Genomic DNA, 72,089 nt, shown 5'->3' with positions numbered 1-72,089 from the left:
AAAAAAAAACTGTCTTTCTTTGTATAAGAAGCCTAGATTTCATTGTCAAGAAGGAAGAGTCAAGTAGCTGTAATTTTATAATAACTGTAATTTCTGTTGCTCTGTTCAGAGAGAAATCCTCCTTGAAGTAGAAATCTTAGCAAGATAAACATGAATAGTTTTCTGTTTGTTTTGTTTTTATGTAATGTTTATTTAGGTTATAAGGAAAAAAATATAATTATATGTAATAATTTCATGTACAAATTATGTCAATTTAGTAGAAAGCAGACAAGAGTTCAGCTGCTATAAGTACGAGATTTAAATTGTGGAAGCTCTATTTCCTCAATGTTAGGAGAAAAAGCAACAGAATACGGTTTATCTACCTTAATTTGGATGAAATTTTTCTTCTGCCAACAGAATTTCTGAGTGCAGTAGGATACAAATCTGATGTTTTGCTGAAGCAATGCATATCACATAAAAAGAAAAAAAAAGTAAACAGTCTTGTGCTGGTTGAACAAGATCACAAATATGAGACTGAGTTTTTTCAAACATATGAGTATTTCTAAAGTGAATGGGCAGGTTTTTCTTACGTTGTCAGCACTTAGAGTAAGCTGCAAATAACCAATGTCTCATTGATTTGGAATATTTTTTACAGATAAGGGTTAGAGTTTACATAGTATAAATTAACTATTGTTGATGTTGTTCAGCATGTTAAGATACACACACATTTCTCTAAAGGGCAGTCAATTTTTTTGTTCCTTTCCTCCCCTTCCCCCCTTTCTTAAGATATTTGTAAGCATTAAAAAAAGAATTTCATTGTTCTTCTTGTTCTTAATACCAGTATTCACCTTCATACATCTGTGGAGATCATTTGCAAAGTGTAGGCTTTTGAAAGTAGGCAGTTTGCCTTTATTACACTGTGAAACAGAAACACCAAGAGGAATACATTTGGGATGCAATGGCAGCAAGATTAACAAACCCATGAGTATTTCTCCCCATTCATATTTGGGATACAGTCAAATCATAGCAAAGACTGTTTCATTCTGAACATAAAATAAACATTTGTTTTGTATGATTCTCTTTTATATAAAACAAAAAAAAAAGAAAAAATTATATGTGTGCTGTCTTATTTCAGACATGACTTAACAAGTTCACTCATTTTTTAGACTGTATTTTTACAGAGTACTGCATTGAGAAACCAGACAGATTCTTGTCTGAGAATGAGAAATTCATGGGAATCAGGTATATCTATGTTTGATCACCAGGGAAATCTCATGAGACACAGCATCCCAAAGTCCTAGGATGACAAATGAGACACTAATGAATCAGAGATGCTTGGAATTTTTTTTCCAGCTATTATACTTTTTTTCTTTTACTGCCACCAGAACTATTTCAACAATATTAGCAAAGCAACAGAAAAAGAGAAAACAGAGAAAGCTGTTTGTTTAATACAGAGGTTTACATATCAGTGTCATGTTCTCTGCTGTTCAGTACTTACTTCTACATATTCTCTTTTTTTTTTTCCCCTCATTCTCAAGAACATACTTGTCATTATTATTGGTCATGCTCTCAGCTTGCTTCGAAGAATACTAACTTCTGATTCCAAGCAGTTCTATTCTTCAAACCAAGAAATAGTAAGAACCCAGGAAGACAACAGTAGAAAAGCCAGTAAGCCTTCCAGAATGCTCAAGGGAGGGATGTCTCAAAGAAGTACTGGTGAGGATAGGCATCTGTATCTTTGCACTAAGAATGAAGACTCCTCTCAGATCCTCACGTCTGATGCAATTACAGGGGAGGCTATATTGTTTAGGTCTTCCATATTGACATTTATCCCTCCTGAAATAGTAGATTGTTTCTGAGATTTCCACAAATCAAAGTTAAATATTGATCTTTCTTGATGCTTTTCCTGTATGAGAGAATGGCTTGTCTGCAATATAGCCTTGACTGAGGTGTGTGTGCCCCTGCTGACATAACCAATACTGCTAGTGCAGTAATAACAAAGCAGGTTCAGAAAACATGTGGATTTTATGGAGTTTTGTAGATGTGTAAATAAATGACACACAAGCAGCTGTAGACTTCATTTGTGTGATGCTGGAAAGGATTGTGATCAAGCAAAACAGCTAGGCAAAGTTTTGGTCTTATTTGTCATTTCAAAAGCACGCAAAGGAGAAGACATTTACATCGATGAAATACATTGTACAGGGTTTTCTGAGATAAGAATTGGAAAAAAGGATAATGTTTAGTCACTTCTACCTTTAGATTCCCAGAGAGATTTTCAGAGTACCTGTTGCTTCCTTCTGCAGAAAGTATCTACCTTAATTAAAGGAAACTGAAACAAGGCCTGTACAATCTCTAATTGCCAGTACTGCCTTTGCACTGAAAGCCCACACAACAGTGTAAAAGTCATCTATACTGATGGTGAGCATATTTTTTTCTCCTGGAAATTTCTCTGCTTTCTGTAACCTCTTTGCAGACTTCAAAATGGATAACTATTGTAGTAAATAGAGTAAAAAAGGATTAGATGGATAGATAGATGTAATAAAATCCTGAATAAGATCAATGCTTACACAGGGAAGAGTAAAATCACAGCCGGTTCTGTATACTGATGCATCTGCTTATTTAATTGTAAGTTGTACATGTTCACACATTAACTTCACATATGTCACATACAATATGTTTCATAGTTGTTCTCTTCTTTTGAATTTGGACTTCAGTAACAGGAAAGAAAGTGAGTATTCAACTGACTTTGTTCTGTTTCGAAATGCAACTTCATTGGAAACATTCTAAATGTAAAGATAACAAGATTTTTATTTCTTATATATCCTATATACGTAATAGAGATGGTTAACTAGAATTTTATAGTAAGAAAAATTAATGAACTCTTGCTGAGATGTGACTGTACTTTAGTAATGCTTACTCTTCAATTTCATTGAAAAGAACTGCTCATGAACTAATGGAACCTTTGCATGGATTGGGTTTCAAAATTCTTCACTGTGAGATACTTAAGGTTGTAGTTACTTTCACCTCATAATTTTTTTTAATTGTTAGAATTTAAAAATATTTATTTAGAACAAAAAAATGGAAAACACTCTCTCTTTTATATGAAACAGTTCTTTCAGTGTTCATATCTAAATCAGACAACTATCATTTGAATTTTTATTATACAAGAAAATTGAGCCATTGAAAACAGTTACAAAAAATCATAACCTTTACAATCCAGAATAGCATCTTTAGAACAGCTGTCTGTGATTAAATTTTTGTAACCACAAGTGTTATTTAAATAATTAATAATTATGGATATTTAGAACTTGATAAATTTTTTGTAAACTATTTTAAAATTGCTAACTCACCTGGGATATCAGTTAAAAATCTGATTTCCAAGCTTTTGTAAATTAATTACCTTGAAAGTTTCAGTCATCTGTAATAAGAGAAGAAGCAAAACCCAGTGCTTTTGGCACTAGGTAACCCATGTTATTGAGTACATTTTGCTGGTATAGCTTTTCTAAGTAAGTCTAAGCCATTTAGGGTGAGATCAAAAAGAAGCTAAGAAGGACTTATGAGCTAGGTGCTGCATCCAAAATTACGGAGCTGTAAAATTCAACCACCAGCTTTCAACTGTCTCTGTCTTCCAATACTGAGGAGCAAAATGAATTTCTCATACCTGATTGAGCTCCAGAATAAAAGCACTCACTCTGTAGCATCTTTTACAGGATAGTTATAGACAGTGTCCAATGTGTGTGTAGTGGACATAATGTTCCACTAAATTTATTAGTGGCATAAAAACTTGCTTTCTAAGCTGCAGTTGATGTGTAGATTCAGTCAGCTCAGAAATAAGAGATTAAAAAAAGTCATGGAGGAAGGTCACACTTACGAAAGCAAATGCTTTTCTTATATAATATTATCATTATATTTTATTTCATTTATTTTTTAGACTAAAGAAATGTAATGTAGATCATTTTAGTGTAAATGCCAAGTCATGGCCTGAAATAGTGATTGACCTGGTGGGAAGGCAGGGCCAACCCAGGAGAGCTCAGGTGCAAGCAGTGCACCTGGGTGACTGGAAAGGGTGGAGCCAGGATCCACCTCTTCCCAGACCTCATTTAAGGGTTGGCAGTGGAGGTGAGGGCATCTTTTGCCAGAGATCCCTGCCTACCTGAAGCCTTCTGAAGATAAGCAGCTCCTTTTCTTCATTTCTGTCTTGGTGGGTGTTGCATTTGGGCTCATTCTCATTTGCTGTAGCCAAAGACTTTGCCACCCTACTATTATTATCCCATTATAGCATTACAATCATCATTTAATTCTTATTTTTTTAGAAAGGAGTGTGTATTTTATTATTTAAAGTTTTCTGACATAGGAACATCATTCTTCTCTGTAGGATGTAACATGCTTATGCACTGCAGTGCTCTATTAAATGTTTTGTTATTGATTATGATGTTTGTTTTTCATGGTACTAGAATAAGTACTCTGATATTAGAGATCAAACTGAAGACCTTGTATGAAATGCTTCCTTGGATTATTTGTAGATTCAGAAATCTTTACATGTTATATTAACAGAGGCCTTTTCATAAAACTGGTTAAAATAACTCTGCTAACAGAAAAATATAAATGCTGAATTAATTGCTGAATCACAAAGCAGGCTGATTCCCTCAGATCTACTGCAGAATGTGCTTCATGAATCTAGTGCAGCCTTAATTGGCACTGGAAAATTGATATATTCTGTGAAGAGTACTGCTTAAAAAAAAGTTTCTGACAATGAAGTTCAGAGACTTCTGATAGAAGAACAGTGGCTCATGGAAAACCTGTTTCCAGGGTTAATGGTTTCTTACTGGAAACCAAGTCTTTAATCTTTTGTGTCAAGCCTACACTTCTGCACTACCCAGTTTGACTTTGAATTGTTCTGAAGCTCTTTATACTTACTTTTATCTTGGCATTTAACCTTCTGGCATTTAGCATAGTCCCATTTTCCTTCAGTTTACAATTATGCCAAAACTGCATTAGCGAACAAGGTCTCACAGCAGATACTGATAGCTCTCCAATATATTGCACGACATTTACTGACTGTCTGATTATGACGACTGATTTCATAAATCAGCATGTAAAAATATTCTAGAGAATTCAAGTCTCTTAAATATTCTAGAGAAGCAGATAAATTAAGTGAAGCATTTTTGTCTGGCGTGGATAAAGACTGAAGATTAAGGATTTAGTTTTCAGAAGAGATAATCCTAAATCTGTGTTTCCAAATAGTATAATACTCAAATGAGATGAGCTAGCTTTTTGATTTAAACTTAAAAAAAAAAAAAAAAAATCAGGGAAATATTGCTGTAGTTTTTCCCCAGACATTGTTGTTCCATGCACATTTATATGACGATTCTTCTCAGATTCTTGCAGTTGATATTTCTAGAAAAGAATGCTTTAGTTTCATTTCAGATCAATTACAAGTGTCTGTTTGGTTTATATTTCATTTCTAATATCTTACCCTCAATTAATTATTTTCTAAAGAGTTTTTCAATAACATACCATGTACTTCATTGTGTATCATTTCAAAACAATGAGAAAATTTGTGTATCGTAAAGCCTGTGCATGTAGAAAATACAAAATCACATAATTGTACCAGTAAAATAATACAGATAGACCATCTATCAGAAAAAATTATTAAAGCAAGGCCAGTCCCATCTTTCAGTAATAACTCAACTATGCTGTACTCAGACTGTTTTTCAATTTCATTTACTCATGAACCTTTCCTTCCCAAGAAAGCTGTACTCTATTTCTTCAGTAGAATATCATCTGCAAAATATGTGCTTAATTTGTGTTGTCAACAAGCCTCTACTTAGGAATAGGATGCAACTTCAATTCTGAACTATCAGGCCTGAAAGCTCACCTGTCCTAGGTGGCTCGAAGGCACTGTATTTAAGTTATTTGAAATCAAAGTACATAAAGGGCAAATATTGTCCTCTTAAACTGGTTCTTTTAAGAAATCAATATAAAGATGTTGTAAATGAGGGAATGGAATCCCTGTTCAAAGTGAACATCTTAAATATGTATTTAATTATATATAATTATATAATTATATTTACTTGTATGTTTTGTATATAATTTATAATATAAACACAGAGATACAAGAAACATTTTGACTAAAAACTGCATTACTTACTAAATGTAAGTATATTTGGAATTTTTACAAAAGAAGAGGAAATTAGGTCAGGCAGGAGACCTGGAGTGCTGTAGTTTTCTCTTTAAAATCTAGGTTTCATAATGGTAGATCTGAATACCTAACTGGAAATATCTGGCCCTGGGAATTTTTTTCTGAATGTGACTGTTTTCCACTTCTTCAGTGCTGCAAGTGCTTCAACTTTCAGGCTAATCTACAATAGCTTCATTACAGGTTTTCAGTATTAACTGAGTGACAACAGACAAGTACAACAGGGTTCTAAGGAGACACAATTTATTGAATAAAAGAGCAACCATCATTCTTAATTTTCTTATGTAGTGTTTCCAGAAATAAATGTTTGCATAGTTTCCTACATTTTCTGAAACATTCTCTCATCACTAATTCAAATGTTCATTATTCTGTAGAAATATGTTCTCAGAAAGTAACATGCTCAAAAAATTTAAGCATTTATATGATGTTACAATAATTCATAGGTATAAATGCAAAAATTGCAGGCATTCACATTGGAAACTGCAGAACTAAGATTCGTATACAAACAAAGCTAATCTTTCACAGTCACCAGCCTATTTGGTACAGTATTTGTAAGTTCTGCCCTACATTAGACAAAGACTCTTCTTGTTTCTGAATATGAACCGTTGGGATTCAGGGTACAGGTACTATAAATGTTTATGTATAAGATACATATACACTCATACAGGTTGCTCCAAATGTAATGCCTCCTATTAATTTCCATGCAAAGAAGAGCACAAAAATGCAATAATGCTATATGATACAGCAAATCCTCAACTACATAACATTAGAACTACCATTAAATATGCATTCAGCAATGAACAAGAGCTGGCACGACACTTGTTACAGTTGGAAAAAGTGGAGATACAGCTGGAAAGAATATTGTGGTGAAACAGAAAGAAACAAACAAAAAAGGAATACTTGTATATGAAGATTCAGGCTCACAGTGAACTCCACAAAGGAGGAATCTCCAGTAAGAGATCCTTCCCCAGTGAAATTCAGCCCTTAAATGGGGTAAAAGAGGGGTGGAGCCAGGCTCTACTCTTTCCAGTCACTTGGGTGAATTGCCTTCACTTGTGGTCCCACAGCTGACCCAGTCCTTGCCTCAGGTGATCAGTGTTTCAGGCTGTGACTCAACAGTTCCCATACACTCTACCCCTTCACGGCATGAACCAATCATCAAGTTAGCTAGAGGGTGAGCCTTCTTTAATATACAGATCCAACACAATGCAGTGCTTACACAGTTGCCCACTTTGTGCAAGTTGACAGAATTTAGGGTGACTGCTGATCAGTACATGGCTGATGTCCATGTTCTCTCATGGTCCAGTGCTTGGTGATGCTACTGGAGGCATGCAATTTTGTGGTGCAGGTCCATCCTGTGTTCCATCAACATAGAAGGGTTCAGATAGGCGTGATCTCACAGCAATGCTGGAATGTTTTAATGGTATTTCACTCCTTCCAGGGATCCTAGAGACTCAAAGACTCATGGAGAGTAGAACAGATGTTTTGGGGGTACCAGGAGAGGAAGGTCTCCCTCCAGGGCAAGATATAGGCTATATTCCTAACCTGGGTCAACATTTTGGCTTGCACAGGGGCATGTCCTGGCCGCTTGTGCCACACCCTTTGGCCAGATATGCATAACTATATCAGGCACCAAAGTGGGTGTCCTGATCTACCATAGGGACATGATGAGGGTCTCTTTAGCAACGAAGACTGGAGTGTTGACCACAATGTCAGTAGTCCATGTACTGACCACACCACTATGGTCCTACCTGCACCTAGCAAGGCCATTTTATTCTATGGGTACCTAGTTCTAAATTCTTGGGGGCAGGGAGCAGAAGACTATTTTCATTACCAATTTGGGGTCTTACCCGATTGTATGGGGAACTGATGAATCACAGCCTGCGCCTCTGATTGATCACCTAAGGTGAGCAATGAGTCAGCCCTGGGAGCACAGGTGAAGGTAATTCTGGCTCCACCTGGCTCCACCTCTCCTAGACCACTTTAAGAGCTGACTACCAGTGGGGAAGGGTCTCTTTCTGGAGATCCCTCCTTTGGAGTGTTACAGCAAGCCTAGGATAAGGGTAAGTACTCTATCTATTCTCTTTTTGGTGTAATAAACTGCTTTGCTGAACTCTTGTTTATTTCATAATTATAACATCTGTATATTCATTGATTATACACTTAGTGAGCTAGGCAGGCTGAATATACTATAATTTATTTCATGTAATTTCTATGGAATTACTATAAATGGGTCAGGGGGAGAATGCTACCCCCCTAGATAAAATGATTCCAGGGCAGATCCTGGGATTTGTGGGGTCTGCCTATTATGAACATGTGGTTATCATTAAAAAATGGGGTCCCTTAAGTCTTATGGGAAAAATCTCCCCATATTGCATGGCAGATTACTATCAGGAACTTAGCAAAGATATACTAATCAATAAAGAAAGAAAATTAGCTGCCTGTATGGTGGCATGGCTGCTATTAAATACTTTAAATCATGTGGAAATAAGGAATTCTAGAGAATGAAAACCAACTTTTGAAAGATGGTATCAAAACTTGGCATATTAACAGGGAAAAAGCCAATTCTGCATCCCCCAATAGGTCAAGTTCGTAACATTTCAATAGACAATGACCAGGCTTCGTTGATCAGGAAAACAAAACAAAAAAAAAATCTAAATTAGATCTCAAATCTCTGATTTTTTTTGACAGATCCATTAGAGGTCTGTTCTGTTATAACTCAGAAAACAAAAAAAGTACAGGACAGACCAGCATGAGTGCTACCTGATTGGTGGTCCCAGACTCATTTGCACGTAACAGCCTAACCATATATGTCAGTAGAATTGATGGATTACAGCAATATCAGCAGAAATCTAGAGAAAGTGTGCCAGCTTGGTTATTAAAACTGTGAGGTTCTTGGGCAGAAAGTGTTTTGGTGAATGGCCCAGAAATAGCCAAGTTTGCCACCATGACTATACATCTTGCTCTCAGGCAGAGGTTATATGTGGATAATCAATATTTTGATGAAAACCATTCTATAACAGAATGGTTAATGGTGGCCTGCCGTATGGTATGGCCAAATAAATCTGATATACTTCTACATACAGGGATGTGGTCCTCTATGGAGGATCTTCAAAATTATATCTATGAACTAAGCATAAGGGAAGCAATTTATGAAGACACATTTGATGGCCCTGATATGGTCAAATTCTCAGCAGGGATGAGAGACTTAATTCTACAGCAAGCTCCCTCTCATTTGTTACTATGGTACTATGGTACTTTGGTTTCTATATTAAATCCCCTGACGGCCTCAGAAGCAGTAATCCTCCAGGCTGCCCAGGTAGTGGTCGACCTAGGAGAAACAGAATGCTTGCAGACCTGTTTTGTCCCCTTCCCCCTTTGTAACTAGTTTAAAGCTCTTTCTATAAGCCCCGCTAGCTCCTGCGCTAGTATTCATTGCCCCCTTTGAGATAGGTGTGTTCCATGGACAGACAACAGGCCAGGAGTCAAGTAAACTGCCCCATGATCAAAGAATGCAAAGTTTCTGGCTCGACACCAGCCTCTGAGCCAATTATTCATTGCTCGTGCTTTCCGTTCCCGCTCTGTGTCCCTTACTGCCCCCCCTGATGGTATAGGGCAGAAGATTACTTGAGCTCCCGCTCCTTGAATTAAACGCGCTAAACTCCTGAAATCTTTTTTCATAGCTCGTAGATTTGTGTGAGCAATTTCATCACTACCCACCAGAACTACAAGTAATGGAAAGTAGTCACATGACCTAACCAGCTTAGGGAGTTTCCCGGTTATGTCCCTGACCCGAGACCCAGAAAGGCAGCACACTTCCCGACAGACTGGGTCAGGTCTCCATATGGGGCACTCCGTTCCTCTGAGAAGGGAATCATCCACCATGACCACCGTTCTTTCTTTCCTGTCAGAGTCAGTCTCAAGGTATGGGGGTGACCGTCCCACCCTAGGCTCTTTCCTAGGCAGGTTCTCCATCTCCTCTCCACTCACCTCCCTTTCAACCTCCAGCAACTGGAACCTGTTGCTTACAGGGAGAAAGAGAGTGGATTGCAGAGAATTAAATAAGGTCACGCAGCCTATTCATGCGGCCGTACCCAATATTACCTCCTAATGGACACATTAAGTAGGGAGATAAAAACCTATCATTGTGTCCTAGATTTGGCAAATGCGTTCTTCAGTATCCCAATTGCTGAGGAATTGCATGATCAGTTTGCGTTTACATGGGGAGACAGGCAGTGGACCTTTCAGGTCCTGCCACAGGGGTACGTGCATTCACCAATGTATTGTCACAATCTAGTGGCACGTGACCTGGCTCATTGGAAAAAACCTGATGATGTTAACCTGTATCATTATACTGATGATCTCCTACTGACATCCGACTCACTGGAGGCAGTAGGGCAGGCGGCAGATTCATTAACCGCCTATTTACAACAGAGAGGATGGGCTATAAATCCCCAAAAGGTGCAAGGTCCGGGCCTGTCTGTAAAATCTGTGGGGGTGGTTAGGTAGGAAAGACCAAAGCACTACCCAGTGCTGTCATAGATAAGGTTCAGGCATTCCCAGTGCCTACAACATCGAAGCAGCTGCAAGAGTTTCTAGGTACATTGGGTTATTGGAGTTCCATTATACCTCACCTAGCGCAGCTGCTAAAGCCACTGTACAGACTCACAAAAAAGGGGCAGCTATGGGACTGGGGGGAAAACAGAATGCTTTTCAACTGGCAAAACTGGCAGTCACCCAAGCCCAGGCATTGGGTATATTTGATCCTACCCTCCCATCTGAGTTGGACGTTCACATCACTCCAGATGGCTTTGGTTGGGGCCTGTGGCAATGCCAGAGTTCTGTTTGGACCCCCATTGCCTTCTGGTCTCAGGTCTGGCATGGAGCAGAAGAAAGATACAGTATGATTGAAAAACAGTTATTGGCTGCCTACTCTGCATTACAGGCAGTAGAGCTGGTAACTGAAACAGCTGAAGTTATAGTTAAGTCCACTCTGCCTATTCAGGGGTGGGTGAAAGATCTGACCCACCTTCCTAAGACAGGGCTGGCCCAAGCACAAACAGTAGCACGATGGCTCGCCTACCTCAGCCAAAGGAGTAGCCTGTCTTCTTCACCCTTGGAAGAAGAACTCCAGAAGATCCTAGACCCAGTGACTTATCACAGTGACGATGCACCAAAAGAAATATTGATCGCTCCACCAGAGAAGAGTCCCATTGAGGAAGGAAAATATCCTATCCCTGAAGATGCCTGGTACACAGCTGGGTCCAGCAAGGGCAATCAGAGAAGGTGGAGAGCAATAGTATACCATTCTTCCACCAAGACAATCTGGTTTGATGAGCGCAATGGTCAGAGCAGACAATGGGCAGAACTGTGAGCCATGTGGATGGTTATAACCAAGGAACCTGGTGATGGTATCCTGAAGGAAAATAAACATTACACTTCTGATGGAGCAAACTACTGGAGCTTCTTTTCAGCCTTTGTAATGCTACATGAACTTGAATCAAAGATGAAGATATATAATCCACAACGCTGCAGGTGTTGATAGACAGAGGGGACTTTTAGAAGCTTTTTTGTACAGCACGCTTAAAAAGTGTAATAGATATATATATTTAAGGTACATTTTCTATCATTAGCCTTTCTAGTATAATTTCTGATAGTGTATTGAAGGAAGGAAGTTTCAACTCTGAAATGTGGATGATAGTAATGATGCCATCTTTAAATATTTTAACTAATCAGATGGAATTTGCATCGGATTTTGGAATACTAGATTTTGGATTTTTGTTGTTTCAGGTTTTCTGGACTTTCTGTCAAACAGGTTTGTTTATTTTCACCAATAGGACTGGTCCTTGCACCTTCTGTGGGTTTATAGCCCAATCTTTCTCTTGTAGAAAGGTTGCCTTTCCTAATACCTCACGTGTTTCGGACATCAGCATGAGATGATCTGTATAATTGTACAGTTTGATGTTACTGGGATTATTCCAATCTGCTAGGTCATGCGCCACTAGGTTATGACAATATGTAGGTGAGTGCAGGATCTGAAAGATCTGCTGCCTGCCTCCCCAAATGCAAACTGATCTCTCTTCATGGATGGGAATACTGAAGAATGCATTTGCCAAGTCTAGGGCACAATGGTAGGTTTCTATCTCCCTACTCAGTGTGTCCATCAGGGAAGCAACAGGGAATATGGCCACATGAAAAGGTGGTGTAACCTTATTCAATTCTCTGTAATCTACTGTCATTCTTCATGTACCACCCAACTTTTGTACAGGGAATTATATGTCTACCTGCATGTCTTATAGCTCCTACTTTCTCTAGTTCCTTCACCATTCTTGAGATTTCCTCTTGCACCCCTGGGTGTCTATACTGTTTAGCATTAGTAATCTGATGCGTCTCTGGCAGGCAAATAGGCTCATGTTTCACTTGGCCTCTTAATATCACTTGCACCACCCAGATACTAATACATCTCTCTCTTACTCTGAATTCTCCCACGGTTGTTTGCAGAGTCAGACCCCATTCTATATTTAATGCCCAGTATATATGCTCAGAGACTAGAGCAATAGACACCTTATACTCCTAGGGTGAGAGACACCCAAACGCCAACTTCAAACATATCTGGATTATGAGGACAATCTGTCTCTCAGACCCACCAATCATTGCCCAGTCTCCATGGAATTTAGTTGGATCACAATGAAGGTTTCTGCGCCCATGTCTACTAGTACCATCACTCAGCATATGTTCTTCCAGGACCAGAAAGCAATCAATTCAACACTGGGCCTCTGGTCTTATTTGGGAGCCCAAGGTGCAGGGGGGCTGGCACCACCTGTTACACAAGTAGTTGCACAATTATCAGTTCTTTTTCCTCAGACGGCTTGGACATAATGGCCTGGGTTACCTGAGGAGGCTTTTCCTTTTGTAAGGAACTATAAACTCTTCCAAGATCGATGTTCTCATTGGTACTTGTTCAACAGATTTTACTCTTGTTTCTTGGGAGATGTTTGCAAACTTTTGATTTTCCTCTAGCCGCCTCCATAGCTGGAAGAAGACATGACTGGGCTGGAGTTCACACTTTAAACATTTTTTCAGTATACCTATTTAGGTCCTGATTGAGAAATCTGTGGGACTAATTTTAGTTATGGGGAGGATCTTCCGATGTTCGGATATTGTGCCTGTTCCAAAGGCACTCTGTCTTCTCCTGATCAGCCACCAATTGAGTGGCTTGTTGGATGATGTCCTCCAATGCCACTAAAAGGCTGAACGTGGACACTCGAGCACTGGTGGGGTGGCAAGGTGCCTGTTGTAAGATGAGATCCCTCATCTTTGCTGAGAGCTTAACTCTGTACTCCCAAAGGTGTCATCACACATCACCTTCTTAATTTCAGTTCTCTGATATAATTTTGAAATTCCTCCATCAAAGTCCATAGACCAGTATTTATTGGAACATTGCTTTTATTTGACCACATGCAGCCATTACCATTGAATTAGAGAACGATTTTCATCATTATGCATAGTAGTCATATATAGACTTCGTCTGAAGGCTGGATGTGTGGTGATGGATGCAAGTTTAGAAATCTCCAGTCTATTAATAACCACAGTTTTGGTCCCCATGCCCCATAATCTTAAGAGCCAAACTGGTATGATCTCTTACGGTTTCTGTTTAAATTGTTGTAATAAATCCAGGAGTTCAATGACCTTATACAGGAACTCCATTGCATGTAATGTAGTGTTTGGAGGGGACAACTTCTTGGGTGGCAACCACACTGCTCTCTTGGACTTTATTCGTTTTTTGAGTAGTCATTTGTCTTATTTCTAGAAGATCTGAGGTTCGTGGATCCTCTAGTTGAACTTCAGTCTCCTTGATTTTCCTTTTATTTTTAGACTCACCGAGGATCCAAGGTTCCTGTTGATCCAAGTCCTTTACCCCTTTTAATGAGGGGAAACACCATTTGAAAATGAGGCAGTTTGCTCCATCAGAAGTGTGATTTTATTTTCCATTTGGCTGATACAAGCTTGTAAAAGCTTCTTTTTGTCTTTCAGTCCTTCCTCAGAGGGACGATATGCATTAATAGTAGTAGTGGCCATGCTGTAGCAGATGCCACTATTTCTGTTTCCTCCATTTTTAGAGAAAGTTTGTTCTAATCTATTCAAAAATTCTGCTATCTTAGAAGGGGATTTAATAATGGGCCCATCATCCCTTATAAGTTGTACAGTAATCTATATGGCACTTAGTCATGGGAAACCTAGGAATCTTGGGGTTTCCCCAAGGACTTCTTCCTTTGAGGTATTAGGGGTCCCAATGACCAGCCAACACACTATCCTTTTAAGATGATCAATTCTACATATGTACATTGCTGTCACTGTTCCAAGGAATGACTTAGCATTTTGACTACAACACTTCCACTCATTTGTCCTTCACTTGTGCTCCAAAGATTGTCAAATTTTTTTCTGGCATGGATTCTTGTTGTTCACTTGCTCAAGTTCAACATGGTGGTTTAATAAGACACTCATCTTATGTAGATTAGCTTATGTTCTACTAGATCATATCTTTGATTGTAATAAAAATTGTTTTAAAACCATACAATTTGTTTATATCTGTCTTGTTTAGATGCTCCCTTTATGTACTGGAAAGCTGCAATGAAATATCTTCTCCAGACTGAACAAGCTCAGCTCTCTTAGCCTTTCTTTGTGGAAGAGGTGCTCTAGCCCCATGATCATCTTTGTGGCTCACCTCTGGATATGCTCCAACAGATCTATGTCTTTCCTGTGTTGGGAGATTGCAGGCCTAAATGCTGTATTCTGAGTGAGACCTCATAAGCGAAGTGTGGAAATGGACAATTATCTCCCTCATCCTGCTGACCATTCCATTTTTTATGTAGCCCGGGATACATTTGGTCTTCCAGGCTACTGAGAGCACACTGCTCTCATGTCAAGCTTTTCATCTAAGAGAATCTCTGTGTCCTTCTTCACAGGGCTTCTTGCTGAGTTCTTCTACCCTCAGTGAGTCATAGTATCATAGAATCACTCAGGTTGGAAAAGACCTTAACGATCATGAAGTCCAACCATGACCTAACCATACTACCCTAGCTAACAACCATCCGCTAAATCATGTCCCTGAGCACCACATCCAAAGAGTCTTTAAACACATCCAGGGATGGTCACTCAGCCACCTCCCTGTGAAGCCTATTCCAGTGCTTAACAACCCTTTTGTGAAGAAGTGTTTCCTGATATCCAACCTAAACTCATCCTGGTGCAACTTGAGGCCATTTCCCCTCATCCTGTCACCACTGAGTCCTCAGCGAAATGGAATTGCCTCCCCTCCTTTCCCTTCCCCTCCCTCTTTTTTTCCTTTCCCTCTCCAACAAACATAGAAACAATTCCAAATTTTATTAAGTTTTTGAAGATCATTACTATTTGATTATATACATCCTTCTGGGGTGATCATTTGAATATCTAGAAGTAAGAAAATAGAGACTGTGCTAAAAATATCGAAGATAATATTAGAAAAAGAAAAAAAAAAAAAAAAAAAACTGTTATGAGACCTAGTGTCTTGATTTGGAAACCAATTCAATGTAACCTGGAAGAGCAAAATTGTTGCCAAGGCTATCATGTGCTATGGTAGTATTGAAACAATAATATATTGAGTACAAATAGGGAAGAATAATTGCTACTGAGAGGTTACTGCAGACTATTTAGTGAATTAAAACCCAGATGGTGAAATGCATCCTGTATGATGCCATAACATATTTTATCTCTTTCACTGTAAGTCTCCTTATTATTTCTCTGCCATTCTCTGATTTTTCTACAACTGACAATACTTGGGTATATCAAAGTTGAAACAATACATCCAGGATAACATGCTTCTAAATTTAAGAGTGCTGATCACATAGAAAAAAAAAATAAGAGTGGAAGTCAACATAACTCTTTGTAACACAGAGCTTAGTATTATAGGGAGCATGTTGAGAAATTTAATATTTTATTTCATCTGTGAGAAGATTGCATGACCTGATCATGAACTCTGAGAATTTAGCCAGGGAGAAAACATCAGATAGTACAGCACTTGTAATCTTGTAGTCAGAGACATGATTAGATACAATGACTAGAAGACAAAGCTGAAAAAATTTATGTTTTAAATAAGAAACTTGTTCAGTGGTGGTAAGTAACCACTAGAAATAGTCATTTAGGAAGTCTAGAAGTTTTTTATACTCTCCTGAATACAAATGCTCGTTACACACTTGTAATTTCATAGAGCTATTAGTATTATTAAATATACAGATAAGAAAACAGCTTTCCAAAATTTAATTAAATTACAGGATTTACGCTCCATCTTTTCACTTAATTTCATAGTACAATTCTCATTGCAAGTCAAATGGTGAAGTTGGGATGACACTGATCTCAGAAACCCATCAAAACATTTTTTAGTTTATACATATAGCTGGCAATATTTACATTTTAGTCTTCCTTGAGGAACTAAATTTTAGACACAACTGTCTTTCATGGAATAATAAAATCATATAAGCATAGAATCAGAGCATCAGAGAAAAGAGCCTGGCCAATCCATTTGATTCCTGCACTTTAGTTATTTTCTACATGATTTTTCAATAGTACTTTTTTCTAAAGATATATGATAAGCAAATAATTTGAAGAAAACAAATAAGTGAAAGTAAAATGTGCAAGAGTTATGTTTTAGTTAATGAGAACACTTCTTAAGTTTGCATCCTAGTTTTTAATGTGTTTTAAATTCTTTGAAATAAGATCTTAGTGAAAAATAGGAAACAACATTGAAGTTACCATAAAGAAAAATTACTTCCTAAAAGTATAAGCTAACAGCATTTTCAGTTTATCTGCCGAAGTTCTATACAGTCATCAAAAATAGCTTTTCGATTTTACTTTCAAAGCTCTTAACCTGCACATAAGCATCCATCACTAACTATCATCTAGTATGCTGGCCTTTCACTGAGGAAAAACAGCTCAGTTCTGTTCTAAGCTATGTCTGATATGTTTGCTACCAGAATAGCAAAACCCATTAACTCAGATCCCATGACTCAGCTCTGAGATCAGCGTTCTTGCCAATAACTTTATGGCAGTTCTACAGTGTTTTAATAGCCATAAACAGAATTGCTGCCTATTGCTAATCTTCTCTGGAAAAAAATTACTTAAGAAAATAATAATAATGATAAACACAAATTTATTTTATTTTTCCAGAAAGAATTATTTATTTTATTTTCAAAAAAAATTGATCTTAAACATGTTCTATATTGAGCATGTATACTGAGTATTATACTGAGAACTGTCATGTTATTGACAATGTAATAGTTCTGAAAATAATTGTGTTAACATTCTACCAGGTGTTTAATGAGTCACAGTAAGTTACGTCATTCATATTACATTGTCATATTTTATTATATAATGCAAAAAAAGGACTCAAAAATTTGCTCAGCATTTTGAACTGGGAAATAAGATTGATAATGTTTGAACAGGCTGGTTTTCTCAGGAGGCAAAAGTGTTCATTTCAAAGCAGAAAGCATTGTTTTGATTACTAAATAAGAAAACCAATTAATTTTAAAGCAAATTTAATTAAACTTCACTCAGGATTGCACTTTCTTTTTCTCTATTTTCTCTATTTTCTCTATTTTCTCTATTTTCTCTATTTTCTCTATTCAATCAAATCTTAGAGATTTGATTGAATCTTAGGTAAGATTTAAAATCATATTTCTGAGGGATTTTCATTTAATTTTACTCATATAGCTGCATCCCTTTTCTTTATGATATACTCAAGACAGCTTTTGAATTCTTTCAGTTGGTTTGAACTATTGCTAGGGACTTCCAACCACTTTCAGCATTAGCGTAGAATCTTCTCAGCTTAGCTGTCTACCTCCAATAATGCAAGATTCATCTGGCCAGGAGTAGAAATACATTCCATAAATTTCTTGCTTTGTCATTTGAACTTTGTTCCTTAACCAATTTATTTACCAAGAAGGGTAGAATCACTTTATTTTACTTTCTGTTTTGGGAACTGGCGTGAAGATTGAACTGATATTATTTACCCTTCATCTGTAATCACATAGATAAGATGTATCCATTACCTAATGTAACAGTGGACACATTGTTCCACAATATTTTAAGGGTTTTGTAACAAAGATTGCTAAACATACTTTAAAAAAGCAATTTGCTTCTTTGTGCCAATAAAGGTATACAAAAGTCTGCTGAAAAGTGTAATGCTATTATAACTTAAGTAACCTATTTATACAGTTTTTCAGGCTTGTTCTCTTTGTAAATTTCAACTCAGATACGTGTTAGTAGTTGTATCATTGGGAGAAACTGCATAAGCAGCACTTTGGGACTCTGGTGAAGATAAGCTCCTGAGGTATTAACACAGGCATTCAGGCACTTATTTTTAGATGAAGTCTCTAAAAGAAATTTTTTTTTTTTTATGTATTCTCTGATACTAATGTATGTATACATGTAGTATATTCAAATTTTAAATAAATGTAGGCTGAATAACATCTGTACTACTTTGCTTCCATATATCTAGAAGAGAAAACCATACAATTGAGGATGCTTTCAACATTTTTTTCAAAAATGTGAAAAATACTGGATAATGATGTAAATCCTTTTTTCCTTGTAGATCCACATGCCTGGAATTTATGCAAGTGTCTGTCTTTGTTAAGGGGAACTATTTTAAACTTTTTGTTTGTTTGTTTGTTTTTTGTTTTCTGTTTTTTGTTTTTTGTAACAGCTATAACTGCTATTTTAATTATCAGAAAAGAGTCATGTCTGTTCATAGACTGTAAGTATTAGAATGAAGATTTTTGCTTAAACATAGGAAGGTGTCAAAAGGATTGCAAAGATGTTGAAAAATTGGTAAATTTTAATGGAATTCATGGTGAAGACCTTGATAATTGCACCACATCAGTTCAGTCATAAACTTGTTCAATGTTATGAAAGTTCATATACTATATAGGCAAGAGTTCTGTTAATATAGTCAAGGAGACTTACTGTTTCTTGTTGTGAATATCTTTCTTGTCTTGAATCATATTGAAAGTTGTAAATACCAGAAATTAATTATGTGAACTATTAATTGAAATTTTTAAAATTCTCATTGAAATTAAAATACATCTTGAAATGTCAAGAGATAAGCCACTTGGGCTTTGGTAGAAAAAAAATAAAGAATTTGAGACAAAGTAAAAGAGTAATTTCAACTGGTAAGCTCTACTTGATCTTGTTCAGCCATGAAAAATCAATGACAATTTTTACTGAATTGAAAAAATTAATTAGTATATGTAGATTCAATTCTATTTACATTTTTTCTGCAAATTCTTTACTGTTATCAAGGGGCATATTTGGCAAAAAAAAAGAAAAAAAAAGAAAAAGAAAAAAAGAAAAAAAAAAGAAAAAGAAAAGAAAAAAGAAAAAAAGAAAAAGGAAAAAAAAAGTGAATTTTAACCCCTCACACAGTAAATAAAATAATGGTCAACACTGTCATTATTTTGTTATGCAGAAAGTTTATTGTTGGTCTGCAATGAGCTACTTGATTGTTACTTTTTTTTATTATTTTTATTTTTATTTTTTACCAGAAATATTGCATTTAAAAGGCAGAAAACTGTAAAATAATTTAAATAATTTCCTTGCCATTATTTTTATCTGTAAGATATTTATGTAGCGAGCAAAGAAAATGCTAGAATATGCTAATGTTAAGAATGGCAGAGGAAATGGTCTACAGAGTAATCTTGTCTCAGGTTACAATCTGAGACAGTCCTAAAAAAAAATGTTTGTGAGTTCTTATACTATCCACTTAATTGCAATATATTTGTGAAATATGAGCTCTAAAACATGCAGCATATGATTGGGAGCTATAAAAATAAATAATATTAGTGGTCATTAATATTACAGAATGAATTAATAAATGATTTAAAATATTTTACCAGCATTTTCGCTCTTGTCTTACTTTAGGAATAAGATACTAAGATATTAATTTACAGAAGATACTGGGGAATATCTCTTTTCTTAGTGATATTCCTTAAGATAACTGTGCTCTAGGCATGTACTGTTGGGAAGCTGTACTATACAATGGATAAGCAGTGAACTGACTTCTACTTTTCAGGTTTGCAAAACATTTTAAACACATTTTCTGCCCGTGATATATACATTATAGAAATAGCTTGTTCAATTGTTATCATGGTGGTAGCTTTCACCATATATAGAGAGACTGAAAAAGCACTAAATCTCTGATAAGTGTTAATAATATGTCTTCAGAAAATGGTCCAGAATGGAGGAGTGAAACATTATCCATAGCAGTAATTACCATAGAGCAGCAAAATGCTGATACTTACACACATTCACAGGTGATGATATGACAGTTACAAAGTTTGTCAGTAAAAAATCTTACCCATGCATTCCATTGAAAATAATGAAGAAAAAGTGAAATCTGTAGAAGCCTAATGACAATCTGAAAAATAGGAAAACCTAGCCAGACAGTTTAATAGGTCTTCTATTTAAAATTACTATTTCTAAGACCTGGTCTATGTGATGCTATATAAAGTATACAGTGACAGAGATTTGAGAATTTTCCATGTATACTATTGAAAATCCTGAAAGATTAGAAATGAATTCCCTGATACTGATCATCATTACATTTTTCTTATTCACTCTGTACCGACAGACCTATGCTTTTGTGACATGTAGAAGACAAAAATCCATTTTATTTATGAGTTCACTTGGATACTTGCACAAACTGAAAAAAAAAAAAAAAAAAAAAGAAAGAAAGAAATAAAATAGGAGGTGTTTCTTGTTCATGTTGCACTGACATAAAATCTCTTTTCTTTTATTCTTTTCAAATTTGTGTTTGGTTTATGTCAGTCTACCCAACAAGGTTTTGAAGGGGCTATAGTCCTCAGTATTGCTGCCCAGTGGTGTTGAAAAAAAGTGTGACAGCTGTGAAGTAGATTTAGCTATTGTAATTCTAGGAGTCAGAAGAACACAAATTGCTTTGGACTGTTACAGCTGAATCTAACTCACAGCTCACATTCATGTTTTCAGAATTGCTGCCTTTTATTCCTTAAGATCCACACTGGACTTCTGGAAATGTAGATCCATAGCTTGGGTGTATAAAAGTGGGACATGGGTGACAGCCTTCTGTTTAAGACACTATGCAGTTATTTATGTAGTCAAACCAAGGCCTCATAATTCTGCTGTCTTGTATTACAGAGACAGGTTCTCAGTGGAAAGGTTCTGATTCATACTATACTTTTGTTTTCCACTAATTGAGCTTAATTTTTTTAGATGCTTGAACTCATGTTATGGGATTACTCTTTTGTTTGTTTCTTTGTTTTTATAAGAAGAATCAGACGTAGGGATAATAGAACATTTTAGTATTCAAGAATGAGAGTTATGAGAAAATAATTTTTGTATTACTTCCCTTGCTTTCCAATATACCTTTCATGCTTCCAGTGATTTAAATTAAGATGTTACAAACTGTTTTCATTATCTATAGAAAATAGAAAGGAAATATTCAGATTTTGTCACTTCACAAAAGGGGCCACATAGTGAGAGTTTCATCTCAGTCGGTTTGATAATGTGAGAGGTAGATTATGTTTTTGCAGTAGAAATTTCCAGTATTTCTGTATGTAGCATAGGGTATGTTGCCTTTTGCAAAGAAAGTAGCTGAACAGAGTAAAGTTGAGACTGGGGCATTTCAACCTACGCAAACAGTAAAACTCCTTTATTTATTATTTTGTTTTGTTTTGTTTTGTTTGGAGGAGGAATCTGCATATGCTGCTGTCATGGTTTTGTGATTTTTGGTTTTCGGTATTCCACATCATAACATCATGTGGGGCAGTGGGAGTTTAACTGTTGGTGCTCAAGCTCTGGGTACCAGCCTGGAAGAGAAGAAGAACTACATTCCCCAGGGGACTTTGCGGTCACAGAGAGTCTCGAGATACAACTCCTGGCAAGGTCACCTGATGCACTCTTCTTAGCCTGCTCTTTGTCAGCTCTCCTCCCTTTTTTCTCCCTGCTGCTCAACTGGACTGCGCATCTCACCTCAGCTCTCCGTGTTGTGGTGAGGCCTACCCACCTTTCGGACATTCTCTCTCTCATTATATTTGATTTATTAGCTTCAAATTTAATTACATTGTATTATAGTGTGTTATCTTGCATTCCGATAATATATTTAGTAAATTAGTTTGTTTCTCCTCAGATCGTTGCCGCTGTTTTTAATTATTTTGGGGTCCCCTGTTCCCTTTTTCCGGAGGCGCGGATCTGCGGATCCCTCCGCCCCGCTAATCACGGAACTGGGCCGAACCAGCCCATAAACCGTTGACATTTTTGGTGGAGAATGCGGGCAAAAGCTGCTTTTTAGTTTTTTAGAACGAATCTCTCTCTGCTCTCTCGGAGAGTTTCGTTGGGAAAGTTTATCTTTTTCACAGGTGCTCGCTGAGAACTTGACCTTGAAAGTCTAGGCGGACTGCCAATATTCTGGGATATTTGTAAACTTTGAGCACTGCTATCTTGTTTTTGTAAAGAAAGAGAAAAAAAATGATTCTGCTTTCTCTTTTAAACCTGTTTGCAGAGGGAGCTGCTAATTTTACAGAACTTGGGATTTTTAAGCAGGCTCCCAGTCTCTCCTTTGAATCCTTTATGCAGTTTTTGAATGCTCACCTGATCATGTTGTCAATCTCCCTGAATGTTCTTCTCATCATTTCACTCAGTATTTGTATTTATCATATTTTGAGGAAGCCTTCCCCAAAACCAGAGAATACTGAGTGGCAGGGAGTGTGGAGAGTCTTGGGAGAGACTTTAGAGAGATGGACATCTTCGGTGTCATGGAACTTCACTCCTGAACACCTGAAAGACCCTGAGAGCTTAAATGCATACTTGAGACAGGAATGTTGCGGCTCAGGCAGATCTGAGGAGGCACAAATGATTTGGGGCCTAGCTAATGCTTATCGGGCCTTATTCAATAGTATCCCAGAGAGGGAGAGAGTTTGTGAAATTGAGAGAGAGCGTCTGAGAGCTGAAATGGAGAGTCTCAGGGAGGCAGTACGAAATGAGCAAGAGAGTCTCCAAGCAGAAAGGGAAAATCTTCAAACTGAGAGAAGGGATCTCCAATCTCAACGAGATGCCCTCCAAATCGAGAGAGACTCCCTGCAATCCAAACTCAGCACTCTCCAATCTGAACGGGACACTGTCCAAACTGAGCGAGACACCCTTCAATCTGAACTGAATGCTCTCATGATTGAAAAAGACAGACTCCAAGCCAAGCTGGAGGGTGAAAGCATTGGAACTGACCAACCTGATCAACCACAGGAGGCACCACAATTGATATCAGTTGCCCCTGTGAGAGGACGGAAAATGAAACGAATCTCGACTCAGTTAGAAGAGAAGAAAGAGGAGCAAAGAGGTCCAGAGGAGTGGCTCCGAGATCCAGGGGAAGCGCCCCCGAGTCCAGGGGAGGGACCCTCAGTAAGACCACGGTCACCAACACCTATAAGGGCATCAAGGAGTCCTGAAAGAGTAAGAGGTGAGCAAGATATTGTTACCATTGTTGATCGATCTCTGAAAATGAACGAAATTCGAAGTCTGAGAAAAGACTTTTCACGTCACCCAAATGAGCCTATTGCCACTTGGTTACTTCGTTGCTGGGACAATGGGGCCAACAGTGTGTGGCTAGATAGTAGAGAAGCTCGCCAGCTGGGCGGCATTGCTAGGGACTCAGCCATTGACAGAGGCATTAGTACATGCCAGAATCAGGCCTTCACCCTCTGGAAGAGGATGCTGTTAGCTGTAAAAGAAAGATACCCCTTCAAAGACGATCTGATGCCTGAGAAAAAGAAATGGACTGATATAGAAAAAGGCATCCGTTATTTGAGAGAATATGCTGTGGTGGAAACGCTACATAGCCCTGATTTCATTCCTGATGAGCTGGATCAAGAGCATGATCCTGAGAGAGTCAGGTGTACACCAAATATGTGGCGTACATTCACAAAGACTGCACCAGAAAGGTACGCCAGTACGTTTGCAGCAATGTATGGCAGAGGGGAAAGAAGACCCCTTATAAACGAACTGATTAATAAACTTCAAGACTTTGAGTTACATTTAAGCCCTCTGCGAGCTTGTGTTTCAGGCATCGCAAAAGTAGCTGAAAAGCTGAACAGAATGGAAAACAAACAAGAAGATATAATAGATAAACTGTCAACCGTGCCTAATGCTGATGGATCCACGGTGGTAACTGTAGTAGTAGTCTCTCATTGCTCGTCCTCTGCCGACCGAGGGCGCCACTTGCCAGCAAAACCGACCCCAACCGGGCCGGGGCCAAATGCTCACACAGACCCCAGAGTGCGTGAGGCAAAATGGCGTTTATTAAAATGTGGTAGGCACTTAAATATTCTTGTCCCGCTTTGTCCACACCCCTTGCTTACCTGCTGTCCTATTGTGGGGCAGCGTTTGGCAAGCCCTGAGCATAGGAAACCTGACCCCGTCACATACCGTTTCCTCGCCACGCCTACTACATCTCCCCCTCCCTATGCTCAGGAATATCCCGTAACAGCGCGATCGCAACGCGAGTACATCTCTCACAACTGTTCCTTCGTTTTGTGAAACAGAATCCGTTGGTCCATAACTTGCCACATGATCCTTGTGAGGCAATTCTGGAAACACATGATTATGCACGGCAAAATGGCCGCAATACAAATTATTGCGAGCAATACTAGCGCAACTACCTTAATAATTTTCGCAACCCATCCTCCAAAGCTGCCAAACACACTTCTCAGCCAGTCCCCGATGGGGTCGTCCTCCACTTGGATCTTCTCCGTATGGTCTCGCAGGGCTTTCAGCGCTTTATGGATGGATACACTGTGGTCGCTAAGATTGAAGCAACACATTCCTTCTAGGTCTTCACATCCATGCCCCTGTGCCAGGAGCAAGAAGTCGATGGCTGCTCTGTTTTGCAGCACCGCATGCCGAATGCTGTTTGTGTCTTCTAGCATCGCATTCAATATTAATGTTGTTAAATTCGCCTGCTTAACTGACCAACATGCTAGGCGTTCTATCTGAGCCAAGCTCTGTGCTGCAGCAACCCCAGGGGCGAAAAATGATGCGAATATCCGTGCTGTGGCACTCCATAACTCTACCTCATCGTTACAATTCTCCGGGAGAGGGCTCGAACGCTTTTGGCGACGATGGTGACCCATGATGCTCGGGCCATACTGCATCCATGTCGTGAAATTCGGAGACAGTAATGTCAGTTCCCCTAGGTAACAGGGTCCCCCTAAGGCATTGTGCGGGATGCCCTGCCAGGCTCTATCCCCACAAATCAAGAAGATTCCAGGGGGCAACGCCTTAGCCGTTTTGTTATTCCATAGCACCTCGTTGACCCCCCGTTTGAAAGTGAACCCATACCCATAAAAGTCCCAAACTGCCGTACAATTAAATGAGGATCTACCGCTAGATTTAGAAAGGACCCCACCCTTTGACAAGCAGGTTGTATTGCGCCCTGTGAAGACCCGTGTTTCATTTTTGGTATACCCGCAATAACCCGAAGTAATGGAGAAAGCCTCCGTGTTCACAGGACTGACCACAGTCCAAGAGGTCTCGTTGTATGGCTTCAGCCGCGGATCTGTGCCTGCCCACCGGGCAATTAAGGCCTGCAGTTGTATCCGAGCAGACACACCCCGCAGGTAATCTCGCCCCAACAGGGTTCCCGGTACCTGCGCTACCAGCGGGGTCAGCAGGACGGGCTTCTCCAGGGAACCGTCTCTGTTGACCACGATTATCTCGATCTGCTTGGCTGACCTCCGCGTTGGAGCAGTTCCCCCCACTCCCGCTATAGTTTGAGTGGCCCCCGTTGGCCACGTGGGCGGCCAGTCGGACTCCGCAAAAACCATCACATCCGCTCCTGAGTCCACCAGGGCGGTAAGGAAAATAGATCGCGGCCCTGGGGAGCCAGCGGGAAGCTCCGTAATTGCGGCTGTAATCTTCACCAAGGGGCGCTCCCCGCAGCTCAACGATAGCGCAGCTAGTGGCAGGCCTAGATCCAAAGCCCGCCTTTCCTGAGAATCCCGTGAATCGTAAGAGGGACCCTCATCTCCCCTACCTCGAGATCGCAGCCCACGAGCTCTACATTGCGGTGCAGTGTGACCTCTCCTCCCGCACATTTGGCACACTATACCCCCGTTGCTCTTACACTGTGCCTTAAAATGACCTAATTGACCGCACCTGAAGCATGGCCCAGGCGGGCGATCTGGACTCTGCCACCCGGCAACCCCATGAGCTAGCATCACCTCAGCTACAGCTGCAGCAACCTCGCTTGCCACTGATGATTGAGACTTTTGCTTGTCCATCACATACTTAAGGACCTCACCGGGGGTGTGGAACCTGTCTGGCGCCGCCCGTAATAGAGCCCGTACGTCCGAGCTCGACTTTTGATAGAGGCAATCCAGGATCACGGGGCCGTGCACTGCCCTAGGCAGCTCCGATCCCTCCACTGCCTTGATCAACCTATCCGCAAAATCCTGGAAGGATTCAGTGGGACCTTGTGCAATCTCCGTCCACGGAGTAGACGGCTCAGCATTTCTTGCGAGCCTTCTGAACGCCTCAAGGGCAGCGTCTGTAGTGGCTATTAGTTCCCCGGGCCTCAGCTCCGCAAGCTGGGCATGTGCGGTGATCATACCCGGCGTACTACCCGTCAATCTCTGCAGGTTAGACGCGTGAAGCGGATTCCCCTGATCGTTCTGGGCTGTAACCAGCATTTGTCTAAGTCTAGCCTGCCATTCCTCCTTCCAAAGCGTATACTGCACCGGTTTCAAAATCATGCGCATCAGATTCTCAATATCGTATGGTAACAGGGGTCCCGGCAATATTAATGTCTCCAAGGCGTTCATTGTCAGGGGGGACTTCAATCCTTTCTTTTCAACTGCCTCAAGCACCCTCGCTATCGCTTTCGGGTCCAGCGGGACCCAGATCGGGTTATCATCATCGGAAATCACTACCGGAAATGCCTCCGGGTTCGCAAGGCCCCGGTCTTGTGCCTCCTCCTTTACTTTAGCCCAATCAGTCAGCAGACGCCCGTCCCTCCCCCCTTTGGGACGAAGCCCCGCCCTTGCCTTTTCTTCCTCCAAAGAAGGATATAACGACCGCGGAGGGTAGGGCGGGGGCGGAGCGGGCGGAGTGGGCGGAGCGGTTGGTAGACATGCGGTCGGGAGTTCCTCTTCCCCGCCCTTCGCCGCGGCGACCGTCGCCATCTTGTCCGCCACGCTTTGGTCGTCAGTACTGCAAGGTAGCAAAGACCCGCCCCCCGGAGCCCTTTCCACCCCTTTTTCCACCTTAAGCTTACCCTCCTCTTTAGCCGCCTTAAGGGCTCCAAGTATCAAGCCCCAGGTTTTAAGTTCAGCAGCCTTTTGGTTATTCATGGCGCGTTGGCATAAAGCCGAGGTGAGCGAATCCCACCTACCCGAATCCAGCACTTGCTGAGGGGAGTCCAGCTCCCCTCCCTTTTTTAAAACCGAAAGCACCGCGGCTACCTCCTTCTTTGAAGGGGTATTTTTGCCGCAGTAGTCCTTACAAAACTGCAAAAGTACCTTAATAATCTGTTCCATGGTTACACACGCGACCTGCCGCCACTTCACAGGCTCTTCTCCGCGATGTGTCTTCCGTGAGCGACCTGCCGCCACTCCGCAGGCTCTTCTCCGCTTCACGGGCACGCCGGGTGGTTAACCCTCGATAGGCAGATCACGTCGGGGTCACCACTTGTAGTAGTAGTCTCTCATTGCTCGTCCTCTGCCGACCGAGGGCGCCACTTGCCAGCGAAACCGACCCCAACCGGGCCGGGGCCAAATGCTCACACAGACCCCAGAGTGCGTGAGGCAAAATGGCGTTTATTAAAATGTGGTAGGCACTTAAATATTCTTGTCCCGCTTTGTCCACACCCCTTGCTTACCTGCTGTCCTATTGTGGGGCAGCGTTTGGCAAGCCCTGAGCATAGGAAACCTGACCCCGTCACATACCGTTTCCTCGCCACGCCTACTACAGGTAACAGACACATCCAATGGGGACCAGAATTCCCAGAACAGCCTACTGGAGGGGCTGATCAACTTGGTTTCCTCCCAGCCGGTGTCATCCAACGTCTCAGCTATCAAAAGAAGACGTCCTCCTGCTCAAGCAAGTGACAACAGTAAGACTATGTCACATTTTGCCTTGTGGCATTACTTACGTGACCATGGAGAAGATATGAAGAAGTGGCATAAACAACCTACTCCTGCACTTCAAGCACGGGTAAAAGAATTACAAGACAAATCAGCCACCAAGGTGAACTTCTCCAAAAAGGTGATTGCTCCAGTTGCTGCAGACAACGGAGGTAACAAATAGAGGGGCCCTGCCCCCAGCCAGGGGGGGGAAAGGGATAATAGAGTATATTGGACTGTGTGGGTTAGATGGCCTGGCACATCAGAACCACAGAAATATAAGGCCCTGGTGGACACTGGTGCTCAGTGCACCCTAATGCCCTTGAGTCACCAAGGGACAACATCAATTTATATTCATGGGGTGACTGAGGGTTCCCAAGAGCTGACTATGTTGGAGGCCGAAATCAGCCTCACTGGTAAAGACTGGCAAAAGCACCCTATTGTGACTGGCCCAGGGGCTCCATGTATACTTGGTATTGATTACCTCAGAAGGGGATACTTTAAGGATCCCAAAGGGTATCGATGGGCCTTTGGAATAGCTACTGTAGACACAGAAGGTATTAAGCAGTTGTCTGTTTTGCCTGGCCTATCAGAAGATCCGTCTGTTGTGGGGTTGCTACGAGTAAAAGAGCAACAGGTACCGATTGCTACAAAAACGGTGCACAGGCGGCAGTACCATACCAACAGGGATTCCTTGCTCCCCATTCAGAAACTGATTCGTCAAATAGAGAATCAGGGAGTGATTAGCAAGACTCACTCGCCTTTTAACAGCCCCATATGGCCAGTGCGTAAAGCCAGTGGAGAATGGAGGTTGACAGTAGATTATCATGGCCTGAATGAAGTCACACCCCCACTGAGTGCTGCTGTGCCGGACATGTTAGAACTCCAATATGAATTGGAGTCAAAAGCAGCCAAATGGTATGCCACCATTGACATTGCTAATGCCTTTTTCTCCATTCCTTTGGCCAAAGAATGTAGGCCACAGTTTGCTTTCACCTGGAGGGGCATTCAGTATACCTGGAATCGTTTGCCCCAGGGGTGGAAACATAGCCCAACCATTTGCCATGGGTTGATCCAAGCTGCACTGGAACAGGGCAGTGCTCCTGAGCACTTACAGTATATTGATGACATCATTGTGTGGAGCAACACAGCAAAGGAAGTTTTTGAGAAAGGAGAGCAAATAATCCAGATCCTTCTGTGTGCTGGTTTTGCTATTAAGCGAAGCAAAGTGAAAGGACCTGCCCAGGAAATTCAGTTCCTAGGTATAAAGTGGCAAGATGGACATCGTCACATCCCGACAGATGTGATCGACAAAATCACTGCCATGTCTCCGCCCACTAATAAGAAAGAGACACAATCATTTCTGGGCGTAGTGGGTTTTTGGAGAATGCATGTTCCAAACTACAGCCTCATTGTAAGCCCCCTTTATCACGTGACAAGAATGAAGAATGAGTTTACATGGGGCCCTGAGCAGCAGCAGGCTTTTGAGCAGATTAAGCAAGAGATAGCCCGTGCCGTGGCCGTAGGGCCAGTACGGACGGAGCAGGATGTAAAGAACATTCTCTACACTGCTGCTGGAGAGAAAGGTCCCACTTGGAGTTTGTGGCAAAGAGCCTCAGGAGAGACCCGAGGCCGACCCCTGGGATTCTGGAGTCGGGCCTACAGGGGGTCAGAAGAGGGCTACACTCCAACTAAAAAGGAGATCTTAGCCGCGTATGAGGGGGTTCGGGCTGCTTCTGAAGTAGTTGGTACTGAAACACAGCTCCTTCTGGCACCTCGACTGCCAGTGCTGAACTGGATGTTCAAGGGAAAGGTTCCTTCCACCCATCATGCTACTGATGCCACTTGGAGTAAGTGGATTGCGTTGATTACGCAGCGAGCTCGGATGGGGAACCTCAGCCGTCCAGGGATCCTAGAGGTGATCATGGATTGGCCTGAAGGCAAAAAGTTTGAAACACCACCAGTAGAAGAGGTATCACGTGCTAAAGAGGCCCCACCATACAATGAACTACCAGAAAATGAAAAGACATACGCCCTGTTCACGGATGGATCGTGTCATATTGTGGGGAAGCATCGCAGATGGAAAGCTGCTGTGTGGAGCCCCACACGACAAGTTGCAGAGGCCACCGAAGGGAAAGGAGAATCAAGCCAATTTGCAGAGGTAAAGGCTGTCCAACTGGCCTTAGATGTTGCTGAACGGGAGAGGTGGCCAATGCTTTATCTTTACACTGACTCATGGATGGTGGCAAATGCTTTATGGGGGTGGTTACAGCAGTGGGAACAGAACAACTGGCAAAGAAGGGGTAAACCCATTTGGGCTGCTGAACTGTGGAAAGACATTGCTGCCCGAATAAAGAATATTGTTGTAAAGGTGCGCCATGTAGATGCTCATGTGCCCAAGAGTCGGGCTACTGAAGAACAGCAAAATAACCATCAGGTAGATCGAGCCGCCAAAATTGAGGTGGCTCAGATAGACCTGGATTGGCAGAACAAGGGTGAATTATTTCTAGCTCGGTGGGCCCATGAGACCTCGGGTCATCAAGGAAGAGATGCAACATACAAATGGGCTAGAGACCGAGGGGTGGACTTAACTATGGATGCTATTTCACAGGTTGTCCATGACTGTGACACATGCGCCACAATTAAACAAGCCAAGAGGATGAAACCTCTCTGGGAGGAAGGGCGATGGCAAAAGTATAAATATGGGGAGGCATGGCAGGTTGATTATATCACCTTGCCACGATCTCGCAGTGGTAAGTGTTACGTACTTACTATGGTAGAGGCAACCACTGGGTGGCTTGAAACATATGCAGTACCCCATGCCACCGCCCGAAACACCATACTGGGTCTTGAGAAACAAGTCCTGTGGCGACATGGCACCCCAGAAAGAATTGAGTCAGATAATGGGACTCATTTCAAAAATTCTCTTGTAAATACTTGGGCCAAGGATCATGGCATTGTGTGGATTTATCATATCCCCTATCATGCACCAGCCTCTGGTAAAATTGAACGCTACAATGGGTTGTTAAAAACCATGTTGAAAGCAATAGGTGGCGGAACATTTAAGCATTGGGAGAAGCATTTGGCAGAAGCCACCTGGTTGGTCAATACTAGAGGATCTATCAATCGTGATGGTCCTGCTAGCTCCCTACATACTGTCAAGGGAGATAAGGTCCCTGTAGTACATGTAAAGAACATGCTGGGAAAAGCAGTTTGGGTCTTTCCAGCTTCTGGGAAGGGCAAACCTCTTCGTGGAACTGTTTTTGCCCAGGGACCTGGGTCCACTTGGTGGGTGATGCAGAAAAACGGGGATGTTCAATGTGTACCACAAGGAAATTTGATGTTGGGGGAGTGCAGTCAGTAATTCCATGTATATATACAGGTTTGTGTGTGCATGTGTTTAGTGTTTGGTAAATATATTTTGTTTGTATATGTTAAGCATGATGTAGTGATGTAGAATAAGGGGTGGAATGTCATGGTTTTGTGATTTTTTGGTTTTCGGTATTCCACATCATAACATCATGTGGAGCAGTGGGAGTTTAACTGTTGGTGCTCAAGCTCTGGGTACCAGCCTGGAAGAGAAGAAGAACTACATTCCCCAGGGGACTTTGCGGTCACAGAGAGTCTCGAGATACAACTCCTGGCAAGGTCACCTGATGCACTCTTCTTAGCCTGCTCTTTGTCGGCTCTCCTCCCTTTTTTCTCCCTGCTGCTCAACTGGACGGCGCATCTCACCTCAGCTCTCCGTGTTGTGGTGAGGCCTACCCACCTTTCGGACATTCTCTCTCTCATTATATTTGATTTATTAGCTTCAAATTTAATTATATTGTATTATAGTGTGTTATCTTGCATTCCGATAATATATTTAGTAAATTAGTTTGTTTCTCCTCAGATCGTTGCCGCTGTTTTTAATTATTTTGGGGTCCCCTGTTCCCTTTTTCCGGAGGCGCGGATCTGCGGATCCCTCCGCCCCGCTAATCACGGAACTGGGCCGAACCAGCCTGTAAACCGTTGACAGCTGCTTGTTGGATTTAGGAAGTACAGCAGTTAATCATGGCTGGACAAAAATCTGTGGATAAGGAAGAATAGAGAAACCCCAAATCAGATCCTTTAAACTGTTTACTCGCTATACCCTTCCCTAGGATTAAACTCACTTGTTTTCCTCTGTGGAACAGCATTCTCCGCCCTACTCCCCCCCCCCCACCTTATCATCCTGGTCTTGAATCAAGTCCTGTAACTACACGAGGGAAGCTGGAGACAGCTGACAGAGAGGAGGGTATTGGCTCAGATCAGTCCCTTAACAGCCCACCTGGACCGAGCTCTGTGACTAGTGCCGATGCTGAAAAGAAAAAGTTCTTCAGCTTAAGAAAGAATTGGAACAATGCAAAAGTGATATTATAATTCTCCTTTTCCTAAATCTAAATCCATTAACCCCACTAATACTTCCACTTCCTCCTAATGAAGTTTCAATGTCAGGAGATATAGGATATGTGAACTTCCCATTTACTAGTGGAGAGGTAAGAAATTTTAAAAGGGAAATGAAATCTTTAATGAAAGATCTTACTGGATTAGCAGAACAGTTTGATCAATTCTTGGTCATCTTTAGCTTATAAAATACTGGGACTTAATTTAACTGGGAACATCTTAAGAATAACAGAGTTAGAAGGATAAGAAATGATAGCTTCACTTTTTGAGACTACTGAATTAAAATTGGAAGATAAAATAGTCACAGGGCAATTGTTATATGTGCCAGAAGCAGGGACCAATTCACTGGGGAGGGATTCAATAGTTAAATTAAGACTGCAGTTGAAAACTTGTGAAATGGGTGTAAAGGTGTCAAGGAATTTGTTAACAGCTGATGATGAAAAAGAAATAAATCTAAAGGAGTGGGCAGGAGAAGGAAACCAGGGTGAACTCACAATTACTCCATTAAAAATAATTGCCCAAGGAGAGATTGAAGCTGTGGAACAGCAACAATATCCCATACCTTTAGAAAGAATAATGGGTCTAAAACCTGTAATACAAACACTGGTTAAGGATGGTCTTCTGGAACTCTATAACACTCCAGTTTTGCTAGTACAGAATGCAGACAGCACCTATCAGCTGGTGCAAGATTTAAGAAAAATTAATGTAATAGTTCTCAAGCAACACCCCATGGTTCCTAGCCCCTATACTTTAATGAGTAGGATCCCACAAGAACATAAATGGTTTGGTATAACAGACTTAAAAGATTCTTTCTGGACCTGCACTTGAGACTCAGAGTTGAGATCTTTTTGCCTTTGAATGAGAAGGGCCAGAAATGGGACAAAAGCAGTAATATAGGAGGACTGTTTTACCTCATGGAATCACCTAATTTATTTGGACAAATGCAGGAGAAAGATTTGGAAAAGTTTCAGGTTGAAGAGGTGGTAAAGCTGTTAAATCATTGGATGATTTGTTGATTTATGGAACAGGAGTCTAAAGCAAAAGAGACTGTGAGTAAAATCCTTTCTAGGATTTCTAGGGAACATGGGCTAAGTGTGTTTAAAAATAAACTGCAGTAGTGGAAAAAGAGGCCAGATATCTTGGGCATGTAATTTCTGAAGGGAAACAGAGAATTAATTCTAAAAGATTTCAGGGAACTGTGCAGCTTCCTCTGCCCAGGACAAAGAGGGAGTTGCCAAAGTTTCTTAGTCTAATTGATTATAATAATAGATAATAGATTATGAATAGAAGCATATGTACACCACCCCTACTTCCTCCCCCCACCCTCCCCCCCAAAAAAAAGAAACAAAAAAAAACAACAAAAGAGATTGTATCTCAAACTATCAGAGGGAGAAACAAACATTAAAATGGACAAAAGAGGAAGAATTACTAGAAGTATTGAAACAGGACTTAACCAGAGCATCTGTGTTGCAACTGCCTGCCTTAAAGGAACCATTTCATGTTTTGTAACTGTCAGTGGTGAAGCTGCTTTAGGAGTTCTAACACAAGAACAGGGAGACAAAAGAAAACCTACTGCATACTTGCCTAAGCTATTAGACCCTGTATCTTGAGGTTAGCCCAAATGTGGCTAGGTGGTAGTAGCAACTTCATTATTGGTAAAAGAGAGTACATGTGTGCCCTTCCATGTAAGGAGCAAATTGTTGAGTTGTTGATAATACATGTTTCCCCATTTTTCCCCAAAGAGATTGCTCTACATTTTGAGGCGTGATTGTAAATGGAAAAAAAAAAAAAAAAAAAAAAAAAAAGAAAGAAAGAAAGAAACAAGGGCAGGAATCCACTCCTCAACCTCTTAGAAAAGCACGGTGTCAAACCCTCCCCCGTGAAGTTGAAGTGGGCGCAAAACAATTGGTCCAACTTAGAGGGAGTTGTGGATAATATAAATTATCTCCACAAGTAAAATTGTTTGGAAGAGGAAAAGAGAAAATCAATCATTTGTGCAGTTCTAGGAGCTGCTCTTACTGCTGCTGTAGAGATCCATAAGAAACAGCACACAGCAGAAACCCAAATTAATTAGTCCTTGCAGGAATTGGCTACATACCTGCAGAGCCACATAGAAGATCTTAGGGGACAGTTAGAAAAAGAAGAGCATTCATAAGTCCTCCTCCTTCAGCAAGCCCTTAGAGTTGGTAAATGAGAGTGAGATTTATACTAGTTCTCCAGGTAGAGACTTTTATCCAGGAGAAAATGTGAAGGATGTGAGAGCCCAAAAAGACAGATCAGAAAACCTTATGATCCTTCTCTGCTCTCCGATAGAAACTGGGCATGTATATGAAGAGAGTGAAAGTGAGTACTCTGATGTTAGTATTGAGGAGGTCCCCTATTCTGCTACCGAGCAAGGCAAATTAAAGAAAGATTTTGGTCACTTCCCTAGGAAATCAGAGACAGAGTATGTATCGAAAAAAAACACTAACAGCAGGAGAACAGATCCTGTTGATTGAAAAAGAATCAGAGGGTTATTGGGGACCTGGAATATTTTTCACCACTGGGCACCGGCAACCACTGTGCCCAGTGGTCCCTTACTCAAAGAGCTGTTTATTAGGATGATTACTCCCTGGGACAGCTGACGTTGATTGATTTGCCAGATATTGGCCCTGTCACTTTAACCCTCAAAGAGTCTCTTAAATAATACATCTGGAAGGCTCAAGACAATCAGGGGAAAATGTACAAAATTAACCATCTGAATTTCACCAACCTTCCAACTTTGTTTCATTTGGGACCAGGAAAGTTTTGTTGTTTTTGTTGTTTTCTTTTCCAGTTATGTTTTCTCCAATCTTGGTTCCTCTGGAACTGGAAAGTTCTCTCTCTTTTGTTTTCTAGATGCCGAATGCTGATCCTGTTGCTGTGCCTCACATGTTCCCTTCCCACCCTGCTCCTTTCTTTGTGATCCCCGTGGTACCGTTAGCGTCACTGTTTCAGACAAGCATCTTCTTCAGATTTATTTTCGTAATTGCTTATGCTGACCCTATCACAGTCACTGGCTGGTCACAGCCTATATTGGGCATACTGGGCTTATGAGACCAAATTGTAATTCTAACAGAGGTTTAACTCTTTCAGCCACAGTTAAGCACAGTAATGAAATATATTCAGGAAATGAATGGGGCCAGGATAGTACTGGCTGACTCCTGCAACTCTGGGGAGATGCAGGACAAAGAATAAAAATGGGGTGTCAGATGCAACAAGTGATCTATATGCACTGCCGCACCCCTGCAGTCTTCCCTATTAGCACTGGGAACCAATCAGTGGTTCCTTTCTAATATATTTTCTTAATGGGAAAGAATTAAACCACCAGTTAATTGTAAATGCACTTCACAGAATCACAGAATTGCAGGGATTGGAAGGGACCTCCAGAGATCATCGAGTCCAATCCCCATGCCAAAGCAGGTTCCCTACACCACATCACACAAGTAGGCATCCAGGCGGGTCTTGAATATCTCCAGAGAAGGAGACTCCACAAACTCCCCGGGCAGCCTGTTCCAGTGCTCCGTCACCCTCACCGTAAAGAAGTTCTTGCACACATTTGTGCAGAACTTCCTATGCTCCAGTTTCTGGCCATTTCCCCTTGTCCTGTCTCCGCACACTGCTGAAAATAGTCTGGGCTTGCCACTTTGCCCCCCACACCTCAGATATTTATAGACCTGGATCAGGTCTCCTCTCAGTCTTCTCTTCTCAAGGCTAAACAGACCCAGTTCACTTAGCCTTTCTTCACAGGGGAGATGCTCCAGGCCCTTCACCATCTTTCTGGCCCTCTGCTGGACTCTTTCCAAGAGATCCCTATCTTTTTTGTAGGGAGCCCAGAACTGGACAGAGTACTCCAGATGAGGCCTTACCAAGGCAGTACTTGCCATAACTCAAAATAATGTCTTCCTAGCTCTTAGCTATAGAAGGTAAAGGAAATGCTTTACCCACTGAAATTCAAAAGGTGATTTGGGACAATGCAAACAAATTTGAAAGAGGCTTTCAATCTTAGTGGAATCTAGTTTTTACTTGTGATCCTGTTAATAACTTTGCCACAGCTTTTGTCCTAATAATGCACAGTGCTTCCGTACATACCATATCAATCCATATATACCATATCCATATATACCGTATCAATCATTGCATTTGGGTCTGAATCACAGTGGGGTTATACACTACCTATTAGAACACAGAGTATGGGCCCAACAAAATGGAAACAAATGGCAAACTGTTGATGTTAGTTCATGTGCTGTATGGGAACAACAAGGATTTTTGTGAGAGTAATACCATCAAGGCTCAAGACTTTTGCCTTGACACTGAGCAAAATATTTGCCATTTTGAGAGGAATCCCGATGAGACCCCTGAAATAGTGCTCATCTATATTGGAGGAGGATGTTTATGTGTGAGAACCTCTTGTGATTTTATAATCATAGGTAATATTACTGTAGATACAAGCAATCATTCAAATGTCTGTGTTTGTAACTTTACCAACTTTACAGGATGTGATTTTAATTATTCAGTTCAGTTACATAATATCAGTTGTTGTGGTCCAATTACACATTAATCCAAAATTTGCCTCCTGCCCCAATTGGAATGAATCTTGCTTTGGTAAGAAATTATTGCAACATGACAATCTGTACCAACTGCTAGAACACATCCAAGGTAATGGACAAAAAAACTTTTATTACTGTTAACCATGACACAGAAGAGATACAGCATGTCCTGGAAAGGATGAAGAAGGATGGAGAATACCATTGGTGGGAAACGCTCCTTAGCTGGTCACCAACAGCAAGTGGAGTTTTAAATTCTGTGCTTCACTGTGATCTTATTAATCCTAACAAGTAGTAATTGGAGATAGAAGCACAGTGTGCTATAAAAATGAACATCAGGACATTCATTGGCTATACGGTAGCATCTGCAAGAGAATAACAGAATCACAGAGTCACAGTAGCACCAAGGTTGGAAAAGACCTCCAAGATCATTCAGTCCAACCATTCATGTACCACCAATATTACCCTGCTAGTCCATATCCCTTAATAGAACATCTAAACGTTTCTTGAATACCTTCAGGGATAGTGACTCCATGTCCTCCCTGGGCAGCTTGTTCCAGTGCCTAACCATTCTTTCAGAGAAGAAAATTTTCCTAATGTCCAAACTGAATCTTTCGTACTGCAACTTGAGGACATTCCCTCCATGCCTATTGCTGGGTACACAGGGGAAGAGGCTGATTCCCATGTTGCCACAACCTCCTTTCATTTCTGATAGCTGCAGAGAGTATCACTCCTCTGAGATTCCTCCAGACTAAACAATCCCAGTTCCTTCATCTGCTCCTCATAAGACTTGTGCTCCAGATCCCTCACCAGCTTTGTTGCCCTTCTCTGACTATGCTCCAGGGCCTTGATGTCTTTCTAATGAGTGGCCCAAAACTGAACATAGTACTCAAGGTGTGAGCTCACCAGTTCTAAGTACAGAGGATCAATTACTTCCCTGCTCCTGCTGGCAACACTGTTTCTGCTACAAACCAGGATGCCATTGGCCTTCTTGGCTGCCTCAACAAACTATTGACTCATGTTCAACCAAGCATCGACCAACATCCCCGATCCATTTCCACTACAAAGACTTCCAGCCTCTCTGCCCCAAGTCTGTAGTGCTTCCTGGAGTTGTTATGGCAAAAGCACAGGACCTGGTGCTTGGTCTTGTTGAACTTCATTCCACTGCCCTCAGCCTAGTAATAAAGCCTGTCCAGACCCCTCTGTAGGGCCTTTCTAGTCCTAGGCAGATCAACACTTCCTACCAACTTGGTGTCATCTGCAAACTTACTGAGGATGCACTCAATCCCATTATCCAGGTTATAGTAAAGGTACGGAACAGGATAGGTCCCAATGCTGACCCCTGGGTAACACCATTAGTGACTGGTTGCCAGCTGGATTTAACTCCACCACCACCCTCTGGATTTGGCCTTCCAGCCAGTAGTTTACCCAGTAAAGAATGTACCTGTCCAAGCCACAAGCTGCAGCTTCTCCAGAAAAATACTCTGAGAGACAGTGTCAAAGGCTTTGCTGAAGACTAGGTAGACTAAATCAGTAGTCTTCCCAAAACCCACCGGGTGGGTCTGACTTGCAGAATCAAACTCTCTAACCACAGAGTAGTTACAAAGCAGGCTGTGTGCATGTTGGGTGCAGGGGTTGTAGTCCCTTCCTAACCTGCATGTTGAAAGCAGATAAACCTCTCTATTTATAGAAGGAAAACATGCATATTCACAGTATTTCTAAGACAGGGAGTGGTTATTGCAATTACTTCTATAAATTCACTACAAAATTCCTAACCCATTCTACATCCCAATCTCTACCCCTAATTAATGCTTCTATGCATGCATGCTGCCTCCTGGTGGTCATACCAGTGGCCATGGAGATGAAAGCCGTATGTCATCCTCACAGAGTACTTCTGACCACGGTGTAGTTTGAGGAAGTATTCCAGCTTCAACTGATTCAGTTTCTAGGGTGGTTTTTTGGATGTGGCTCTTTGAACCAATCAGCAGGCTCCTTGGGTTACAGTTGAGATACCCCATATCTTTCCCATTGTTCTTGCTCAACTAATTTTACAATTTTAACAATATAAAAAATTAGCCCTTTGTTCAGGTCACTTGATCATAGAAGGAGACCAGGTTGGCCAAGAAGGACCTGCCTTTAATGAATGCATGCTGCCTGAGCCTGATCCCCTGATTGTTCCACACATGCTATGTGATTTCACTCAAAATTATCTGCTCCATAAACTTTTCTGGAAACCAGGACAGGCTGATGGGCTTGTAGTTCTCCAGATTCTCCTTTTGACAGTTCTTTTAAGTGTTAATGATGCTGGCAAACCTCCAATCCTCTGACACCTTTCTGATTGACTAGGAAATTGATAGATGGTGAAAAGCAGCTTGGCAATCACCTTTGCCAGCTCTCTCAGAACCCTCAAGTGGATAAACAGAACCAAAAACCCTAGACTTTGGCAGTACAACAGATCTTTGATAGGTCAAAACGAAAGTAGTCTCTGTTTTGTTATGTTAATACCAATAAGAAGAACAAAAAATCTGCCCTGAATACTGTAGTCAAATAGTAACTATCTTCAAATATTTTTAATGGTTTGACTGCTTGCCTTCCATTAGATTCTTTCATTATTATTAATCTATAGTATATATCATTTTGCATTCTCTTCTGTCTTTCAGTCTAGGATCAAATAATCAATAAACATCAAGAAAAACATGCTTCTCTTTCCTTTCATAAATCAGGGGAACTGACAATGAAAAAAAGCACAGATGAAAAGCTGTCATTTTGATCACTGACATCCCACTTTTGCTGTGTTTACTACACTACTGAGCAGTAGAACTCTTGCCTTTATGACACAGAGAATGCTGCTGCATGCTTTAATGCTTGGTATCTTTTTTCACTTCTAGATTTTGTCACACAGCAAAAAGTCTGATTTGAATTGTGGTAAGATAATATGTTTTCTCCCATACAACAGCAATGTTTGGGTTAAACAATGAAATTGTAAGGGAAGTTGCCTAACTTTACAGTAGAAAATTATTTTTTAAATCAGGGGTTGAACTTACATCCTCTTGTCCCTTCAAAACTTTCTAATATGATGAAAAGACCTGATTTGCCACTGTGCAAAAGAATCACAGAATCACAGAATGGCCAGGGTTGGAAGGGAACTCAAGGATCATGAACCTCCACATGCAGGGCCACCAACCTCCCCATTTAATACTAGACCAGGCTGCCCACGGCCCCATCCAATCTGGCCTTGAACACTTCTAGGAACGGGGCATCCATAGCCTCTGGGGGCAGACTGTTCCAGCATCTCACCACTCTCTCTGTAGAGAGCTTCCCCTTGACATCCAACCTAAATCTTCCCTCCCTCAACTTAAAACCATTTCCCCTAGTCCTGCTAAAGAGGTTATCAAAGATTTTGCATCACCTTCAGCAGCAAATTTTAAGGCTCATATTGATCACAGTTAGGTCAGCAGATCATCTATCAGACCTCTGTAAAGAAAGGCAAACTTGTCCTCTAGCCAAAGAAGAAAGCACAATTGAACAAAATTTATTAATTTGGTCACTGGTTTTGTTTCAAAACAGTTTGTCAGAAGTTAATCTTTTTCGAGGGGAATTTCATTTGAAATATTGGAATATAACTAAAAAGAAAAATCAAATAATACTATGAAAATAAGAATGAACAAACTTTTTCTTTTCTTGGTGATTTATGTTTCAAATTTTCTTCCTCTTGGTGCCTGACATTATTTTGTTGCTTACTCAAACATTTCATAAAACCAATTATAAGTACCAATTATAAGAATACTCTCCCATGTAGACACAGAGTTAAGGATAATTAATTACTTTGACATTTGTCCCTATAAGCACGCGCATATGTGAAAAAATATGCTAGTATAATTTTCTTATTGACACTTGTCTTTGAGTATAAAATAAACAATTTGCCTCATTAGTATTTCTCACTGTTTACAAAATATATTGTTCTGGAAAAATTTTTTACATATTTGTATTTTTATGCTGCTGTCTCTTTTATGAAACATTCTAATTGGATGGAGGTGATTCTTTTTGCATTTAAATTTATGGAATTTTATTTAAGGCTTTTCTAAGATTTCTGTTTATGGCCATTTTTTAAACAGTAGAAATATAAATGACTGCCTTCCTTTATAGTTAGTTTAAATTGGAAGCATATATCACTGTGCACTGGTTCATGGTGCATACATTCAAGAGATACTGTATGCACTGGGGGTGTGGTGGATATGTATAAATGTCTTGCTCACCTTTTTAAACAGTTTTTTCTACATCAAGGAAAAAAAGCAAAACAAAAACAAAGAAAAACACCATCAAATTTAAAAAATATATATCATTTTTTGTTGTAAATACTAAGTAAAAGTATGTAATAAGCATGTGCAAGAAGGTCATATGTATGTCCTCAAGTCAGGGTGTTACATTCACTGATGTACATACAGAGAATCACTACAATGACAAAGACAAATATTCTGCCCTTAGTAAAGTGAAAGTGGAGGAAGACTTTAATAACTTGATAATGATTTATGAAGTGGTGAAGTTTTTCAATTCTCCTACATTTTTTGACCAGTTTGACTAATTAAAACTCTATCATTTCAGTGTTCTAGAATGTTGATTTAGGATGCTCAAGAGTAGAAAAGATGAAGAGGATATTAATCTTTGAATTTACTACAAACTTTCTTAATGATTCAACAATGGGAAGAAAATATGTTATAAGAGACCTTCTGGTTATGTATTCTTGAAGAATGAAGAGGCAGTTCATGCATCAGCTTCTGGAAAAAAATGAATGATACAATGAACTGTTAAACACATTGAGAGCAATGTGTTCTGGGACATTCAGACATTGGGATATATATGTAGCAAACGTCACTTGGCTAATGTGCTCTCAAACCTCTTGAGTACTGTGGAATGGGTAATAGTCAGAGCAGTGCACAAAAAGAGGATGCTGGTCAAGAGAGTCTGGGTTATTCCTGCCTCAGGCAAAGGCAAGCCTATTTGTGGGATTGCTTTTGCTCTTGGAACTTGTTGCAGATGGTAGGTAATGCAGAAGGATGGGGATATGCCTCGTGTATGTCAAGATGGTTTGATGCTGTATGAGAACTGCCAATATTTTAAATTGCTACATGATACTGTGTTTCATCATTTTTTGGTATGATATTATGTTTTGGTTCTAGGAGAAAACAATGTTGATAACACACTTATATTCATAGATTTTGCTAAGCAGTGTTGTACACAGTCAAGATCATTCGCAGCAAAGGGCCCAGTGAATTGGGAAGGTACAAAAATTAGGACAACTGATTTAAACTGGCCAAAGGGATATTCCGTAGCACATAAGATCAAGTGGAAGGAATTTTGAAGGGGATAGGGGGCTAGCTGGGCATTGGTTGGAGAGTGGTGGACAACTGCTTGTGCATCACCCCTTATATACATTCATATGTACACATGTGCGGTCATAATTATTATCCTTTTCTTTTTATCTGTCTTAGTAAGTAATTTTATTTCAGACCATGAGTTCCACATTTTTCTTCCCCATTTTTTCCCCCATTCAATTGGGAAGAGTGGGGAGAAAGCAAACAACTTTGGTTCTTATTCAACTGCTGGGTTAAATCACAAAAGTTTCTTACGTAACATTGCATGTAAAGTCACTTCGACAGTGGCCCTGTCATTGGTCCACAAGACATGATTTATCTGTGACCACTGGGTAGATATTGTCTTTTCTCTCCATGTGTGAAGTGTTTGCTGCTTGCCTGAAAGCAGTGAATTACATTTTCCCCATACTGTACCAAGAGCCCAGCAATATTGGCTAGGTAGATATCCTGTGCCTTTTCATCTCAGTAAATGGCTATGCAGCAGCCTGTTCATTCTGGGCAACAGCAACTATTACCACCAGTATAAAATGGGTGTACTTCCAAAAGTAGCCTGAAATTGAACAACATTGCAGGAAATTCAGAAAGGCTTAAGTGCATCTGCAATAAGTATTTAGTATTACTAAGTATTTTTTGGAGAATGAGTTGCCTTTGGATAGGTGTTTACTTATCATCTGCAACCATATGTGTATGCTGAATGGTGAATTGCTCTGCAACTTTGAAGACAGATACAGTTAGATGTTAAATATACTTTGAACTACAGATGCTCTAGAGAAACTCAACAGTTCATTTCACTAATTTAAGCACTCTTTTTTTTGTTGTTGTTTTGGTTTGGTTTGGTTTTGGTTTTGGTTTTTTTTTTTTTGCCCTTAGGCTAATCTACATACATAATACAACAAATTGAAACCTAAATGTAGAGAAAAGCTAAAAACCAAACAAACTTCTCTTTATATGAAGTAACAGTAACTCATGTTATCCTACATTTAATATCTTACATTTAAAGAACTATTTTATTTCTGTCCCAGTGGCAGTTACTTTTTACTGAAGAGCAATAAATCTTGATTTCTTGGAGATCTAACATCTTTATTCCCTGGTAATTTTTTGCCCCTCATCATCAACAGTGTATCCTGCACCGTTTCTGGAAAGGAAAATCCTTAGGCATCTGATAATGAGAATTTTCCTAAGTTGGGATCTGATCTATGGTGAGATTGGAAGTGATAATAAAATTGTATCATAATTTAAGGTGAAGAAATTTTAGATGGAGTGATTGCACAAAGTTTAGAAATTTACCTCTTGAAGAGAGTTAATTGGTTCTAGAGCACTGCATAATATTGATGTTAGTAATCTTGTTTTTGGATTTACATATAGATGATTTACTTTTGTATCTTTAATTCCTCCTCTATTTTCCTTTGTGAAATAACAGTTATGTACAAAGAGAAAGTAGAAAACTAATTATTTGTATTCCTGAAGGAAAGTATTTCTCAAAATTAAAACAATGCCTTAAAAGTGCAGTAAGTATATAATCTACCTCATTCTAATGAAAGCATTGTACATCTCTCTATGGAGACATCCATACAAATAATGAATCTGAAATTTGCTGAAAAATTCAATTCATGTCTTGTCACTTGTTATGAAAAACAGTTCAGAATTCACTCAGAATATTCCTGTGCTTTTGCAAACTGGAAATAACTAAGAATCTACAATATAATCTATACAATAACAAAGTAGATTTTAAAATAGTTGATTCCATCAACTTTTTCTATAATTTCTAAGAATTATTGAAATTATTACTTGCAGAAAATAATCATTCTACTCCATTCTAACCATATAACAAATCATATTACACACATAAAAAGAAATGTTTGAAAAGTAAATAATTAACAGTATTTTTTCCCATAAAAGGATGCTGACTTGTCCATATGAATGCTACATCAGAGTTCCAATGAAATACTAACAATTAACATCTTTTAAAGTGCAAATTAACATAAGTATTTCATTTTATAGATTCAAAAATCTATGGCAGCGATCAATCACTTGTCTTAACAGTTGAGTTATTTATTGTGCATTTCAAAGAAATTGATAGGATTATTTTAGTTCTTTTAGAATATAAAGATAACTAATCACTTCATATATGCTTTTACTTTCTGTGTTGTTGGATGCTTTTATTTAAATAGGTTGGGGGTATTTAGATAGGAATATTGTCTATGTTGACTGTAGGTGACGTTAGGTGTCACCAGTAGATAACATTTAGCTATGCAATATTCCTAGTCAAATTGGTGGAATCCTGTGCAGCCTTACTCAAGGAAATACAGCTACCTGAAATCATATTTCTATGGTATAGAAAGTAGATTGGCAGGCAGTAATTTTCTCCAGTGTTAGTGGACTTGGAAATGGCAAGCACTTTCAATATATGAAGGCTGATCTGAAAGTAGTATCTCCTCTTTTATTATATTGTTCAACAATGTGAGACATAGATATTGGTGGTATGGCAGTAGAGTTTGAACATTCCATTTTATTTGCTGCTGTCCAACTGATGGCAGCAGAGAGGCAGTCTGGCAAGTGGACATCTGATATAGAAGTAGTTACGAAGCAAAGGTGTGCAAGTGAATTCCTCCATGAACCAAAAACAGTACCTATTTACAATCATCAGTGTTTGCTGAACACTTCTGGAGACAAAAAAGTGGGTGTCACTACAGTGATGTTGTGGGTGGTGCATTTCACAAGTGGTGAAAGCAATGTGAAAGACAAACCACAATCCAGATGACCATGAAGATTTTTACAAGTGTGGCATGCAGGCTCTTATTCATCACTTACAAAAAAGTATAACTTAATAATTGTGGTGTCTGTGCTGAAAAATATTTTCATAATTGAGAATATGCTCTGTTGAGTAATGTTATGGTGCTCTTTGTACCTGTTGTAATTTCCATGCAAATAAATGCGAAATGTTCCTTTAGAAGCAAGCTATGCATGTTTATATTAAAAAGCCCACTGTTCTTGCATTTATAACCAATAAATGAAATTTATAAATGAAATATGAGTATCTTTTTTTTTTTTTTTTTAATAAATACCTGCTTCCACTCCCCTACCATCGTAAATATAGCCAACAGTTACATCTATTCAGTGGGGAAGAATATTAAAAAGGAAGTATTACTTTAAAATTACAATGCAAGTAAAATACTGTCATTTTATTAAAGTCAATTACTTAACCTAAGATAATTTACATACATAAAGATCTGGGCTAACTGGAAAGGAAAAATGAGGCCTGAGGCTCTATGTTTTTCTCCCCTCTGTCCTTCCTCAAACATATTAGGTCACAAAGTACAGTTAACTAACTGACACATTTCTTTGCTGGAGGCACTAATGAATATTCTGTTGATTTTAGTTGTTTCTATGTCTAAAGCTTGCAGGAAAATGATAATGATTACATACAGTAGAGTTATCTAACTTCATGAAAATTATCTACTTTATTATCCCATCGGTTCATCTTGCATACTAATGAATAACAAATCTGACAAGATACATTACTTCCCAAATATTACTTTAAGGTGGTTGGGTTCTACTTTCTTTTTTACCACTGGCTGAAAATATGCATGTCATCTAGTCATATCAAATTAACTATCATTCATATACAACAAATGATTTTTCTGGCTGTACAAACCAAGAAACGTATTCTAGATACAAAATGGAAAAATAATACATGATGAGTACTGTAGAAGAAAATAGACTCTATGACATTTAAAAATAATATAACTGATTTTGAACCAATAGCTACAGAAAAGTCTATGTGAAGTGTAAAAATGTTTGTGAAACTCTTTTAAGACAAATGTTAAAAAGGCATGGAGGAAATGCTTTCTCTGAATTTTCAAAGTTCTTTTGGTTTTTTTTCTAGTTGCTTAACTATGAAACTTAGTTTACCGAAATACTTGAGTAAGTTTTTAAGTTCTAAATATGCCTGCATAGGTACTGCAATGAATTGAAAGTCTGAACAAATACTGCAGAAAGAATAGAATTGTGTATTACCATAATTTTAAACATTTTCTAAACAAAAGAAAATCAGGAGAAAACTTGTTATGCAAAAACTTTTTGGTAAGTCTGACTATGCTATCTATGTTCATGTCTTTTCTGAAGGAAAATTTCATTACTATCGTATACTTTACATTCACTTTTTAATTTACTGAACTCCAGCTGTTCTTAAAGCAACATTAAAATCAGAAATGCAAATAGAACCACAGAATCATAAAAACATACAGTCATAAAATCATATAATCATGGAATGGCTTGAGTTGAAAGAGATCACAAAGACTACTCAGTCCCAACTCCTCTGCTGTGGACAGGCTATCACCCACTGGATCAGTCTACTCAGGGCTGCATCCAACCTGGCCTTTTATGCCTCCAGGGTGAAGACATCTACAACTTCTCTAGGCAGCCTGTTACAGTGCCTCAGTGCCCCCTGAATAAAAAATTTCCTCCTAATGTTGTAAGAGATTATTATTTTGCATCATCATTGTCTCAAAGCTTGCTGAGAATACAGACGAACAAGTTCAGGCAAGTCCTGGTCAGGGGTTGAGAAATCTTTTGTCTGGAGAAGTTTGATAGACAAGTCCCGGGCAAGGATTGTGAAATCTTTTGTCCAAGGGTCACAGATGGACAGGGCCGGGGGCAACGAGAGAGAGAAATAAGCTGCAGGTTAATAGCTGTGAAGTGGTCTTTTGTGTGGGCTTACCTCAAGGAAGATGGCCATCTCAGGAAGTACTCGCATGATTCCTTCTCAAGCGCCCAGGGATGTCACGTAGGCAGGAGAAGTAGGATAAAAGAGGAATCGAAAACCATGAGGATAGGTGTCTGCCATCAGATTCCTCACTACGGAATGCCTGCATACTGATGGACTCTTCTGGGCCCGCTACCCAAGTCCTGCTGCTTCCCCCCAGATTGGCTCTGCGACTTCTTCCTGTTGCCTGCTTGTTGCCCAAGGCCGGCCACTGCTGCTTCTGCCTCGGACCTTCAAAACGTCGTGCAACGGGACCGCTGCTGGATCCTGGTGGTGACTATCCCCGCTTTACGGTATTCTTGCTTCTTTCCTATCTTTTCTATCGCCCTCCTTCCTTCCCCGTCTCCCTAATTAGGATTTATAATAAACTGGTTGGACTAACATATGAACCATTGTTTCTTAATCTCACAACGGGTATACAGATAGTAAAAGAACCTCATCTCCCTCCTATGAATTGGAGCGTGTCAAATGTCTAACCTATATCTCCCCACTTTTAGTTTTAAACCATTTCACCTCATCCTATGACAATCAGATAATCTAAAAAATTGATCTCCCTTCTGGAAATAAGCTCTCTTTAAGTACTTGACAGTCACAATGAAATCTCCCTGGAACCTTCTCTTCTCCAAGGTGAACAAGAGCAGCTCCCTTGGCCTTTCTTTACAGAAAAGGTAATCTAGTTCTTTGATCATATTTGTAGCCCTACTCTGGACCCATTTCAGTAGCTCCACATCCATATTCATTGGAGTCCCTGGCCTGGATGCTGTACTCCCTTGGGCCTCATGAAGGCAGAGTAGAGGGGGAGCAAACTGCTGGTCACCTCCCCTTTGATGAAGCTAGAGATACCATTGGTCTCCTGGCTTCTGGACAGACTGCTGTCTCATCAAGCTTTTCATCTAGTAGAAACCCCGATGTTCTTCTCCAGAGGGCTGCTCTAAGTGAGCTATTCTCCCAGTCTGTACTCATGTTGGGATGTGTTGGTCCAGGTGCAGCACCTTGCATTTAGAATTTTTGAGCCTATTTTTTTTCTTCTGTGGGCCCCTTGAAACAAGCTTCATATATACAATTCATTATGCATTGTATGGATTGTGGAGTTCTTGGAACAGGTCCAAAGGAGGGCCACTAAGAAGATCAGAGGGCTGAAGCACCTCTCCTATGAGGAAAGGTTGAGTGAACTGGGCTTGTTTAGCTTGGAGAAGAGAAGGCTTCAGGGAGACCTCACTGCAGCCTTCCAATATTTGAAAGGAGTATATAAACAGAGAATGACTGTTTACAAGGGTGGATGGTGATAGGACAAGGGGGAATGATCTTAAACTAAGGCGAGAGGTTTAGGTTAAATATGAGGAGGCAGTTTTTCACCACCACAGAGGGTGGTGACACACAGGACCAGCTTGCCCAAGAAGGTTGTGGATGCCCCATCCCTGGAGACATTCAAGGCCAAGCTGGATGTGGCTCTGGGCAACCTGGTCTAATGCCTGGTGACACTGTTCATAGCAGCAGGGTTGAAACCGGATAATCAACATGGTCATTTTCAACCCAGGCCATTCTATGATTCTCTTCAAAGACTCCCCCTTGAGACTCCTAGATGATGGAGGGAAGAGGGAGATTCTGGAAAGTAGTGAGCTTCCCTCTGGTTGAGGAGGGGATAGTCCAGGAGCATTTACATGGGGTCAGTGTGTACAAATTCATGGGCCCTGGTGGTATACATCCACATGTGCTGAGGGAGCTGGCAGTGGTGATTGCCAAACCTGTCATCTTTGACAGGATTTGGAGAACAGCAGAGGTGCATGAAGACTGGCATACAGATGACGTCACTCAGGTCTTCAAAAAGGGCAAGAAAGAGGATCTGGGAAACTACAGGCCAGTCAGCCTCAACTCTATCCCTGGAAATGTGATGGAACAGCTTGTTCTAGATGCCATCTCCAAGAAATTGGAAGGGAAGAAGGTCATCAGGAATAGTCATCATGGATTTACCAAGAGAAGATCATGCTCAACCAACCTGGTAACCTTCTATGATAGCATCACCAGCTGGGTAGATGCGGGGAGAGCAGTGGATGTCATCTGCCTTAATTTCAGGAAGGCTTTTGATACTGTCTCCTATGACATCCTGTCTCTCTCCAATTTACTAGAGGGAGAGAAGGTTCTTTGATATATGTGTACCTGATGTGAAAGTAAGAAACAACAGTTCAAATGTTGGTCCAACCCGTTTATTACAAATCTTAATCAGGGAGATGGGGAAGGGGAGGCCAGCGATGATTACGAATTAGGGTGATGGGGAAGGGAAAGCAGGCGATAGGAAAGATAGGAAAGAAGCAAGAATTGCATAAAGCTTGAATAAGTCACCATTAAGATCCAGCAGTGTCCTGTTGCATGTCATTTTGATGGTCCGAGGCAAAAGTGCAGGAGTAGAGCAGCAGCAGAACAGTCAGACTTAGGCAGCAAACAGATACAGTGCAGAGCAAGTCCTGGAGAAAGCAACAGGTCTCAGGTAGCTGGCCCAGGAGAGTCCATCAGTATGTAGGCACTTGTCCATCAGTGTTCCGCAGCAAGCTCTGAGACAATAGTGCAAAAGAATAATCTCTTACACATCCTGATACTGAAGCTGAGAAGGTGTGGGTTAGACGAATGGACAGTGAGGGGGGTTAAGAACTGGTTGACTTGCCGAGGTCACAGGGTTGTGATTGGTGGTGCAGAGCCTAGTTTGAGTACTATGACTAGTGGTGTTCCCCAGGGCAAGGTGCTGAGTCTGGGTCTTGTTCAATATCTCTCTCGAGGACCTTAATGAGGGGATAGTGTCAACCCTCAGCAAATACACTGATGATACAAAGACAGGAGGAATGGCTGATGCACCAGAAGGCTGTGCTCTCACTCAGCAAAACTTGAACAGACTGGAGAGCTTGGCAGCAGTAAAACAGGTGAGGTTTAACAAAAGCAAGTGTGGAGTCTTGTGTCTGGGAAAGAATAACCGTGAGTATCAGTACAGGCTGGGACATGACCTGCTGGAGAGGAGCTCTGTGGAGAAGGACCTGATGACCTGGTGGATGACAGGTTGTCCATGAGCCAACAGTGTGTCCTGGTGGCCAACAAGGTCAATGAAATCCTGGGGTGCATGGCCAGCAGGTTAAGAGATGTGATCCTCCCCTTCTACTCTCACTTGGTCAGGCCTCACCTGGAGTACTCTCCAGTACAAAAAAGACAAGGCTTTCCTGGAGAGAGTCCAGCAGAGGGCCACAAAGATAATAAAGTTCCTGGAGCACCTCCACTGCAAGTAAAGTCTGAGTGAACTGGGTCATTCAGCCTTGAGAAGAGACTCCTCTGAGGGGATCTGATTAATGTTTATAAATATCTTAAGTGTGGAAGTCAAAGGGACATGGCCAATCTCTTTACAGTGGTCTGTGAGGCAGGACAAGGGGAAATGGCCATAAACTGGAGCATAGGAAGTTCTGCACTGATATGCAAAGGAACTTCTTCACAATAAGGATGATGGAGCACTGGAACAGGCTGCCCAGAGAGGTTGTGGATTCTCCTTCTCTGGAGATATTCAAGACCCAATTGGATGCCTACCTGTGTAGCCTGTTGTAGAGGGCCTGCTTGCAGGGAGGCTGGATTCAATGATCTCTGGAGGTCCCTTCTAGCCCCTACACTTCTGTGATTCTGTATTATTTATGTTTTATATATGTAATTCTATGTAATCATTAAATAATATTAATTGTATTAAAGAATATAATACAGAACATATACACTAAATATTTATGTTTATGTATATAAAGTATATTACATAAAATTATATAAGATATAATATTTAATATATAATATATTTAATTTATAATATATATAATTTATATATAAATTTATAAAGTACATAATAGTTATACTATTATAAATACTTTATAAATATGTACTTCAATGATGTATTTACAAAATACTGTTCAGATCATGGAAATAATGTTGCTAATGTTGGTGGCCATTTAAAAAACAACTTCTGATTGTTCATATCAGTAATTATCATGCTTAAGTTTGGTAGATAGGCCATAGTTTAGTCAGGTTTACTCTTTTTTATTATTTATTTTTCCCCAAAATTTTGTTCTCCAGGTAGAAATTTAAGATCCTTCTCTGAACATGAGCAATGAAATTTTTCCTGTGTATTATAAATCCTCATTCTCTTTCCCACTCTCTTCCTCCTCCTCATGGTTCTAACAGCATTTCACAGGAAAGCAGCCTAATGTAGCATGGCATAACATGGTCTTCAGTGATTTGAACTGAAAAACTATTTCAGTTATATTTTTGCTGACATTTATGATTAAAAGCCATGAGTATCTTCTGGGAATAATCAGTTTGATGAATTCAGATTTCAGGAAAGTATTAACATGAATAGATAAAATATAAATCTCTTTAAAGTAGAATGATAGCTCTGATTGTTAGGGTGTAAATACGTATAAAGTCTTCTACTAACAAGGAAAGATTCATTTTGGAAAACATATTTTCTGCACAAAGCTGTGGATTTGTGGTGTTTATCTTGGTTTATTGTAGATTCCCAGGAAAGTTACAGTGCTTCAGAACAAGTTAATCAATTATGCTTAATAGCCCAGAGACTAATACATCATATTAGAGATGCTAGAAGCCTTCATGGGCATACCTAGGTGTGAAGGAAAGTCTGTGGCTTCTCCTTGGAAGACCAGAAGGAGCTCTTGTTGTCTCAGGTTGGGAGTAAGTACAGGGTCAGTATACTCTTACCTTTGGTGTCTCAGTTCTTTTAAAGGTATCAGAATGTACAACAGAATTGCCTGGGTGGGAATGGTGAATGGTTTGCCCAAGTCAGGATTTAATTCTGACCACAATCAGTTAGAGGCGTTTAAGGAGGACTGCTTGTAACTGAGCACTTCTCAGCACACCTCATACTCGTGTGTTATTTTCAACTAAAGTCTTTGCTATCTTGAAAATTTAGTTCTTGTTACTATACTCAATATGGTGTTCCATAATGTCCCATAGTAGATGTCAGAACAGATGGAATCCTGCAGTGAAGATGCATATCTGAAAGAAAAACAAATGCCTGCTGGCAAGTCTAAGAAAAGGGAGCCAATGCTGGAGAAGATTGGAAAATTTGTTTAGTCAGAGTGACTTTCAAAATGCTAGATCGGAAAGATAAACTTGAGAAGACTGGCCGATTTCTGAAGGTACCATAAAAATAAGATGCTTTTTATAAGCATTATCTTGTTTCCAATTCATAAATTTTGTGTTTTACTGAAGCAGAGACTGAAAGCATTTTGGTGTTCTTTATAGAGCTCTTTTTAAAGAAGTGAGAATTTTCACCACAAGTGTTTTCCTCCTGTGCAGTCCCTTGGCAAGATCTTCAACACCACATTTCATTAATAGAAGTTAAATTATTAATTTAGCTGCTAAGTGAAAGCAACATCTGTTAAAATCTGGTCAGATACAAAACTAAATTCCCCTAAAGACAAAAGGTTTACAGTTAAAATCTCCAACTTCCAGCTTCCATATCTCTCAGCTGTAAAGTACTGGAGTGCAAAATGAGATCCCAAGGTAGGACAGTTGCCAGTCTCCCAGACATCTGTTCTATAAATCAGCTTACAACATCCCTTCCTCCTCTCCCCCCCAAAAAACAAACAGAAACAACTCCAAAAAAACATTCAAGCTATTTACCAAATTGGAGTTCCACAAACTGAATGTAGTTTCTATTAGATAGGTAATTCAACATTAAGTTAACTAGAAATGCTTCAAGTAAATGAATTGACGTGATGCTTAGGATCCTGAGCCTGTATGAATATGTATCATCTGAAGCTCTTATTCAATAAATCATTCACCGCCTATCTAACATATTTTCTTCTCAAGACAAACAGCAGTGACCTGGCCAGATGAATGATGATTCTTGTCAATATTTGCCTTGCTCAGTATAATTGCTTGACAAGGTATAAGACAAGAAATAATTTATCATGCAGGTGCTGAAGTCCTCATTCCCTTTTCCACTGTGCTAACTAGGAAAAGCTCTGATCTACAAACTCTCCCTGTAAATCATCTTTTGTTTTCTGTACAGTAGTGAATTTTCAGCAGAGAAGGTGAATACTGAGAGAATGAGATTCCCAGTTGGTCTGCTTTATCACCTGAAATTTCATTTTGTAGAAGATATGACCTTGAATATCCTCAGGCAAAGAAGGGTACTGCATCCAAGATTTCCACCTCTGAGTTGGCACTCTAGTTGCTGTTGTGTATACATCTCTTTTCTTATTAATCATCTTTACTTTATAATGAGGAAACCACACAATAAAACAATAATAACTCCAGCCAACCACTGTTCTATGTGTCTGGAAATCACTGGCAAAGTTTTTTGGTTTGGTTTGGAGCAGTGCAGCATTTGTGTGCTGAGCTACTTTGTACTATGTGTCTTTACATGCACAAAAACAGATGCAACAAATTCCTAAGTAAAACATGGTAATGATGTACACATATATTAAATTTTGTATTAAATAATTGCATGTGTACTAAGAATTTACATGTCTGATGTAGGAGGATTTGTGGGAGGGGAGAGAGTTCAGATTTAGATGCAAGTACTAAATCTCGGCCAACAGTGATGACATCAATCATGTAACATGTTGGACTCTAAAATTCCATGAAGAAATCCTTATTTGCTCAAGATTCAGAAACTAATATAGATTTCAACTGTTTTCAGGAATCAATAAATCTCAGAAATCTGTAGAATTTTTTTTTTATATTTGCATTTCTAGAAAATGAATCTGTCTTTCTGAGGTACAGACACTTAATATCATTCTGTCAAACACTAACAATCCCTGTAGTGTTCTATTTTGCCCTGTTCAACCATCAGATTCCTTTTATATTTCTGAAAAGTTTTGTTAGCAAATCCATTTTAACTACATATTATTCAATAATCTTAAGCTGGATCATATGAATGTTTTCTAGAGATTTCAAACTGCTTCACTGAATTACTGTCACTACAACCCAATGATCTCATTAAACAGAATCCTCATAATACTAACCATGTTGTTAGAAAGAACACATTTGACTAAAAGGTAATATAATGGCCCTGTCTAATGTAATGCTCATTTTTAATGAATTTTATCAGAAAACTGATTCAAACATGACACACACAATTAAGCTTTCCCACATTTAATACACTACAGTTGCCACATTAGCTTTGGTTTCATTATTTCTTGGAAGAGCTTTTTTTTTTTTTCTTCCTAATTTATTCTGTACAGTAAGGTAATACCCTGAGCATTGCATACAGCTATGAAGTCTCTCTCCAATTCATCTAATTATGATGCATGGTCAAAAGAAGTTGTGTGTACAGTGTAAAAAAAATAGCTTAATCAGTTGGTAATGAGAAAGGAATCAAAACTCTTCTGTCTTGAATTGAAATAAAACCCATAGGCATATGATTTGTGTTCCTTCCTCCATGATAACTGTAATATACAGAAGACCTTAATAATAATAATAAAGTATTAAAAAAAAACCCACAAAAATATACATAATTACAGCTGTGATATAATTTTGTAAATGCATTATTATTGATTCCTGCATAGGAATACATTCTAATGCTCAGCAGGAAGTCTACCAAACTAGTAATGCAGGATTTTTAAAAGTGTTTAAAAACATTCCTTTTATTTTTCTGTTATTTGGTTTTTTTGTTTGTTTTTTTTTCCCCACACCAATTGAATTCTGAACTCACATGGAATATTTTAACTTTCCCTACAAGGATGTGCAGTCATATAGACGTATTTCATACTAGTACTGATGAGAGCTGCTAAGCATAAATGGCTAAGCATAAATGGCTTCTACTTATTGACTTTGATGTTGACTTCTAGAGAGGAGGAAGGAATATATAAGGGACAAATTAAAGGCTGGGTTGTAGTAGCAATGACAAATTTGTATTGGTGCAACTATGTCAACTGTAGTATGTCTAATCACATGGATTCAGTTCTTGCAGAAAACCAAAATGATTAGGTTTTCATCAGTCTTACAAAAACATTGAAAGTGTTGCTCGCACAGATAATTCACTGGGCTTGGGTGCCATAACATGTGAGGTGGTTTCATGTAAATAAGCAGGAAACTCCCTAGTCCTAATCAGAATGCAGTACTAGCAGCAAGCAGAACTGCTCTGTGACAGTACCTATAGCAATTGGACAGATCAGTACAACGGGAAAGGTATTACAACTAAGGTGTGATGACAAAAGGACTGGCACAGTAGAGAGTTGCTATAAAGGACAGGGAACAAGATTGCTCACCCATATCAGAAGATTCTAGGTTCTCAGGGGAAGGCTTCACCAAGGGGTCTCCAGAAAGAAATCCTTCTCCAGTGACAGCCAGCCATTAAATGAGGTGTAAGAGATGTGGAGCCAGACTCCACCCCTTCCGGTTGCATAGGTGAATTGCCTTCATCTTTCTGGCCCTTTTTGAAGATGGGCATCACATTTGCCAGTTTCCAATCCACCGGGACATCCCCAGTTAGCCAGGACTGCTGAAAAATGACAGACAGTGTCTTGGCAATCACATCCGCCAACTCCCTCATATGAGGAAAAAGGTATGTCACTGAATTAGCCCACACAGAAAAAATGCTACCCATTGTCATTCACTGATGTCTGCTGAATGTGTATGGGGACTAAGCAATGGATCTGAGCACTGTGAGGGAGGCAAGTAGTAATTTTCAGCAGAGAAAACAGCCATGTGAAAGGCAAATTGCACAGATTTTTATGACTGTGTTATGCAGGCTCTTGTTCATTGCTGGTGAAAATGTATAGCCAGTGGTGGTGACTATGCTGAAAAATACTATTTTGTAGATGAAAATTTGCTGTATCAATTACTGTTATTGTGCACGTTGTATCTGTTGTAGTTTCTATGGAAATAAATAGAAGGCATTAATTTTGAAACAAATTATGCAGATGAAATTTTGAGTACATACTATAGCAGACACTACAACAGTAATGTGGATGAGAGAACAAGTGGAACAATCAGAAATAAAATAGTGGCAAGGAAAACTTAAATGATGTGGAGAATGAGAAAGTAAATATTTTTTAAAAGATAGCACTTGTAAACTGTTATCACAGCCATACCTATATGTAGTATTGTCAGTGTCTTGTGCAAAAATGTGCAGTACTGGACTGAAATTGTTCCAATCTGATAGTCACTTAGACTGACAGGAACAACCAAACTGTGATGGCATTTGTAGAGTAAAATATGCAAATTTTTCCTGGTAGGAATGATGAAAAGTCTGATAGTAAAAATGGAGAAAGTTTTAGGTGTAATTTACATATAAGTATATAAGCAATGAAAAATGAGAAACAGAAACTGTAGGATTTCATGATCTTACAGACTGAATTACTGGCTGATAAGTTTGAAAATCAGAAAGGAAATTTTTGTTTCGAATGCATACACAATTGAGATGGCAGAAATGTAATTTTTTTTTTTTTTTATCAGGAGTTTTGTAAAAGCCAGAATATTATTTTAAGAAACTAGGACACAAGACTTGGTAAAATATCACATAACAGAAACAAGAAAGTTTCTAAATATCTCAGAGTGGGAGTGGTGGGATTAAACTGTTATTTGTGTTTTATGGTGTCAAAATTTTTATCCAAAAGACCCCATAAACTTAAGTCCCTCAGGACAACTAAGAGTAATTTATTTGTCTGTAAGTTAGGTTGGGTGATAATTTGAATTTTAACTATTGAGAACTCAATGTTTTTCTAATCAAGGGAAATACTGCAATGTATATATTTTTTAACTGTTACCTCATTTTTCTTATTGTTTGTAATTCTGTACTGATTTATTGGAAGACTAAAATATCAGGGTCTGTGTTAGAAAGCAAAATGAGCAATTTGTTATTGCTGCGTTGTCACTAATTCAGGTCAGCAGCTGGGATTGAGTAGGGGAAACAAATCCCAGCACATGTGCTCCACAGAGAACCTTAACAGTATGACATTCAAAGGCTTGCTGAAAATTATATGCATTCTCAGGGAGTTTAAAACGCATTTGTGTTGTGACAGTCTGGCAGTGTGACAATTCCTCTTCAACACCTGTGCTAAGAAAAGATGTCTGAGGGACTAGATTGATATTACGAAATGAGAAACATTGTCTGGAGTGTATGTTCATATGCATCAGAGCTCCTTTTTGCTGATGGAACCATATGGAGTGCTCAGAATACTGAAAATTAGATTAAATGAAAATAAAGTGCAAAGGGGATTAAAGGAAATTTTGCACATTTAAACAAGTATTATACAAAAATCTATTGCAAAGGAAGTGGTAATTTTAACATGCTTTTCTTTTCACTCTGGTTTCAGTAAAAGAGGAAAACCAGAAAATGAACAAATCTCATACAGTTTTTTATTAGTTCCATTAAGAAAAAGTTCTACTGTGATAAACAATAGTTTTGAAAGAGAATCATCCTAATTAACTGATTTGTTTTACAGCAAAGCAAAAGCACTTTGGAAAGTGGGACACTTCTTTGCAGAGAGCTTGACCTATGTTTTGTTTTGTAAGATTTCCTCATTTTTTTCCAGCTGCCTGCAAGGAAGAACATCCTATCATCTATCTATCTACCTGTGGTGCTCTCTTATCTGTCTCTGAAATACTGCACAAAGCAATGTGTCAGTTCTTTGAGGACAGTGGAAGAAAATGAGTGATTTAGGATCACCAAAAGTCAAAAAGACTGAATGTGTGAAGACCTGCAAAAGAACTAACAACAAAGGTACAAAAAAAATGATTGAAAGTTACAAGTAGTTTTAGATGCTGCAGTGAAAATTCTGGAAAATAATTTCTCTCTTGTACTGAGAAGGGGCTGCACAAAAAAAACATCATTGAGAAAGCAGAGTTGGAGAAAAATAGAAACATTACATGGAGAAAGAAAAATGAGGGGGAAAAAAAGTAAGAGAAAATAGTCCAAGATTTACTGACCTGTTTCACCTGTACAAAAGTTGGGTGGTACATGAAGAATGACAGTGGATTACAGAGAATTGAATAAGGTCACACCACCTTTTCATGTGGCCATACTCCCTATTGCCTTTCTGATGGACACACTGAGTAGGGAGATAGAAACCTACCACTGTGCCCTAGACTTGGCAAATGCATTCTTCAGTATTCCCATCCATGAAGAGAGATCAGTTTGCATTTGGGGAGGCAGGCAGCAGATCTTTCAGGTCCTGCTGCTCAGGTACTTGCCCTGACATATTATCATAACCTAGTGGCCTGTAGTTCCCTGGATGATCCCATGCTGACATATAAAACACTGGAGACATTAGGAAAGGCAGTAGATTCGTTGATTTCCTATCTACAAGAGGGGCTATAAATCCACAGAAAAGTGCAAGGAACAGGCCTGTCAGTGAAACACCGGGGTGTAGTTTGGTTGAGAAAGACCAAAGTACTACCCAGTAGACAAGGCTCTGTAGTTCCCACTCCCTACCACACAAAAGCAGCTGTAAGAATTTTTTGGGCGCATTGGGATACTGGTTCTCCTTTATATGCCACTTAGCACAGCTGCTATGGCCTTTATACAGACTCACAAAGAAATGTCAAAAATGGGACTGGGGGAGAAGAGAACAAGAGGCATTCCAGCAAGCAAACCTGGCTGTTAAACAGGCCCTGGCACTGGGTATATTTGACCCCATCCTTTTAGCCATTCTTCTAGATGTCCATGTAACTCAGGGTAGGTTTTATGGCAGCAACAGAATTCCATTTGAGCCCCAGTTGGGTTCTGATCTCAGGTTTGGCATGGAGCAGGAGAAAGATATTTTATTATTGAAAAACAGTTACTGCTGCCTATCCGCATTACAGGCCATAGAGCCAATAACTCAAACATCTGAAGTCATAGTTAAGACCACCTTGACAATTCAGGGGTGGGTGAAAGATCTAACCAACCTTCCTAAGACAGGGGTGGCCCAAGCACAGACAGTGGCATGGTAGGTCACCTATCTCAGCCAGAGAAGTAGTCTGTCTTCATCACTATTAAAAGAAGAGCTTCAGAAGATCCTAGGCCCAGTGACATATCACAGTGCTTTGCCAGAAGAGACAAGTCATTCCACTGGAGAAGAGTCCAATTCAGAAAGGTAAATGTCCCATCCTTCAAGATACTCCCACCAGTGGAGAGGGGTCTTAAGACAGGAGTTGGAAAGGTTCATTGACAGAGCTTTAAACTAAGCACAAAGGGGGTGGGGGTGTAACTGAGGTCACTATAACGGTGCCTGTATGTAACATCCCAGTGCTTCTAGGATAGGAATGTGCTAGTAAGATCCCACAGTCTTACGTCTTGGTGAAGGAGAAGGACAACTCACCTGCAGCATCTGATGCATGGACTCAGATGTGAATGATCCAAATCATTTATTACAAGTTCTCTTATCATTTATATACCTTCACAAGTTTTCTTTCTCTAGCTTTCCCATTTGCCCCTACAACTTTTCCAACCACCTTTACATGTCAAAAGAGCATTCTACAAACACTCCTCAACCTTTCATGTGGACACTTATCCAATCAGAGCCATGAGTTGTTCCATCTTCTTTTAGAGGTGTCCTTGATTCTCATGCTGTTTATCTTGCTACAGCTGCTGCTCAGTACAGTCCTTCCCACACTCACCCTTTTGTAGGAAAAACACAAGGGTTGGTGTGAGGTTGGTGGGTATGGAATCACCTGAGCATGGTCATGAGGGTATGTATTAGGGCCTCAAGAGGAGGCCAAGCTCAGGTGCTTTTACACTAGCGCATGCAGCATGGGTAATAAACAGGTAATAAACAGGAGAAGCTGGAAGCCATTGTGCAGTTGGAAAGCTATGATATAATCACCATCACAGAAATGTGGTGGAATGATTTCCTCAGCTGGACTGCTACGATGGATGGCTACTGACTTTTCAAAAGAGAAAGGCAAGGCAGGAAGGGTGGTGGTGTAGTCATCTACGTTAAGAAAGAATGTGAATGTATGGAAATTAATGATGTTGATGATAAGTTTGACAGCTTATGGGTCAGGATAAAATGAAGGCCAATAAGACTGATTTTATCATGGAACCCTGCTGTAGGCCACCCAACTAGGATGAAGAGGTAGACAAGACAGTTTATAGACAACTTTATTGTTGTCAACAATGAACTTTATAATTGGGTGAGGTCTCAAGGTCACTCCCCCTTGTTCTTGTGGGGGACTTCAACATCCCAGACATCTGCTGGATTTATAATACAGCAGATAGGGAACAATCCCAGAGGTTCCTAGATTGTAGAGAGTGGGGAGATAACTTCCTGACAGAGTTGGTGAAGGAGCCAACAAGGGAAAGTGAAATCCTGGACCTACTGATTGTTAACAGAGAAGGTCTTGTGGTGGATGTAAAGGCTGGAGACCATCTGGGGCATAGTGATCATGAGATGCTAGTTTTCTCAATCCTTGTTGAACCACAGAGGGGAATCAGCAGAACTGCCACCTTGGACTTCCAGAGAGCATACTTTAACTTCTTTAGGACCATGGTTGAGTGGGTCCCTTGGGAGGTAGTTTTGGAGAGCGTGGGAGCCCAGGAAGGCTGGGAATACTTTAGGGAAGTTATTTTAAAGGTGCAGGAGCATCCCCAACTCATGGAAGACAAGCCAACAGTCAAGGAGGCCAGAGTGGCTGAACCTTTGACTGGACTCAAGAACAAAAGGCAAGTTTATGGTCTCTGGAAAAGTGGGCAAGATACTTATGATGATTACAGGTATGTAGTGAAGTTGTGCAGGGAGAAAATTAGAAAAGCCAAAGTCCAGTTGGAACTGAACTTGTCCATTAAGTTAAAGGACAGCAGTAGATATTTTTACTAATACATCAACAGTAATAGGAGGGCTAGGGACACTGGACACTCATGGCAACTTGATGACCACGGATCAGGTTAAGGCTGGGGTACTTAATGCCTTCTTTGCCTCAGTCTTTAATAGTAAGACTTGTTATTCCTGGGGAACATAGTCCCTTGAGTTGATAGATAGGAATAGGGAACAGAAAAGGCCCTGCATAATCAATGAGGAAATGCTTTTGGACCTGCTTCTAAAGCTGGATGCTCACAAATCCATGGGGCTGGATGGATTGCACCCTAGAGTGCAGAGGGAGTTGGTGGATGTGGTTGCCATGCCACTCTCCATCATTCTTTAGCAGTCCTGTCTAACCAGAAATGTGTGGTGGGCTGGAGACTGGCAAATGTGACACCCATCTTCAAAAAGGACCAGAAAGATGATGCTGGCAGCTACAGACCTATCGTCTCACCTTGGTGCCAGGGAAGGTTGTGGAACAGATAATGTTGGGAGTCACTGACTAAAGATCAACCAGGGGATCAGGCTCAGTCACCATGAGTTCATGAATGGTAGATTGTGTTTGACAAACCTGATTTCATTCTATGACAAGGTGACCCATTTAGTGGATGAACATAAGGCTGTTGATGTGGTCTACCTGCACTTCAGTAAAGCCTTTGACACTGTCCCTCACAACATTCTCGTGGAGAAGCCGGCTGCCCACAGTTCGGATGAGGTGAAACACTGGCTAGATGGGTGGGCCCAAAGAGTTGTGGTCAATGGAGTAACATCCAGCTGGACGCCAGTTACGAGCAGTGGCCTCGGTACTGGGGCCAATTCTGTTTAACATGTTTATTAACGGGCTTGATGAGGGGATTGAGTACACCCTCAATAAGTTTACAGTTGATACCAAGTTGTGAGAGACCGTTGATCTGCCCAAGGGGAGAAGGGCACCTGGATAGTCTAGATTGATGGGCCAAGGTAAACTGCATGAGTTTCAATAGGGCCAAGTGTCAGGTCCTGCGTTTTGGTCACAGAAACCCCAGGCAACCCTACAGGCTTGGGTAGGTGTGGCTGGAAAGCTTTTCTGATGGACACATCATGTTCTGATGGACAGTTGGCTGAATATGAGCCAGCAGCATGCCCAGCTAGCCAAGAAGGCCAAAGGCATCCAGGCTTGGATCAGGAATGGTGTGGTGAGGACTAGGGAAGTAATTCTGTCCCTGTGCTTAGCACCACTGAGGCCCCACCTCGGGTATTGTGTTCAGTTTTGGGTATCTCCCTACAGAAATGACATGAGGTGTTAGAGCAGATCCAAAGAAGGGCAATAAGTCTGCTGAAGGGCTTGGAGAATATGCCCTACAAGGAGTGACTGAAGGAACTGGGGCTGTTTAGTCTGGGGAAGAGGAGGCTGAGGGGAGACCTTATTGCTCTCTTCAAATACCTGAAAGGTGACTGCAGTGAAAGTGGGGTTGTTCTCTTCTCAGTGATGACAGGACGAGAGGAAATGGCGTCAAGTTGTGCCCAGGTAAGTTTAGGCTGGATATCAGGAACCACTTTTTTACAGAAAGGGTTGCTAAGCACTGGAATAGGCTCCCCAGGAAGGTGGTTGAGTCATCATGTGTTTAAAAATGCATTTAAAAACCTTTTGGATGTGGTACTCAGGGACATGATTTAGCGGAGGGTTGTTTGGTTTAGGGTAGTATAGTTAGGTTGTGGTTGGACTTGATCTTTAAGGTCTTTTCCAACCTGAGCGATTCTATGATTCTATGATTGTCCATAATTTAAAACCTACCCCTCTATCATTCTTCCTCTTTGCTTCAACCTAATTTAAATCTTCACATGTTTGAAAGCATGCCATATTCTCATCTATTAAAATGTGTATTCTCTTCTTGTCCACTTGTCACCTGTCATCAGTTTACGGGCTGGTTCAGTCCAGTCCTGTGACTACAGGGTAGTGTGACCCACAGATCCACACCCCAGAAATGGAAAAGTGAAAAAAGGGGAAAAGGGTAGAAAGATGGGCCTAAAAACAACACAGCAGCAACTATTTGAGAAGAAACAAATTAATTTATTAAATAAGATATTGGAATGCCAGATAACATACTACAATACGATATAACACAATATAATTAGAATTCAATCTGTAAATCAAATAAAATGAGAGAGACCATCCAAAAGCCGAAAGCTTTGCTCTAATGCTGAGGTGAGATGATCTAGGGAGTTTACGCACCAAGATCTAAAAAGGAGAGGGAAAATGTTTTGTGGATAATATTTATCTTTCCCCCTGAGCAAAAAACAGAAACACAAAGTCCTCTGGGGGTATATGGCATGTAGTTGTTTTTCTCTTCTGGGACAGGTACCTGGAACTGGAGCACTAATTCTTTTACTCCCAGTGTGCTACATGATGCTATGATGTGCAATACCAACAATAAAAAATCATAAAACCATGACTTCACCATACAACAGTGGTTACAATCATCTTGCAAGAATTCATCTTTTGTGACAAAGCTTTCTGAGTGTGGATTGTCTTTTTCTGATTATATATAGAAAATAAAGCTTGATTTTCTTTCAAATAATTGTACTGGAAAATATTTAAATGGCAACTAGAATACAAAATATGAAAAAATAGGGTTCTCAATTTTCTGTCACACAGAATTTCTTGTAGGTTAAAAGTGCAATATTTACAACTGTTCTCTTTTAGATAAATTACTTTTATTTTTCCTTGACTTCCTTCCCTGATAAGATCTAAGAATATTTATGAGATTTTAGACTTTAAACTATAAATTAGATGCAGGTAGCCAGATGTTCACACTCATTCAACTTTACTGAAAATCTGTTTCTGCATTTTTTACAGGCTTCATGAATCTTGTCATAGAATCATGGAATTATGGAATGGTTTGGGTTGGAAGGGACCATTAAGATTATTGAGTTCCAATCACTCTGCTACAGGTGGGATCAACTTTCACCAGACCATCTTGCTAAAAGCTCTGTCCAGCCTGGCCCAATCCAGGATAATGTTGTCCTTCTGCAAAAGTGCATAAATATTTACCTTCTTGACTGAAATTCAATTAAAATTGAATATGAAATTAAATATGTATTGAGGTGATATACATAAAAAAATTCAAATGGACAAAGCATGTTTTTCCCAATTCCATATACTCCTCATAAAAAATATGTGGAAAATTGTATGTGAGAAGCAATCAACTTACAAAGTTTTCAGACTACTTTTCAGTAAGACATCTATCATTCTCACAGATGTATCTGAACAAGGTTTTTGCTCCTAAGGATGTCCTTCTTTCATAAATTAGAAGAGCGTTTTAAAGATTTAACCAAGGAATCAATCTATGAGAAGCTAAGGCTACTTTGACTCATATCCTCTAAACTTTGTGTTGTCTGTTTCAAAGAATAAAGCTCATTTATATGGAGACTACCTCATTAAATGATATTCAGACTGTTGCTGCTGCATATCATCAACCTTTTCTTATTTTCTATCTTTTATTTAAAAGAGAATATAGACTTTAAAAGCAAGCACAAATACTTTGAAAGAAGGAGTGACTTAGCATAATTAGCAGGGTTTGGGTTAAGAGGTTAGCAAGAAAAGATTTCAGGCATGAATTCTTAGATCTAATTCTTACTAATTTACAGAAAATTATAAAATTTTGTCTAAAAATTAGACTAAACTGAAATTTTAAATATAAATTTTTCTTTTAGCCTCACTTTTCTCCAAGAAGTTGTCTAATTTACAACCTACTATATATCTCCACAGTAAAGAATAACTAAACTTCCCTACTTACTATTGCTTGATTACTCAATTCATCCTTTACTTTCATATTCCTTTTCTCTAAGCAGGTTGGGCTTGGTCTTTTACACAACATGTATTTCAGGAGCACAGGTATTGAGGCATTTTATGATGGAGTTTCAGCATCAGTAGATAAAGGAAAAACAAATGATATCACCTACTTTGACTTGTGCTAAGTTTTTGACACTGTCCCATGCATGTCTTAGTTGCCAAATTCAATAAAAGTGGACTTGGTGGATAGACAAAATAAGGAATTGGCTGGATGGTCACACTCAGAGTTGCAGTCAATAGTTTAATGTCCAAGTGGAGATCAGTGGTGGGTCACATTTCTTAGGTATCAGTGCTAGGACCTGTGCTATTTAATACCTTTGTAGGTGACAGGAGAATTTAGTGCACCCTCAGCAAGTTTGCAGTTGAAACTGAGTGGTACAGTTGACACACTAGAGGGAAAGGATGCCATCCAGAGAGATCTGCAGAGGCTTGAGAAGTGGCGAGATACAAAGTCATGCACCTGGATAGAGGGAATCCCAAGCACAGATACAGCTTGGGAGGAGAAGGACTTGAGAGCAGCCCTGAGAAGAAGGATTTAGAAGTGTAAACTGATGAAAAACTCAGCATGACCTGACAGTGTTCTCCTGTGGCCCAGAAGGGCAGTGGTATCCTGGGTTGCATCAAGAAAATGTGACCAGCAGATCCTCTGTCCCTGTAGACTGCTCTCATGAGACCTCATCTGGAATACCACATCCAGTTCTGAGGCCTCCAACACAAGAAAATTGAGCAGTTGGAGAGAGTTCAGAGGAGGGCCACCAATCAGAAGTCTAGAGCACCTCCCCTATAAGTCTGGGCTGACAGGGTTTGGACTATTTGGCCTGGAGAAGAGAAGGCTCCTGGGCAACCTTATAGCAGCCTTCCAGTACCTGAAGAAGGCTTATCAGAAAGCTGGGGTTGTGGATAAGGGCATGTGGAAACAAGATGAGGGGAAATGGCTTTACCCTGGAAGAGGATAGATTTAGACTAGATATGACAAAGAAATTCTTTATTGTGAGGGTGGTGAGATGCTAGAACAAGTTGCCCATAAGAGGTCATGGATACTCCAACCCTGGATGTGTCCTAAGCCAGGCTGGACAGGGCTTTGAGCAAGCAGGTCTGGTGAGAGATGATACTGCCTATAGCAGGGGGATTGGAGCTAGATAATCTTATAGGTCCTTTCCAATCCAAACCATTCTATAATTCCATGAATTTACATGAAATTTTACATGTGGAAAAATTGTGTCATAAGCTGAGTAAGAGAATACATTTCACTATAGCAAAGGACAGTATGTAAAATTTCAAGACAGAGGCTGTCTTTTGGGCTATTTTCATAGATCTGCTACTCTTTTTCTTCACGCTTATATGAAACTCTGCACATTAGAGAGAGTATACCTAGGTAGCATTTACATATTTTTGATATTTGCAACATAATTCTGTTTCAATTCTCTGGGGAAAAAAAAATGGAATGAGATTAACTTCTCTAGCTCTTGGTTCTCTGTCTGTCTGTGTCAATTATCTCTTGCAAGAACAATATGGGATCTGCAGATTGATTAGCAGTGTTTCTCTACATGTAAACTCTGCTCATTATGTATGACTAATCACAACCTGGAGACGTAACAGCATTTTTTCATTTATTATATTAATCCACATTGTTGTTGCTTTAATATTCCACATTCCCTTGTAAACAAAAAGTTACCTTAATAGATAAAAAATGATAACTTTATAAATGCTTTTCAAATGTGGATATGTATTTCAATTGCCTAACTTCACATTTCTTTCTAAAGGTAATTCAAGTTTAAGGTCTTTTCGGCTTTCAGTGATTTCATTGGGACCCACTGTATTCTCAGGTCTTCTGGGATCCTGCAATTTAAATTTCTTTCTGAATGCATGCAAAACACTGAATTTATGCTCACATTTAGAAACATCTCATGGGCATGAATGTTACAAAATTAAGAAACATCTTTTCTTTGTACCGTTGACTCTCACTGTCAGCAAACACTGCAGAACTGTGAGACTTCTTCCTCCCCAGATGATTACCGTTGTCTTCTACAAGTAGGCTGGAACATCTCCAGTGTCTGGACAGGAAAGGACAAGAAACTGAAGGCAGCAGAGGAAAAAGAAAAATATGCAAAAATAAGGGATTTTATTCCAAAGTGGAAATAGGTAATCATATTTCTTTTAAGTGGCGGTAAGTCTGAGACCTCATTTGATACTACTGAAATTATACATCTCATAAACTCATAGAACTGTTGAATTATTTACTATACGCTAAGAACTCGTTCCTGATATTTCTACTTTGTTCTGTTGCATTAGTAGCCAAGTGTTGCTGTTATACTTTGGAAAATAGAGTTACAGTGGATAACTGAAGAGTAAGCCTGTTAGTACATACTGACAACTTCTCTTTCTTTACTTCAGTAGTAATTTTCTTCTCCTCTCTCAATTCATCTAAAAAAAAGAACTTTTTCTTCAATTTCCAATTATAGTATCTATCTGTGTACCTTATCAATTACTTACACAAAATACAATGCATAATGATATATTTCGTAAGATGATTAAATTTAGAGTGATATAACATGCTGTTTTGAGGCTTTTCATTTGTTGTCGTCCAGCTTTTCAGTAGGTATTAAGAAGAGAAGTAGCCATTTAATAATAGCACTTGTGCTAGCGTCTGTTATGATAACAGCTTTTAGAGATAGCTTAGATAAGGCAAACATGTAAAAATTACTTTTAATAATTGTTTTAGGATTTGTGGAATTTTAATTATGTCAGTTAAATGAGCATCTTAGTCAAACTGTTGAATAATGATCAGTGCAAACAAAATATTACAGATGAAGAGTAAAAGAAGTTTTAAATATCAGTGAAGAAAAATAAACAGAAAGGCTGGGAAGTCGCCATCAATACACTTGCAAAAAAAAATATTTGATGTAAAGGAGATGAAAATTTGAAAATGGGTAAAAATGTAACAATAGGAAGAAATTCCAGAAGACAGAGACTGAAGCTGATATTTTATCAGCTCAGCAACTGAACAGAAAAATACTCTTAACCCAACTAGTCTGTGTGAACTTTTTTAAAGAACAACTAAACTGAAGACAAAACATTTGTATCATAAATGAGAAACAAGTCAGAGGAGAGATGACAGAATTGAAGGTCAAATTCAGCTTGGATCATATGTTATATGTTAAATCATAAGGAGTTTTGCTAATGGCTCTCATTCAGAAAGAAAATACTGATGTTATAGTCACAATTTAGTATTCTGAAGCAAAATTATGAACAAAAGTTTTAGTGATTCAGTTATTGTTTCCTGAGTTATGAGCAATATGATGAAAAGAATTCATTTTGCAGTCTCTTAAAAAAGGAAAAGCTTAAGAAGCAATGAGAAGAATGATCAAAATGAAAATGACTATTGTGAGGACAGTTCTGTCTTATAGATGAGATTCAGTCGGAACACAGAGGGTCCAAACCTAAATGCATCAACGAAATTTTATACAAAACTCCATAATAAAAATATGAAGAGTTAGAAAATGTTGAGAATACATTTAGAATACATTCAGAATATCTCTGAAATTCATACCAATAAAAAATATATTTCTATGTTAAGTAGAATGTAGACAAATTGTTTCTTACTGTTCTTTGTTTTTTTGTTGTTGTTTTTTTTTTTTTTTTTTAAAAAAAAAGGATATCTAACAGTATCTACATGTTTTATGAAGCTGTGTGAATTTTGAATTGTTCTCATTGGAAAAAGTCTATTTTTTATAAAAATAATCGAATGTAATAACATCACAATATCACAATATTCAGGAAGTACTTTTGTTTTAAATGTATACTTTGGTGACAGAAATAATTAGAGCTGTTTTCTCATCCCACTCATTGGGTCTCAAGGGAGGTGAATCTTTCTATATCTCCTGAGTCGTGCCTCCCCTAAGTCAGCAAAGGGTCACTATTTCGATGGTGTCATCCAAGACTCGGACAAATAATGCACATCAATTTATTGAGAGCTTTGTTAACTACTAACAACAACTGCTTGGAGGTAAAATTATCTAATTGGTTAATTACCATTCATAAGTGTTACAGGTAAGATGATTTTAGGGAGTGGCTACTACAAAGAGTAAAAAAATAAAAGAACATAAAGAGAAAAGGTAGAAAACAGGAAAAGAGAGAAAGATGGGTGGATACATAAATACAACAAAGCAAGGCAGTTCATCACTCCTAGATCAGCAATGTCTTGGTTTCAAATGCTGAACTTCAGTAGAGATGGGTCAACACACAAATGTTATGTTGTTCAACTGATGATGACCAACAACAGTGCAAACTCTAAACATATAATTCAAAGTGGTCAAGTCAGCTCTTTTGGTGTGATAGCTTAATGGCTTTGGAATCTCAGCAGAAACAATTTTTTTTGCATCTTCCAGGTCTTGAAAATTTAAGTCAGCAGTTATGAGAAAGCAGGGATGATGACAACCCTTCACAGCATACAATGATATCACCTCCTAGTTTCCTGTATCAAGCTGGAGTTATTTGCTCACAGGCCAAGCTTTCAGTCAGTTAACACTCCTAAGCCCTTCTTTTTTAAGGAAACGACTTCAAAGAAATGCTTTCAAATGTAAAATTGTACACAAAGTGATGCTGATTGCCTCATGTTGTCATGCAAACTGACTTACATTTTATCCATGATGGATATTTTCGGTCAGGAAAAAGTCTATTACAGTGAGGGCGGTGAGGAACTTGGAAAAAGGTTCTCCAGCAATAAGGTTGATGCTCTATTCCTGCTAATTTTCATGACAAGACTGGATCAGGCCCTGGCCAACATGATCTAGCTATGCTTGTCCTTCTTCATTGCAGAGGAGTTGGACTAGATGACCCTCTCAGCTCTAAGGACTCTATGATTCTATGAACCTTCTCTTCACAAACTGATCACTTAATTTCTTGTTTTATTTAACTGATTTGTTTGTTATCACTGAAACTGTTCAGATTGGTTTTGTAGCTATTTATCACTGTGCTTCAGGTGAAGTTATATAACTAAAAAAAAAAAAGTCTTTGATTAATGGTAGAGGTGAATAACTGAATGTATCTCCATACGTTAAACCAAGATCATGTATACAAGGAAATAAAATAGCAATTAAATAGATTGAAATTTCTGACCATATTTTTAAATATTCTTAAATTTGTTTCTTGAATTTATATAAGAAGTATTAAGAATATGTATTTGTCTATGACAAGGAATACAAATATAAGAATATAGCAATATAGCAAGAGCAGAAGTCTGGTAAAAAACATTTGTAGTATGAGATCTCAAGGCCGAGGAAGATAACCTCTCACCAAAAGATTCATAAGATCTGAAGAATATTTGGTAGCAAGTCTTCATAACAATTACAGCATAACAACTGATGCCTATCATTACTTGCCTTTTTTATTTGATAATGTAATAAATCTACCACTGATGAAATATCTTTTGTTTCTTTTGAATAGCAGGTGTAAGAAATGTGTGTTCTGAATAACACGGACTTCCTGAATTCTTTGTATAACTTTGCAGAAGACATTCCTAGTAACACTGATTTTGGAAAAAGAAAGGGAAAGCAAAACAAAACAGATAATAGAACATAATTTTCATTCTCTCTTGAGTCTCCCCATGCAAGCGCATCTCCTGGAGCAACCCATTACACACATGAGGACACACATCTCTCAATCATTTTCTTGCCTTACAGCAAGTTGTTCTGTTGAAACCTTTTTTTTTTTTTTTTTTTTTTTAATTGAGGAAAAGCTAACTTTCAAAAAACAAAACAAAACAAACAAACAAACACATGCATTTTCATAACATGTAGGTGCACAACCAAGCACAGGCAATGGACATCTCAACATTATTATCAATCAGCAATGACAGAAAGATATAATAGCACACTCCTATGGTCATAGAAAAGAGAGAATACGCTTTACAGGAAAAATTTCTTATGTTCCCACAACACATATTAAAAGTAAAGTATTTAAAAAAAAGGGGGGGGGGACTGCAAATCATTTTGCACTTAATGGGAGAGTATGAGCACAAAGGAATAGAAAGCACTTAATGACAGAGTAAAATAATTTTCTGTACATATGTATCAACTATACTTGTATCACATAATTTTACAACTGACAATTTTAAGTACTGATAATAAATACTTCATGTCAAAAAAAAAAAAGGAAGAAAAAGGCAAAAATCAATTTTTGAAAGCTTCCTATAGATGTAGGTTATTACCTCATTCCATGGGGATTTCAGATTTTCATAAGATGATTTTGAAAAATGAAAGGGAAAGCAAAATAAGACAGATAATAGAACGAACATATTTTCATCTTCTCTTGGGTCTCTGGAACAACACTCACAATATAGGGAAAAAAAGAGCATTATTGTACTGATGATGAGGTTTGAGCAGTGTACAAAAAGAACTTCATTACATTAAATATTTGGCAGAGAAGGTCTGGACTCTGTTATGGCTCATGTCTTTCAAGTCCCTCTTTCTTCCCACAGATTTAAAAAAAAAAAAAAAAACAATAGAGAAGAGATCTCATCAAGCAGAAAATTAAATCTGAGCTGAAGCTTTAATATCTTTATCAATGACATTGATGACGGAATTGAGTGCACCCTCAGCAAGTTTGCTGACGACACCAAACTGAGTGGTGCAGTTGACATGGCTATTCAGAGTGATCTCAACAGGCTGGAAAGATGGACCCGTGTGAACCTAATGAGGTTCAACACAGCAAAGTGCAAGCTTTTGCACTTGGGCTGGAGGAATCTCAGGCATCCATACAAACTGGAAGGAGCGGTCCTTGAGAGCAGCTCTGCTGAGGGGGTCTTGATGGATGAAAAACTTAATATGAGCCAGTAATGTGCCCTTGCAGCTCAGAAGGCAAAAGATAGCCTGGTCTCCATCAGAAGAGGGGTGGCCAGCAGGGACAGGGAGGTGATTTTTCCCTTCTACTCTGCTTTTGTGAGGCCCCATCTGGAGTACTGCATCCAGGTCTGGAGCCTCCAGTACAAGAAAGACAGAGAGCTGTTGGAGAGGG

General features: G+C 39.5%; 3 protein-coding genes and 1 pseudogene across 3 annotated transcripts; 3 read left to right on the top strand and 1 right to left on the bottom strand.

Annotated features, from left to right (window-relative positions):
• The first annotated feature begins 21,956 nt into the window (after window positions 1-21,956).
• Window positions 21,957-28,544, top strand: LOC149912966 (uncharacterized). Its single transcript, XM_090131278.1, has 2 exons — window positions 21,957-24,397; window positions 28,199-28,544. The coding sequence occupies exons 1-2, from the start codon at window positions 22,709-22,711 to the stop codon at window positions 28,532-28,534; spliced, it is 2,025 nt and encodes a 674-aa protein (XP_089987404.1). The 5' UTR covers window positions 21,957-22,708; the 3' UTR covers window positions 28,535-28,544.
• Window positions 24,514-28,201, bottom strand: LOC149912967 (uncharacterized). The gene has a single exon (XM_090131277.1). It carries the CDS (start codon window positions 27,763-27,765, stop codon window positions 24,745-24,747), a length of 3,021 nt encoding a protein of 1,006 aa, XP_089987403.1. The 5' UTR covers window positions 27,766-28,201; the 3' UTR covers window positions 24,514-24,744.
• A 680-nt stretch (window positions 28,545-29,224) lies between the features above and the next one.
• Window positions 29,225-32,282, top strand: LOC149912965 (uncharacterized). Its single transcript, XM_090131885.1, has 3 exons — window positions 29,225-29,268; window positions 30,016-30,511; window positions 30,962-32,282. Exons 1-3 carry the CDS (start codon window positions 29,225-29,227, stop codon window positions 31,712-31,714), a joined length of 1,293 nt encoding a protein of 430 aa, XP_089988011.1. The 3' UTR covers window positions 31,715-32,282.
• Window positions 32,283-33,171: 889 nt separating this feature from the next.
• LOC149912964 (uncharacterized) lies at window positions 33,172-37,635 on the top strand (annotated as a pseudogene).
• Window positions 37,636-72,089: the final 34,454 nt, after the last annotated feature.

Source organism: Phasianus colchicus, chromosome Z, assembly GCF_987193195.1.
Source record: "Phasianus colchicus chromosome Z, bPhaCol1.hap1.1, whole genome shotgun sequence".
Classification (NCBI taxonomy): domain Eukaryota; kingdom Metazoa; phylum Chordata; class Aves; order Galliformes; family Phasianidae; genus Phasianus; species Phasianus colchicus.
Note: the sequence above shows the minus strand (reverse complement) of the source record. Positions and strands in the feature narration are given on the sequence as shown.

Excerpts from the sequence above, each read along its gene's own strand:
- LOC149912966 (XM_090131278.1), top strand. The coding sequence starts at position 22,709 with ATGATTCTGCTTTCTCTTTTAAACCTGTTTGCAGAGGGAGCTGCTAAT. Across the intron at positions 24,398-28,198 it reads ATGCTGATGGATCCACGGTG|GTAACAGACACATCCAATGG; the intron begins GTAACTGTAGTA and ends CGCCTACTACAG.
- LOC149912967 (XM_090131277.1), bottom strand. The coding sequence starts at position 27,765 with ATGGAACAGATTATTAAGGTACTTTTGCAGTTTTGTAAGGACTACTGC.
- LOC149912965 (XM_090131885.1), top strand. The coding sequence starts at position 29,225 with ATGTTAGAACTCCAATATGAATTGGAGTCAAAAGCAGCCAAATG. Across the intron at positions 29,269-30,015 it reads GAGTCAAAAGCAGCCAAATG|GGGGTCAGAAGAGGGCTACA; the intron begins GTATGCCACCAT and ends TCGGGCCTACAG. Across the intron at positions 30,512-30,961 it reads AATCAAGCCAATTTGCAGAG|GTTGTCCATGACTGTGACAC; the intron begins GTAAAGGCTGTC and ends GCTATTTCACAG.